We start from the raw sequence: 72,089 nt of genomic DNA on the forward strand, positions 1-72,089 counted from the left end.
GGAGTTCTTGGATTGGCTCTTTGTGGATAGTTCCACCTTTGTTTGGTTGCAATTCCATTTGCGCTATAGTGGCTCTCTCAGTATTGATAATTTGTTTCTAGAAATCGAGGAAGAACTCGAAGGGTGAAGCCTATGAAGTGGAAGAATCAGATTTGACTTGTTGCAATTTTGGATGAAGACTGAGCCATTTTGAATCTTATGGTGCATGTTTCCTGAAAGTTATTTTGGTCACTTGTCTTGTGTTCTGTAGGTTTGGCCATTTTTGATTTGCTAGTGGCGATGGTTATGTTGATTCTTTCAAGTTTTGGCAAAATCCTTTGTGAGACTTTGATTCTTTGGAACGTTGTGGGCATATCTTCTACTCAATTTCTTGGGTTGCCTTTTGTGATAATAGTGGATCAATTTAACATAGCTACATCAAAAGAGTGCAAGAATTTGGACTATAGGAGGAATTTACCATGCTAGCTGAAGTTGATCATCTCAGAGATTGCAGGAGGGCATAGTTTACTACTGGGTTTTGAGCTCTTTGTGATGAGCAATCTTTGTTGAGCTCTTTGTGAGAATTTGATGGAGTGTTTATTGTTCTTTATGAGCAGGCGTTCTTTGTGAACATTTGATAGACAAATATATTTATTTTTTAGGTTCTTTATGAATAGGTTCTTGTATGTTTTGTAAGGTGACAAGCCATGTTGGCTCTTTCCCATGGCTTCTGCAAGAAGAGTAAGGTATTATCAGTATGCAGGGTTCCAAGGCTTTTTGTCACCTATAGATATATTGGTGTCGTCCTTTGTAGTATAAGTGTACCTCAGGACCTCGAGTCGTATTCCGATGAGAGACATAGGCTTAAATGTGGTAAGCAAACATAGTGCATGCATGTGTGAAAGGGACATGCATTGTCATGATCGGGGTGATGAAGGCTTCTAGCTTCATTGGGGGTTGAAGGGTTTAGGAGGATTTTGAGGGTTAGAGGGAGGTTTAGGGTTCATAAGGAGGTTCCAGGGTTTAGAAGAGGTTCAGGGTTCAAAAGGAGGATCCAAGGTTGAGGGGAGTACATGGCGGAGAACTCGTCTCCCTCGTAGATCATTGAGATCAAGGGTTGAGGGACTAAGGGTTTAGAGCAAGCATAGGAGAGGGAGAGGAAGAAGGTGTAAGAGCAGAAGGGAGGAGGAGAGGGTGGAGAAAGGAGGAGGAGAGGGTAGAGAAGGGAGGAGGAGGAGCCTAGGAGGAGGGAGGAGGAGGGAGGAGAAGGGAGGAGGAGGAGAAAGGAGAAGGGAGGAGGAGGAGTTGCAAGGTTAGGACATGCTTTTGGACGTGGAGTGCAAGGAAGCATGGACACTTGGAGACAATTGCTTGGAATACCAAAGTAGAACTCAACACAATGCCCCAAAGAGTGTGGGCTTCATTCCATTATGGGGTATTTATACAAGTTGGAAAGCTTCTCTCTCTACATGTAGGAATTGTAAGACACTCTCTCTCTACATGTAGAACTTGCATCTAGAAGTTGCATGTAGGAGTTGCAAGTTGCATGTAGAACTTGCATGTAAAACATGCATGTAGCAATCGCATGTAGAACGTGCATGTAACATGTAAAGACTTGCATGTAGAACACGCATGTAGGAGTTGCAAGTAGAACTTGCATGTGGGAGATGCATGTTGAGAATTCCTAAGAGAGATTATTTCTAGCTTTATGCAAGTACAAGCGGAGCTTTGCCGCTACTCTACACACACATTCTGTGCTACCTAAGTCCATGTTGGCACAGAGACAACATACTCCCAGATCCATTTTATTACCCATCCTCGGGTCATGGCTTATTGTGATCATAGAGTTGGGATGCCATGCATGTAACCCTGTGGCTGTGGAACTTGTGGCGTGCTAGTCAATCCTATTGTAAAGCCTTGGCACCATACAATTTTTGCTCCGTTTCCAGGAAGCTTGTATCCACCATCGTTCGAACAGAGATATGTGGCATGCATCTAAGAAGACTCTTTGAAAGAGTCGGCTTGTAGTCTGAGCATCAATCTGTTCATTGGGATTGGAACTCAGTGGAGAAAAATGGCGGTTAATGTGGATGGGGACCTCGAGAATGTATTCCAATGTTTTGCATAAGATAGCACTTTGGCGAAGGATGCGGTGCGGTCAATGTTGCTGCGCATTATTTTCTCATGGTGAAGTGCTTGGATCAGTGTGCCTTGGATGTTCCATTCTACACTAGAGTATGGCTTGATCATTGGCCAATTAATGGTGTGATCCTCACCCAAAGTGCGTACGTTGGCCTCCCATCTGTGACATCGTGGAACTGCATAGAACTTGGGATGGGTTCTGAGACATGGAGGTGCACACATGCACTCTTTCAAGAAGATTACATCAAAGAGTTTGGGGCGGTGCCAATTAGGTTGGGGATCCAATTTGCTGTCCAACTTGATGCTAACGAAGGTTGGTAGGGAATTGATCCACCTCAAGTTTTCATATCAGGATATTTGCTCTAGAAATCCTTAATGGGGTTAGTGGGAAGTGGTATCACATCAAAATCATACCCATCATTGGAATTTGGCATGGGAGTGTGAATTGAATTATCTAAATCTTGATATTCAAAATCAAATATTGGGTCACTTTCTGCTGATGGCAGCATAAGTAGTGTCGGAGATGATGGCGGGGTAGAGAGAGAGTTTGGGGACATGGGGGAGAAATATGGAAGAGTGTTAGTTGTTGGAGGGGAATCAGAGGGGAGGGAGGGAAGAATTGGGCAAATGGTTTGAGCAGCTTGGTAATCCTCTAGGGTAGGATTAGCAAAGGAAAGGGAAGAAGTTAGGTGTGAGGGGCTCATAAGTTTGCAACTGTTGGGTTAGTTGAAAGTGGTGAGAGGCATTAGCAAAGAGATGATGAAGGGAGTAGATGTTAGGTTGGAGCTCAGGGAAGGTTAAGAGGGTCATAGCAGCAAGGGTAAGTAAGGTTATGAGATTGGCATAGAGAGTGGTTAGATATGGGAAGTTAGATGTGAGATAGGCCCTGTCATCCTGGTGCGATGGGATCATCAATTGCAACGGCAGGATGTTGGTTATGTCATGCCTTGTAGATAATAGTGATGCTATAAACTCGGCATGTGTAGATAGGTAGAAGATATTTTTTTCATCTTCGGACAAGTCTTGGCAAATTATGCGCAAAGTTTTGGCCCCTATGGAACGTTCCCATTTGATGTTTGGATGAGCTGATATGATCTTGAGTTGGAGTTTCTTCCATTGGATAAGTGCTCGTGCTTTTAGGTGATCTTCCGCTTGTAGAGCGGCCACAAACTCTTGGTACACCACCTTTGTGCATTGTAGTGGGACTTCATTGGTGATGTCTTCCATTGCCTCATTGTTTTGGACTAGCGATTGGAGTTCAAGCTTGGAGATAACTATCTTTTGGGATTGCATCTCATCCATTTCTTTATACTTATGGTAGATGGATGTATATGCCTCCTTAAGCCTTTTCATTTTCAAGGTTACCTGCGCTTGTTACTTTAGTGGTATTGGACCATTTGGTCTAACACTTGTGCTTGTGCTAGCCTCTTTAGCAGTAGCAAGTTGGTCTTTTAAAATTCGACAGTACCTTGTAAGCTTTTCAATGCTAAATGTGCATGTTGCCAAAGAATTTTGCATGTCTTCAAGCTTTTCTTGGCAATCCTGGAGTTTTTCTTCTTTTTGGATTAGAGTGAGTCAACCTTCTGCTAATTCCTCCTTTTGCTGAGCATGTGCTGAGGTCAGTCATAAGAGGTATGTAGGATTGACATAGCTTATACTACTCTGCTGTCAACTGTATTTGGCTCTGGTGGAGGTTGGAGGTCACATCCCTCATCACTGCCTTCTCTTGAGCTTGGAGAGCTTAGTTCATGCACACTTCTTTAACTCTTTCTCATCTATTTGTGCCCGAAGTGCCTTGACCTCTATGGTGATTCCATGGAATTGGTCTTCGATTGTTGCTACCGTCTGTCTTTCCAATTCTTGTGCATGTTCCTCCTTGGCCAAGCTAGTGAATAGTTCTGACATTTGAAGCATTTGGCTAGCTTGATGATGGGGAATGACAGACGATGATGAGGATTGGCGATACTGCTAATACAATTGGTGTCCATGTAGCCATCCTAATGATTCCGTAGTACTTGTTGGGGGTTGTTCCAATGGTAAGTCAATCACTTGGGTACATTAGTCGTATTGTTGATTTGGCACTAGCTCTCCTTGTGGCTCATTGATTAGCATGGCAATGGGCGGTGCTGGTGTCGATGTAGCCTCAGGCTCTGGCTACTGCTATTATTGGAGATATATTGGTTGCAATTTTGCATAGAGCTACAGCATCTCGTGGGGAAATTCCTCAATTCTAACCTCGAGAATTGAGGTATCCGCATTTGCGAATGTGATAGTAGGAGAACTTGGTGATGGCTCCCATGCTGGTGAGAAGGGAATGCCCAACTCCTCAATAGGTTTTGGTGACTGGGGCAAAGTCATTTCTAATTTTTGTAGCTCTTTATTGATGATTACAGCCAATAAGTGTGGAAATTTACATTTTTGGCTTGATGAACCATCGAGTTTTTTTGTGAAGACGATGACTAAGTATTGGATCCAGTCTTGCTTTAGCTGTCTACTCATAAAAAAAAATGTGCAGAGTGGGAGGGATCGATTCTTGCCACACTTAACCCCCAGGATTGTGGATAGGAATTGTGCTGCTTCCTTGAGTCGAGGGTTAATGATGGCACAAAGTAATATCCCATCCCTATGGAACTTGGTGACCTTGGCAAAGGAGAGGTTGTATTTCAAGAAATTCAGCGTCGGCAGGCCTTGTAGGGTATTTTGCACCTTGAGTTGGGAGTGAGAAAGCCCTTTGAATTATTGTACTATCAACGATAATGTTGAGTTGGTTCTGATGTACAATGATGGTGCCATACTTACCAACCTGCGCATTGTTGGAGTGGTAAGAATGGAGAAAGCCCCTGATGTACATGGTCATTGTAGGACTGTCCTCTAAGGATTTTAGGATCTCATACAAACTTCCCAGACCATTTTGCTCTAAAAAAGCTTGTGTTGCATTGGAAAGAGCATACGCCGATGTAGGTGGCCACACAAGCTCCAAGGACTGGGCCTGTCAATGGTTGTGTAGGCTATAGTTGTCCTACAATGAGTTGATAGGGTGCAGATTTTAAAACTAGTTTTTTGGCATCCAATGCTTTCAGTTTAGGGGGTGGTATTCTTGCCATTACGTACCCAATGATATCTGCACAAAAATAGTGTGGCAACTGGCAAATCATATTCTACTGTAGTGGCTTCCTCTCCTGACTTGACATGAGACATGTAATTGTCAGCAATGTAGTGTTGGGAACCTTTGCAAACCACTATTTTGAAGTTGAATTCTTGAAGCAAGAGGAGCCATCTAGTTATTCTTCCTGTAATACACGGTCGGTTCACAAAATAAAGCAATGCTTGATGGTCGGTGTAGAAGACAAAATCATTTGCCAATAGATAGTGTTGAAATTTATTAACACTATACACCATTGCAAGGGCTTTTCTTTCTGTGGTGGCATAGTTGATCTCTGCACCATTGAGTTGTCAACTGGCAAAGTAGAATGGATAGTCTTTCTTATGTTCACCAGGTTGGCAAAAGGAACACTCCCAATTGCATACTTGGAGCCATCAGTATGAACATGAAAATCAATATCCCAATTGGGAGATATAAGGATGGGTGTTGTGATTAGGCACCACTTTAAAAGCTCAAAGGCTTGGTCGCACTATTCTGTCCATAAGAATTCCATTAACTATTTGTAAAGTCGTATGGCTATCATGGCATACTACTAGATAAATCTTCTATAATAGCCGGCATGTCCCATAAAGACCTATATGCCTTTGGAATTTGTAGGATGAGGTAATTCCATGATGATTTTGATTTTGTCCATGTCAGTTGTTTGCAATCCCATGTTGAGAAATGATGTGTCCCAAAACAACTCCGTGGGTGACCATGAATTGGCATTTTGTTGGATTTAGGGAGATGTCATACTCCTTGCATTTGATTAGAACTGCTCCAAGACATTTGAAGTGGTATTTTTTGTTTGAGTGGATGCACAAATCATCCAAGAACACATGTAGAAACTTATTCAGAAATGACTTGAAAGATGTGAACATGGCTCTCTAGAATGTGTCCAGGGCATTACAAAGGCCGAATGGCATGGGCAAATATACCCCATTCTGTAGCAAATGTTGTTTTTGATTGGTCTATAGGAGCAATTTGTACTTGGTTATAGCCAATAAAGCCATCCAAGAAGCTGTATGTCTCTGATCCAGCCACATTTTTCAATATTGTTTTTGTTAAGGGTAGGGGATAGTGATCCCTGATTGTGGCGACATTCACATTCTTTAAGTTAATGCATATTCTTAGCATGGATTGGGTGAAACCCAATCCATGTGCTTGATCTCATAGATGAATCCAGCATCTAAGAGTTTTTCTAGTTCATCAACCATGGTGCCATATTTTGGATTTGTTCGATAAGGCACCTTCCTTATAGGTATTGTGTGTACTGCCACTTCTGGTAAAATTCCTTTCATTTTCATTTATGACATGCTAGGCAGTCTCGGTATTCCATTAGGAGTGCTTTGAGCTTTGTTTCATCTTCTTGTGTAAGATGTTTCCTAATGAATACCAATTTTTCTTCCTCCCCTTCAAGGGCGAGGTTTATTGTGTGAGTTTTTGCCGGTCCCTCATAGATTGGAGTCTCTCCAATGCTATCGGTTTCTTGAACTTCATATTTTAGTGGTCTTGGCATTACTACGGGGACCACTTGTGTAGTTCTTGAAGTACTCCAACACTTCTCGAAGATCAACCTCTGATGGTGTTGAACTAGCCTAACATGTGCTATGGGTACTGGGTGGCATAGTATCATTAACCAATTTTTGAGGCTCTTGTGGACTTTCTTTTTCTGCAGTCTCTTTATTGAGCTTCATCCACACATGTGGATTATACTTTCAAAACTTCTTACGTTGGGAAATATGGGGTAACTTTTCCACTGGCAAAGTGTTCCTAATAAGTAAGGGTTCATGTGCTGTGCATACTACTTCAAGACCATCAGGGACCTTTCAAGAGGAGGTGGCTCAGATTTGGGGGGAGCTGGCTTGGTAAGATACAACTTGACATGGACTCGTTCGAACTCATTGAAGTGTTTGACCTTCGCTTTGCGGTGGTGATGTCCTCCTTTAGCTTTTTGAGGGGATCTTTTGCTTTTATTCAACTTTGGAGTTTTAACTTTGGGAAGCTCAACTGCCATTAGGGCATGCATAATGGCTGTCATTGTCAAAGACATGATCTTCAAATTGAGCATTTTCAGCCTCTATTTCAAGGTCCCAAGGAAAATGTGAGTCCTTATTGGTATGGGTACCTTCTCTAGGTTTACTATTCCACTCAAGGTCTCAGCCATAAAGAATGGCACCTCTAGATCGATTGGTTCTTCATGTGTGAGTGGAGGATTTACCTGCATGACCTTAGCATCAATCTGCGAGAAGATGGGATCTAGAGAATGGCAGTTGTCAATGGTCACCAGTGCTTGGATCAAATTATTGAAATTGCTTTGTGTATCGCCCACTATGGCATGCTGTTGTTGTAGGGGGAATGATTTGCTTGAGATCATCGTTGAAGAGGTTTCATCCAACACTCTAGGCACAATTGGTTTTATTTCTCATCTCCCCACATTGACTCTTACTGCGGTGTCATGATTTTGGATTCACTCTATTAGTTCCCCAATCATGGAGGACTGATGCTTCACGCAACTAAGGACATCCCAGCAAGATTTGATAGGATTTCTTGGGGAGATCCAAGATTGTGAATTGAAGAGAAAAGCAGATTCCTGCGACTTTTGTTGACACTCCATTCACTATTCCCAAAGGCTTTGCACGTGAATCATCTACAAGGCATATGTTGAAATTAGCCTTTTGCATTGGTGGGAGACCCCATTCATCATAGAGCTCCTTGGATAGGACATTTACACCTGCTCCCAGCATCCACTAAGTCTTGGACTTCATCATCTGCTTTATGGATCAAAGGCACAGTGATGTTGCGTATGTCATCTCTCTCACCCATCTGCACAGGGATATCTTCTATGTCTTCCATAGGTGGAGGGGGATTCGCTAGTTCAATCCATCCTTTGAAACTCTCCCAGAGATTGGGACAATTCCATAAGAGGATTCCAATGGGAATTGACACAAGGCAACTTAGAATGCTAGAGAGTGCAACACCTTCAAGTTGGCATGGTAGTACATTATATTTTGGATTTTGTTGCTGGAACAGAGGCCCAAGTACAATGTCAATACTCGATGGGGCCAAGTCAGGGATTGGATCTTGTGCTTGCTTCTCAGCTTTAAATTGAGCCTATTCCTTTTGCACCCATTGTTAAAATGCCTAAAATCGGGCCTTCTCCACTTTTGCATTAGGGTATGGAGCATCCTTTGTTTGAGGATTGGGAGCTGATGTGGATGAGCTTGGTTGCTCATTGCTTGGCAGAGGTATAGGCACTTGTGCTTTCTTGTGAAGAGGTCTTCTTGATTGAATTGGAATATTAGGGTCCTTGGTGGCCTCTTTTTGCTGGCATGTAATTACATTCACATGTTGTGATATTATGCTTGCCGGCCCTAGACTTTGATGGTCCATCCCAATAATGTCGATTGGGACATCAAGCTTAGCCTCATTTTGTTGTGGGACCTTATTTTTCATGGGACAATCCATACAGGCATGGCCAATGCCACAATCTTTGATGAGTGGTTGGAAAGTAGCGGGGCTACTGCGATGAGGGCACTTTGCGATCCGGTGATTTTCTCCACACCCGTAGCACTTGATTGGTGCTCGATATGTGTTGGGCCAAACTTGATTTGCATAGACTGGTATTAAACCTTATGCTCCTTCCACATAGTACACTAGGTACTCAGCTTCATACTCGAATGGCGAATCCACTTCCTCGGCTTGAAGTTGTATTGGAATTGTTAGAGGAGCTAGATTTGGTGCTCTTGGATATGGTTGTGGATTTGGATTCTTGAGTAATTGTGGAACTTGGGTCTAGACGGGAATATGATTCAGCCTGGGAGCTGGGGGTGCTTGTGCAAGTGCCGGCTACCTGTACACTGGGATGGGTGTTGATTTTGGTATTGTTGAGGTCGAGGCGAGTTGTTGCGCATGTTGAAGATGCAACGATTTTTTTCATGCCCATCGACTATGCAAATATGGCACCACAACCTTGGCAGTGGATTGGCTTGTGCATGGATCCTAGCTCTTAGGATGGGACATTCATTTGTTGTATGATTGGCCATGCAGTGTGGACACCATACATTTTCTCGCCGTGGATAAGTCTGAGGTGGCGGGGCTGAGACATGTGAAGCTTTTGTTCCATGGCCTGCATCATTTCTTCTCTTAGCTTCATGGTTATGGCCTCTAGGTAATCTTCATTAGATCTTTCGGCAGTGGACTTGGATTTTCCCTTTTTAGAGCACTTATCTCTTGCACTAGCTCTTCCATCCTCACTACTGGTGTCAGAGTTGGTCATGCCATCCTTGATGTCAATGGCTGCCGCATGAGCACTGAATATTTCATGACTGCTAATTTTTTTCATGTCTTTGCGAATTTTCTTCCTTAGGACAGAGGGTTGTCGGAGGTGTTGGTCGGAGCGTAGCTGCATGCAAATTTGGCGAGATGTGGAAAAGTGCCTCTTCTGCAAGTGCATGTGTTGATGTGGGTGTGTTAGGGGGGTTAGAGATGCATTAGTGTAGTAGGGACCATCGTGTTAATAATGTGTAGAGGATTGTCCCACATGAATAGGAAAATGTGCCGGTGCAGACGGATGGTCAATAATGGGAGGTCACGACAAAAATTTATGAGACAATTAGTGTGAAAAGGGGCCTACATGGGGGTGCAAATTAGCGAGTGCTAGTGATGCCGAAATGGTATGTAATGGGTTGGGAAAATTTCTCATAGCATGGCGTTTTCATGTGTGAAATCTTGGTTCAATCGGGGTCCATTTTGGCCACCAAATGGATGAGTTTCGATGGGTATAAGTCGGGGAAAATGTGGACTTTTTTGGTGTGTGTGTGGGGGGTCCCTTGGCCTTAAGCCTGGTGTGAATGGGCTTTATACTAAACTAGCTTAAGTTACTCTAACCTTCTAGTTAGTCTAACTAACTAGTTGTGGAACTAAGCTAACTGGCAGTTCTAGCCTAACTGTTACACTAATTGTGCTAACTGTTCTAGTTCCACTAACTAGGCAGTTGATCTAACCTAACTATCAACTAGTTAACCTAATTACAGTTAACAAAAACCTAGTTAAGTTTAATTTTAACATGAATGTAACTAGTCTAGTTAGGCTAACCTAACCAAAATGTAATAAGCACACCCTAGGTTATCCTAACCTAACTGTAAGCCTAACTAACTATAGTTAGTTAAACTAACTGAGTGAGAGGTAATTCTAACCTAACTCTAGGCTAACCTAACCTAGTATAGTTATCTTAACTAGGGTTAGTAGTAGGGTTTTTTTTTTTGTGGAAAAAAACTTGGGGGGGTTGGGCGGTGGCCTCCGTGAGGGTGGAGGAGGGGCTGAGAGGGGGTGGGGGTGGGAGTCAAAGGGGTGGGGAGGGGCAGAGTATGCCTAGCGGGAGACGTCGATTGCAGGCAGGTTGTGCGAGGTCGTAGGGGCCATGGTTGGCATAGGGTTGCAGGGACTATGGTTGGCACGGGCACGGAGGGTGTGCCGATGGAGCGCCAACGTAGTAGGCAGAGTTGGTGGGCAGAGTTGGCATCATGATCGGTAGGGCATGGAGGCAGGCGGGCATGGTCAACGGAATACACAGAGTCGTCTCGGACGGGTTGGGGGTTGGAGGTGCACCTTGCAGGGCCTAAGTTTCTTAGGAGAGGAGGAGGGGGGTGGGGAGAAGGTGGGGGGTTTGAAGGAGGGGGGGAGAGGGGGGGGTGGAGGGGTTGGGTGGGGCTGCGAGGGGGAGGGGGGTGGAGGGGGAGGGGGTGGTGGTGGAACTTGACGGATGGAAAATTTAGATGGAAATTCAAAGGGAGAAGGAGATGGTCACCTACAATGCTCTCCAAGTCTTTCTTGATGTAACAAGATTGTTGAGGGCAAATGGACGGTGGGTGGATGGCTAGGTTATCGCTGCAAGAAGGGCTCAAAATAACTCATCATGTGAGGATGGGAGTAGGGTGGTGGTCGATGGAGGGCTATGCTCATGAAAGTTCGTGGTAGTTTGTTTTTACACATACTAGCGTATGTTTACTCGTTACTTGAGACATTAGTCTCCTCGACAACGGCGCCAAATGTTGGCTCTTTGGCACAGCTTTCGCGAGCAGGGTATTCTTAGTATGCAGGGTTCCGAGGCTTTTTGTCATCTACAGATATATCGGTGTCGTCGTTTGTAGTATAAGTGTACCATAAGACCTCGGGTCATATTCCGGTGAGAGACGTACGCTTAAATGTGGTAAGCAATCATAGTGCATGCATGTGTGAAAGGGGTGTGCATCATCATGATTGGGGTAATGAAGGCTTTTGGCTTCATTGGAGGTTGAAGGGTTTAGGAGGAGTTTGAGGGTTAGAGGGAGGTTCAGGGTTCAAAAGGAGGTTCTAAGGTTTAGAAGGAGGTTCCAAGGTTTAGAAGAGGTTCAAGGTTTAGAAGGAGGATCCAAGGTTGAGGGTAGAGTACATGGCGGAGAACTCGGATCATGGAGGTCAAGGGTTGAGGGACTAAGGGTTTAGCGGGAGCATAGGAGAGGGAGAGGGAGAGGAAGAAGGTGTAAGAGCAGAAGGGAGGAGGAGAGGGTGGAGAAGGAAGGAGGAGGAGGAAGAAGGAGGGAGGAGAAGGGAGGAAGAGAAGGGAGGAGAAGGGAGGAGAAGACGGTGGAGAAGGGAGGAGGAGGATGGGTTGAAAGGTTGGAGGAGAGGGGAGGAGGAGTTGCAAGGTTAGGACATGCTTTTGGACGTGGAGTGCAAGGAAGCATGAACACTTGGAGACAATTGCTTGGAATACCAAAGTAGAACTCAACACAATGCCCCAAAGAGTGTGGGCTTCATTCCATTATGGGGTATTTATACAAGTTGGAGAGCTTCTCTCGCTACATGTAGGAATTGTAAGACATTCTCTCTCTACATGTAGAACTTGCATCTAGAAGTTGCATTTAGGAGTTGCAAATTGCATGTAGGAGTTGTATGTTGCATGTAGGAGTTGATGTAGAGATCGCATGTGGAACATGCATGTAGGAATCACATGTAGGACTTGCATGTAGAACATGCATGTAGGAGTTGCAAGTAGAACTTGAATGTTGGAGATGCATGTTGAGGACTCCTAAGAGATATTATTCCTAGCTTTATATAAGTACAAGCGGAGCTTTGCCGCCGCTACTCTACACACACATTCTGTGCTACCTAAGTCCATGTTGGCATAGAGACAACAAGCTCGGTAGGGATGAGCCAATGTTTTGATATTCTCTCTCAATTTCGGCTGAGGGAGGAATTGTTGGGTGTTGGCATTACCAATGAGGTCATCCTCATGGGGAGCATTTTGAGGTCTAAAGTTCATAGAGTGGTTTATTTGGTCATGAGGTGATTGCCACTTGTGTGTGCACGTGAGAGTTCGTGTCTACTAGTCACGGTCTTGTTTTGATTGGACCATGCAAGCTGTCCAATGCATGGGTGACGTGTGGCAGAGGCCATGCAAGGTACACATGATGTGGTCTACATATATGTCGTAGCTCAAAGGATTCTCTCTCTATCCTCATATACATGAGAGTCGTAGGTCTCGGTCTCAATAGAGGAGTTGCTCCATAGTCATAGTGTTGCATAGATTGTGTGTGTCTATGACATGTTGCCTTCTTTTTGTGAGATCCAACAAGGTCAGAAAAATGATCGCACAACACTAGACTAATATACCTTTAAAAATGAAATATGGCATGGCTAGATACAAGTTGATCGACATGCAATTCAAAGCGAAGACTAAGTTCTAGCAACAACAAACTAGAAGAGGAAACTGGACATAGTAGAGGTATAATTCATAATACTAGAAAATATACCTAGCTTAAGCACATAAAATAATCTAAAGTATAATTTGCAGTTTTTGTTACAAATCTAAGGAAATATTTTGCACCTGTTGTCAGACATTCCTTCTTGAAATTCACTTTTGGAAATACGCAAGTGGAACTTGTAATTGAGGGGAGCATTAGAAGTACAAAATGAAAGTTCATAAAGAATACATTTACAATGACATTCAAAAATGAAATGTGAATATCTTAGATGGTTTAAAGTGGAAGACGTTATTACATTCATTTTCTTTGATGAGATAGTCCTTTTTATATAATTTTATAGCCAATGGACATTGAAAACTAGCATAACTGGCATGTTAATCTAAAAAGTCAGTAGACGGTTTATACTATGGTAGTATTGACATTCCTCTTTTTTTGTAAAAGTCAGTAGACAGATTAATCTCGCAATACTGGTGGCAGGTTTCTAAAAATGGTATAACAGATCTGTGTTTTTATTTTAAGTTGTCACGTTCAAATCTCTAAAGCTACTTTTTGCATTGTTCATTTGGAAAGTTTTATTTTTGTAGATGTATTTAGCAAAGAATGAAACATAGAATTTGTTTTGTAAGACAAAAGTTAATGTTAATTGGGTAGTACAAAAGCATATGCAAAAATTGTAGTTTGTTAAAGACAATTTCTAAATTTGTATATTGTTTTCATAGCAAATTATATTTTTGTTAAGGAGAAAGGAACACCTTTGTTGATCAATGACTCCTCCCTTGTTACCAGTCACAATACCAGCCCCTCTGTATTGCATGCATTTTTGTTGCGTATTACAGATAATTAAAACAGTCTAACATTTAATTGTTATTGTTTTGAGATTGTAACTGAACTTGCTACAGGTAATAGGATATTTGACAGTTCCTAGTGTTAATTCCACTCTCTATGATTCTGTGTGCGGTGTTTGTAAGGAGGGAAAAATATCCAGATAGCTTGATAAGGTGTTTTGTATGTCTTGTGACAAGCACACAACCTTTCTGAAAATTCCCAAAATTAAAGGTGTGATTACCACAATTGATGGAGTAGAAATAGGAGTTACCTTGAAAGATGCCATAGTGGATAAGGTTCTTCAACTATCTTCTCCATTCATACAACTACTTGAGGAGAACACTCAATATCTTATGTCCCAGCTTTTTACTAAGAAAGTGGAGGGATGTTTCTTAACCAACATGTTTGGCATGGTGACTGGTTTTATTACTGCAAAAAATGAGCTTGAGTGAAGCTTTATCATGTAATGAGCATTTGCTCTTTTTGATCCCTTCAGTTGTCTTAGATGTTCAAATTCCCAAGAAAGTATTTTCATTTTGCTGAAGTAATGATGTATTTTATCGTAATGGTCTTTATCATATTATTATAAAGAGGCTTTGGATTTCCACATTAGTAGACTATCACTTTGTCACATTTAAATTCTGTTTATGCCTTGCTCTCATTTGTTCCATACTTAGTTTTGGCTGCATATAGCACAACAATTTTAGTTCTAGTTTTATTTGTTTTCTTTGTCTAAAATCTGAAATCTTTGTCAAACATTGTCAAATTATTCTTTCTCTCTTAAATTGAATTGTAACAATTGTTTCTAAATTGAAGAGACATAACTACCATCTTTCTTTTAACATTGATTATTTTGGAGGTACAAAGGCATGATGGTATGTTACAACAACTAGATTAAACCTCTAAATCAATGATGTGAATAGTTAGAGGCTTTTTTTTCCCTGCAAGAAAACATTGATTGTTACTATTCTTCAAATTTGAAGATTTTGCCTCGCATAAAAGACATTGGCTATTACCATTCTTCAAATCTGAAATCTTTCTCAAACATTGTCAAATGATTCTTTCTCTCTTAAACTGAATTGAAACAACAGTTTCTAAATTCATAATGGAACTTCCCACATCGTGTACTGATTTTGACTTGATTTCCTTTTTTTAAAGACTTTACCCAGATAACAAGTGCATTTTCTTATACTTAAGTCATTCTCTAAATTTTCATGTAACAAACGATATAATTAGAGATGTCGTTCTTCAAAGAATGACTAATGAGATTGAAAAGGCGATAACCAATGGAACAATTTCCAATCATCCATGGATCCAAAGTAAATTCTTTCATAAATGGTACCCTAGTATGAAAACAGTGGAAGATTACTTGCAACTACTTAGAATAAGACAATGTTGGTCTCCCCCTTGGACCCCTTGCTATACAAAACTATTGTGGAAATTTTCAACTTCAAAATCGAGATATATCACAACAAAAACAAGACAAATTATGAAACGTACATGATCACTTGTAGTGCAAAGTTAAATGCACTTCAACTTGTCATTCATTATCAACAAATGTTTGTGTTTCCATGCACATTCCAAAAGGAATTTAACAAAAAGAAAAATTGGACAGCTGAATTGGAGTCATCATTAATGAAGACAATTATGGCTGATCCAAAACGTACTTTAAGAGACATAAGCAATTCTTTCAAGAACATGTACCCTTCAACTAACATGTCTTTGCATACAATTATTGCAAAAGTGAGAGATATCAAAAGAAATGCTCTTGAGGCAAATGTAGGATTACAAAATAATGAAGAATATAATATTCAACCTATCTCGAACTCTTTTGCATGTGAAGAAAAGAATGGAAAGACATCAGAGAAAGAATCCCGTAAAAGAAAAATGACAATTTTTGTTGATGACAAAATAAACAAGAATGAATATTGTACTTTGTTTGGTAAATTATCAGATAGCATTGTGAAGTATTTAGAAGCAATTAAAGATACTCCATCCTTTGAATGCTTCTCATGTGAGCAAATGCTTTTTAGAAAACAAACTATCTTTTCTAAGAAAGATACATTCAATTGGATACAAGAGCATTGACAAGGCTCAGAATCACTATATCAAACTAAAATTTTTTGTGTTTGCAAGGATTTCTGTTACACCATTACAAACAACAAACTCCCCAAATATTTTACACCTACCCAAAGCAAAATGACAACGATTTCATACAAACATTGAACTCATTTAGGAAGTGCACCCATACTCAACATCAAATTGACTACATAAACAAACAATGTTTCCGACAACCACCACAAGACCACACATTCCCCACACCTCTTCTATACAAACTTGCAAATGAACGCACACAACAATTCAATCCTTCAAATTGTGAAAGGGACAATATATGCTCTAACAACAATTGATCATTTCATTGAATCTACTTGCACAAGTAGAAAAATAATGGAAGATCCAAAGGCAACTGATGGTCTTAGAACAAAGATAGAAATAAAGAAAGGAATTCTTGTAGAACTTTGTTCAGGTAACCTTGACCAGCATGATGCTCTTGTAAATGGAGGAGATGGAGTCTTCCAGGGAATGACCACGTAAAAGGCAAAGACATAGTCTAGATAAAGTTTGAAAACAACAACGTGTTAAAGAAAGTAAGAAACACCAACAAAGACGCTTACACTACCGACATAGATCGCAGTTGGACACCAATACATCGAATTGCAAAGGACGTGCAATTAGGACCATAAAAAACAAGCATCTTAACAAGAGAGCAATTCCCAATACAAGTAGCTTCTATAGGTCACACTATCCACAGATCACAGGGTCTCACAATGGATCGTGTTGCCTTCTCCCCTCAAAAAGTTCGTGGCAACGGATTAGCTTACACTGCGATTTCAAGGGTTAACAAATTTGAAAACCTTTACTTGCTAGAACCAATTAAACATGAAAACTTCCACGTCAACAAAGATGTATTAGAAGAGATGCAAAGACTTAATACAACAAAAAGATGGCGCACACTTAAAAAAGAGAACAAACCAAAAATTGATTTCAACATAAACATCCAATCTTTAAATATAAGATCACTCCAAAAGTACAAACTTGACATCCTCAACACACAACTTATACAATTGGACGTCTTATGCTTACAAGAAACTAAAACACAACAATTTGAGACACTCACATTCAACACATTCAAATCAATACATGTCTTCTCATCATGTGGTTTGTGCATCCTACTAAACAAAACCACTCATTTAAAACAACACAACATACACCAAAACAATGGAATAGAAATCATAGAAGCTCTTGTTAACAAGAAAAACCAAGACTACATGATTGTAGCGATATACAAACCACAAACCGCAAACATAACCACATTTCTGAACCTCTTGGAATATATACTCAATCGAAACATGCACAATAACGCAAATAAAATAGTACTTGGTGACTTTAAAATCGACATGAACATGACAACAACAACTTCTACAAGACTACAAAACAATATGCAAAAATGCAATTTCAAAATGCATATTAAAGTACCAACTAATGGAAAAAACAAACAGTGGAACATAGTTTGCTTACTGGAGAGACCACTCCATTAGATACCTATCCGCATTTTATTGATCCACTCCATTACATACCAATCCGCATAGCATATCAATATGTACTCCAACTTTGATGTGGAGGGCCTATGTGTCATTGACACCGTGTGTAGAAGAGAAGATGCGAGTGGGGTTTAAGAAATGGAAAGGGTTTAAGAGATGAAGAACTTGTGAGGTGTTGCAAAATTCTTTCTCAATGTCTCTTTTGCACACTTTCCTCCACAAGCTCCGAGCTTCATTGCCATTCCTACCTTCTTCTGCTTGTATTGAGCATTTTCCTCCTTTGCATCCCTTCTCCTTCCCTACCCATCCCCTTTCACCAGCTTCTAGGACATCGCCTCTCCTCACCTCTCTTTATGTTCGTCTCTCACATCCTCCGCCGCCTCCCTGCCAATTTCTCCCCACCCGCAGCTTTCGCGTTGCTGACGCCCAGGACTTGGTCACTGCGACTCCGAAAGAATGTAGCCAAAAGTTGTTGCGGAGCGTCGCTATCGAGGAGCTTAGCGATCAGTGTTCACTGGACGGGTCTGCAGTGGTTATGGAGTCATCCAATTGCTTTAATGGAAGCGGGCGCGATCAAGCAAATGCAGCTACATTTGTAGAATCGCTTGGCCTTTTGAAGGACTCCATTCCAGCTCAACTGAAAGGTGAAGAATTCGGCACAGTGACTCGGCTCGAAAGGATCATAGAAAGTCAGCGGCAGTCTCTTGTTAAAGTACGAGCCCAATTGGAGGATCAGAGAGAGCTAATCACTTTGATTCTCAAAGACGTTGGTGGTTTGAAATCACAATCTGACAAGAGAATCCAGGGGGGAGTCAATTTAAAGTCTCCTTCCACCCATGGAGAGCACTGGGGCAGGATAGGATCTGAAGATAGCAGTGTGATAACGAAGGGTGCAGGAAACGAAGCTCCATGTTGGCCCGAGTGGGCATCATTTTTGGAGCATTTGAAAAGCCTTAATTTCATTAAGGAGGGGCAGCAAAGTGTAGCAGAAGGATGCAACAGCTCGGACGATTCTGCATGTATCAGAAGGGCATTGTCTAAGTTCTCTCGAAGTCACGAGACCGTTTTCGAGTACGCACTCTCTAAGCCCACAAACGGAGTTCGACTTTGCCCTCTTTTAGCCTAACGCTTGGCTTTCCAAGTTTCTTAGTTCGCAGTGGTCTTATTCTGCCACTGGATCTCGCCTTTTAGATCGAAAGCTTTACGATCATCATAAGTTTAGTAAAGGCATTGGGAACTGATAATGGGAGGAAATGGTGGTATGGTAAAGGAAATAAACAAACAAATGATAGTGCGGAGTTAAACACAGGTGTGGGTGGTTTGTAGTGATAGTGCCACTTGTAGCAAATCTCACAGCTGAAGTTTATTGGACTGGAATGACTCTTGGGGTAAATGAAGGAAGAGAGAGAGAGAGAGAGAGAGAGAGAGAGGTATAATAATGTCTTGGGAAGGACTCACGGGCCTATGAGACAAAGTACAACCGAATAGTATCTCACGATGGGCTGATGCAGGGCTCCTAAAAAACTATCTAGAACTCAAAACTAAAAATCTTGAGAGGGGGTAGGACATGTGACAACTATGCCGCGGTAGTCCTCCGATGGGATATGCAGATATCTCGTATTTGCATCTCTTAAGTCATCCCTCACTATGGAGGCGTGGCAGATGAACTCCAAGCATGGGGGGATAAAGATGCCCAAGCCCTTGCCATGATCACAGAGACATCTGTGGATGCTATTATTCCTCACATCTAGATGGCAGATTTGGTGATGTGCTCCTGTATTGAATCTCCCTCATCCATGCTCCGTTGTACAATTCCATCTCTCGATGTCTAGAATCCTTGTGTCATTATTCACCTCATACATATCCTTCAGTATGGTCCACGTGGCAAAGGAAGTGTTTGCCAACCACTGAATGTGCAAGAGCTCCAAATTTGCAATGGTGCCAATAATGATGGCCGAGGCCTCTGTATAATGACCATCTAGACTCCAACATGAATCCTAAAAACTCTTGAGTTTAAAACATTACTTTCTTCAATAGGGATAATCAAGCTCATTTTGGCCCAAGTTTCTAGCTCTGCCTTGAGAAACTAGTTCTTTTCTTATCCACACTCATTTCTTTATTGTTTATGGCTTGTTGAGATGCATGCTTGCTAGCTTGATATTTTCTTGAGGGTTGCTTTCGAGGAAAACCCATGAATCTTGGAAGATGAGCATTTGACCGAAATGAGTAGTTTGAAGTAGAGGTTAGGTTATTGAGTGCCTCCTTGTTGCGAAACTTGTGAGGTGTGCAAGTGACCCTTGCAAGTGTTAGTGAGTGATCAGGGTCACGAATATGAGGGTAGGTAGTGTCCTTTGAGTGGAGAAGTGTTAGTTAGAGAACATCTTGTGGTTTGGTGACTCATATTGAATGTGCAATGGTGCAACTCCTAGTGAGAAATATTGCCCTAGATGAGAAGAGAACAAGTACTTAAAGGCACAATAGAAGGAAAGGGATTTGTTGAGACTAGCTTGGTTTGATAGAGAGTGCTCATGCACAGGCTTGTAGAACAACCTTATCTAGTTTCAGAATGAGTTGACAAGTGTTTGGCACCATTTCCAGGGACCAAGGGAACATTCTTCTTGTTTTCCGAGAACAATGGACTATCTAATGGGTCTCTTGGCCTTTGCATCATTGATACACGATTTCATTGTGCCTTCCCCCCTACTCGGCGCGTTGACCACTCATATGTGGCGTTTAGCATCTTAGCTGTCATGCCAACCACGGAGAGAGCCCCCCTACACCCACCCGTGTCCAGGTCCACTTTGATCATGCTCTTGATCCAGTCTATGTGAGTCATCTAGCTCGTGAGCTCCGAGATCTACTTGGAGAGCATGAAAACCTCATCTATGCTTTGGATACCCTTGTCTCAGTGATATTGGATGCGGCGGCTAGATCCTTCCCCACGACCCGATCTGCAGCACATGCCCCAGTTGGGACGATGCCTTAGAACCCATGGTATGATGACGAGTGTAGAGAGATGAGATCTCACCTTACACAAGAGTGAGCCTTGGACTAGATCACGACACAGGAGGCGCAACAGATTGCACGATGACTAACACATCGTACGAGGTGGGTTTTCCTCACGCACAGGATGGAGGAAGTGATCTGATCTTTTCAAGGGGGGGACCATACCATTGGATGGGGACTTCTATCTGAGGGGAAGCCGCCTATACCCATCACGGATCTAGGGGGTTTGGCATACTTATGCGAGTTCGCTCTATGATGTCCCTATGCAGACAACATCTTATATGTCTTCCATGCCTATGCCTATTACATGTCGTCTGCTCACTACATAGAATGTATGGAGCGCCCTGTGTCGACTCCATAACCGAAGAGCTCAGGATCACGAGGGACTACAAACTGAGCACTTCGCACATGGGAAGGAGGTCCTAGCTCTGATTCTAGTAGAGATGTTCAACCGCGCTGTATGCCACGGGTTCCCATCTACTTGGAGCACTACCACCATTGTGCCCATACACAAAGCAGGAGACCCCATGGACATTGGGAATTACCGCACTCTAATGATTGGTCACACTCTGGCCAAGATCTAGGGGTGGGTACTATAGAGGGAGATCAATAGTCACATAGAGGCACATGGGCAGCGGGCTCTAAGACACAGGCAGGGTTTCGACGAATGCACTTCACCCTTGATCACATCTTCACTCTAAGGACCATCATTGAGAAGGCAAAATCAAGGCGCCAGTTACACTATTCCACACTCCTGCATGATCAAGAGGTTTTAGGAGATTCAGATTCTAGAGGTTTTGATCTGGGAGTGATGAGCCTACACGAGTCCATCATAGGGAGAGTTCGGTTCCCGAGAGGCCTATCAGACTGGGTTGAGAGCACCATCGGAGTGAAGTAGGGATGCCCTCTTTCACCGACCCTCTTTTGGCTCTACATTGACGAGATAACATCTTTCATTGACTACCTAGGAGGCGAGGGGTCACTGCTAGCCAACTTGATGATACATATATTGCTATATGCGGACGACATAGTCCTTTTACGATCTTCGACAGAGGGGTTGCAGAGACATCTGGAGGCATTCTAGGTGTTTTGCAAGGAGAGGGACTTGACAGTCAACCTTGGGAAGACCAAGGTTATGATCTTCAACACCTCACATGCCGTACTACACCAACATAGATTCACTTACCAGGGTGGGTGAGTAGAGATAGTTTACAGGATGGTACACGTGGCTAGAGCACGACTCACTCGAGGACAAGGAGCTTTGGCCCGACTAGAGAGGCAGTGCTTTCAGGCACACTTCCAAGACCCACCGACAAAGGGCTGGCTTTTTGACACCCTAGTGAGGTCAATGGCCATGTACACTGGGAGAGAGACCTCTTAGCGACATAATGGAAGAGATTTGAGCAGCTAGAGGTGATGATGGGTTCCAGGATGATTCGGAGCAAGCCCTCAGTCCCGCTTCAGATAGTACAAGCATAGTTCACCATGACACCACTCCAGGTCGATGCCCTTCTCCAGACAGTGACTTTCCTCCATAAAGTATGGGCCTTGCCTCACTGGAGACTACCAAGGTTGGCTCTAGAGTCCTCCATACGACTAGGAGAGAGTGGGGCTTATACATAGTATGCACGCGTCTCCACATGATTTGCCAGATGGATTGGCTTCCCCCCTTCCAGTACAGCATGGACGCTCCATCCGAGTCCATCCCTCGTGATGAGATTAACTATATCATACGGTTAGACCTCCTCCAGCTCTATACATCCCGGACTTGGGGAGGGGACCATGAGTTCCCCACCAAGATCCAGTTCTATCGTGAGCATTTCCTGAGAGTGTCGGAAGACAGACTCATCATCAGACCCTGTACCTTGAGGATCGAGAAGTCTCACATGCACTGAGGATTGCCATTGGACAAATGCGGGTTTCGTCACATCAGCTGTGGATCAAGGCAGGGAGAGCTGCAAGCATACCTAGAGAGCAGCGGATCTGCAGATTATGTACACTGGAGACGGTTGAGACAGAGGAGCATTTCCTGTGTATCTGCCCAGCCTACTATGAGATCCGGGGAGTATATCACTGCCTAATCTGGTCCAACATCCTTTTAATGTTTTCATCCTTTTGTTTCCTAGGAGAAATATCTAGGTAAGCATTTTATACTCAATAGTCATCATTCTATTCCAGTACAGGTTATTGTATTTTCAGTCACTCATCATTTCATGGGTGGATGTGTGAGAACATATGCTTACAATGGTTTTGCACCCACTTTTGGGCACTGATGACATTGCAGGGGATGTCATAGTAGCTAGTCCCTTTTATGCATGGTAGTGAACTATAACACACTATTTGAATGATGAATCAGACCTCCTGATGCCCCGGAGTCTTGAAATAAGGCTCCCATGTATTTGGCACCTTTCGACCATCTGAAATTTGATTTTATGGCTCTCTTCCTTTTCTTTTTTGCTGAGAACATTTCAATAATATGGCATCCTTACATTTCATTTTGCAGTTCTTTATCGCGAAAGAATCTGCAAATCCTTGCTGAGTATGGATGTCCAACTGATGATCGAAGGACGGTGGCAGCTGGAAAGAGGTTGCGAAATTATTTGCAGATAGAAGAAAAGAGTGTGAGTATTGTTTGGTTAGCAAAGGGAGCTTCTGTCTGATGGGGTCAGAGTCAAAATAAACTTTGACATTGGAATCTTAGCATTTATTCTATGATTCTATGTACTGCTGGATCCTGATGTAAGCAAGGATTTTACATTTTGAAGCTAATACCTGAGCTTCTCATTGATTACCGTTATCTCTAAATGTGTGCCTGTGACATGTGTTTTCAGGTCTGTCAATCCTGTGTATTGCAGAGTTCTTGTGAGAGTGCTTTTGTAAAGCCTGCTAATGTCCTCCCAAAATTATCAGACGTGGTTCGGCTTATTTATAGTACGATTGAGGATGCATTTGTACGGAAGGGTGTCCTTGCTGATGGTGTGAGATCATCTGTAACACATCTTTTGCAAGAAATCACCAACCTTACTGTTAAGCATTATGAAGCTAGTGAAGAGTCAGAAATCACGCTAGATAGTGTAAGGCAAGCGAAATCGAAAGCAACCTTGGACACTAATCGAAATAGTGATGAAGATCAACACCGAAACTTCAAAAGGACCAAGTTGGAGATTGCCAAGAAAGAGCAAGGAAGGAAGGATTTATGCAGTTTGGAGATAGGAACAAGAGCTATGGGCCAATCTGGAGAGTGGGTTTGTCCCAGGTGCTTGCCATCTATTGATGTTTTCATTAATTATTGTCATGACACAATGGCTGAAGGTTTTCTTTTAGCTTTTTTGGTATATGTAAAGGTTTTAGACAGTGCTTTGTAAAGGAGCATTAAATTTCTAGTATCTGGTGCAGGTGCTCATTCTTGAGCTTACAATTCGATAGCAGATGTGTTCAATGTGGCCTTAGTCGACCTGGAAATGATGACAGTAAATCAGACTTCAACCATGGAACAACTCTAAAGAGCAGTGGTATCATACTGTCTCCAAACGACAATGTGGAGATGGCAAGGAAATCCAGGGTAGCTGGTTTTAAGGTGCATGTTGATGAGAGCCGACCTATGAATACCATGTCAAACTTGAAACCTGACTTGGACGTATTGCAAGAATCTGTGGAAGAACAGGACAGCATGAATGCTCAGCATGCCAGTTCAGTGAGAGAGGATGAAAGCAGCGTCAGCATTAATGAGCCCAGTGGCATAGATGAACATTCTGAAATATTTGATAAAATTTGTCAAGCTGACGACTCAAATGCTACATCTAAAGCTGAAATACACTCGGCTAGAAGGAATTCTCTTTCTGACTTTGTCAGGGAGAATATGGATGCTTTTATGCCTCGAAGGGGAGAAGGCCAGGTAGGTGCGGATTGGAAAGGTGATTGTGCCCGAAGTAATGTCAGAAGATGGAAAGAAAGAGGATACGGAGGTGAGGGATATGATTCAAAATCAAGATACTCTTCTCATAGAGATGATGAAGAGGAAGATGTATGGGATGGAGAAAACCAACAACGTAGATCAGGTAGAGGGCACAATTGTCACTCAAGGGAGAGCAGGCAGAGCGATGTTAGAGGAGCTGCAGATGGGTATCGAAGAGGTTCTAGAGAAATGTCTTATGATGATAGGTACTCATGTTATGGTGATAAGGGCTCAAGTCGAAGTGAGAGGGGTCAGAGAGGAAGCAAGGCCTATGAACAAAGACGTTATTCAGGAGATGAATTGGAAGATAAGGATTGGAGGTCAATGGGTCGAGGTGGCAAGACATCTGCATGGGAAAGAGGAAAAAAGTCTCACTATTGATCTGCAGGTTGTACTGTCCATGTGATGACATGATTTATGTTGTAATCTAGTAATCGTAGGAATTACAGGAAAATTGTATGAGCACATGACTTCTTGCCAAACTTGCCATTGAATAGGAAACATTCCTAATTTTCGGACATGGCACTTTTCATGTCGTGGCAGTTTTATGGGTGCCTTCTACAAGAGTGTAAGCGCGGCTATGGGAATTTTCGCAAGGTTTTGGTTCCTTGTCTATAGCCATTTTGGCGATATGAGGAAGATTCCCAACAAAAATCAGATATTGCTGCCCTGTCACTATCACATGTGCGTGATACGTATGCACATGCACTAATAAGGTATACATGCATCCATATGTTCCTACTTGCCTTCCACCAATGATTTCTACTCAACTGAGCGCGCACGCGCGCGCACACGAAGTCAATAATGAAGGAGAATAGTAGAACTAAGTGATTGGATGCTATTGGTGAAGTACGGCGTGCATAGCAAAACTACTTTGGGTAGGTAGGCTATAAAACATGTAGGATCTACTTTTTAGGACTTTAATTCTTTAGTTTTATTGGTCTCATTAGGCCATGTTGGCCAAAGCTTGTTAAAGGGGTTTGTGAGTCACATTGTTCATTATGCTATCTCATCACATGGATCATCATGCTATCTCATTGTTCATTTTGTTGTGTGGATGTATTTTTGGATTTCATGATGTCTTTAGGGTTTGAATCCTATTTCAAGGCTAATCGAGCCTCTAAATGTAGGCCCGCACATGTAAAGGTACCACATATTTGTTACTTCAGTTATATCTTAGCATGGCTACATAGAGCTTTTTGAGTTGAACACTTTCCCTTTTTGACATGAGTTTTAAGGGTCGAATGTTATGATCAATTATATGTTCTCATGGAATAATGGAAGTCAACCCCGGGTTGGATGGAAGATCAAATCCAAGGATTGGTGCCACATGGCAAGCATCCAAAGGAAAGGATGTAATGAGTTTCACCACCAATTTGAAGAGGTCATCTCTATCTACATAAAGTGGGCTTTGCTTGATGGGTGCAACTCCTTGCAATAGCCAAGCAAAGATTTCAATCTTTGAGGGACTTGCTTGCTGTGAGTGAGGCCTCGATTCAATTATCGGCGACCATAGCTCACGTGTTGGAGGATCCAAAGGGCGCACTCCTTTTGAATGACACCATGGGGTCATCTCACTGGGTAGTAAGATGCAAATTGTTCATAGGGAAAAGCAAGGGAGATTGTCAAATTTATTCGTAAATGAGCGATAACAAGCCAAGTTAGTCTTTTGAGATTAACACATGGTCACGTTGATCCAAAGGTTTGGCGTTGAGCTAACTCGATGTTCAAAGTAGCTTGGAAGGTTCATTATCTACTCGATATTTTTAGTGTCCAAGCTAGAGGATTGAAGGAGTTCTCAATGCCAAGGTGACGATACTGAGAACTAGTTCAAAGTTGCATCAGTCGGGAGTCGACGAGAAACGAGTTTGACTCAGTCGACGACAACTCCAAGGTGAAAGGGCCCATACCTAAAGACAATGATGGAATAGAAAAGCAAAAAACATAGCCCATTACTCCAATGACTCGATCAAGTCCACGAACCTTAGTTGTAAGTGGTTTTCTTTTGTCTTAAATGTAATCACCACAGTCAATCATAAAATAAGTGACTAGTATAACTAAGATGATTGCTGGAAGTTTTTATTTTTGCATAAGGACATAGAAAATACTATCGCAACATAACATTACATACATTCTCTTCAAGGTTCAAATGTTCAAAGGAGAGGCTTGTAGTGTTGGAACACTCATCACGTGGATTGCCTATTTCTTATGCCCAAAGGTTAGGCAAGTTGCCCAAGGTTAGCCAGCTTGGGGTAATCTTGCTAGGCTAACATAAGGGGTTGAAGTGCCATGGCATTGGAAGGGGTCTTTATAAGAGGTTATACATAGCAAAGTACCAGAAGTGACTGATCGTCGAGGTGCCGATGAGCTCTCTTACATCGTTGGAAAAAATGTCGTCAACCCTTAAATATACTAGCATAGTTGTTCCCTCTCAATGACCAATTAAACAAAAGATTTGAAAAGGCAAGCCTCATTTGGTGACCATTTGAACGAAACAGGAAAGCTTTCAAAAATTGAAATGGCAAGCCTCATTTTATGCAAGGTACGGCAACATAGTGTAAGAGGTAGAAGAGTTCTAAATGTTACTAACACAATTTCTATGTGCTATTCCCGCATTTCCCATCATTATTTCCATAGTCGTGTCAATGAATACTTCTCATTCATTCAAGGCCTCGACCTATATTTTGAACATGGGATAGGCAACTTAACCTTGAGTCTTTGGGAAGTGTTAAAACACTTAACAAATCAGCCCAAAATCTATCCTGCAAATCCAAATCCAAATAAACATAGTATTGTTCTAGTAGACATCATTAATGCTTTGCTAGCATACTAGGCCAATGCAATAAGGATATCCAACAACAAGCATCAACAAGATATTATTGTTTCTAGGCCAATCCACCCCCAATCACAAGAGTGAAAGGGTGGCTATAGGAATATTCATAGGGTTTTGGTTTCTTGTTTATTAGCCATTTGGAAGTGTGAGGAAGATTCCCCAAAATATCAAATATTGTTGCCTTGTCATTATCACATGTGCATGATACGTATGCACATACACTAATAACATATACATGCATCCATGCATTCCTACTTGCCTTCTTCCAACGATTTCTAGTCGAGAGCGAGCATACACGCGCATGCGCACAGACACAATTCTATGTGGACACACACACACACACACACACACACTCGCACTCGCACTCGTTCGTACACCACAATCATTAGCGTGCGCGTGCGTGTGTACACACACGCGTTCAAGGAGGTCATCATAATTTCGTTCGTACACACACACAAACACACACTCTCGCGCACTCTCTCTCTCTCTCTCTCTCTCTCTCTCTCTCTTGTCAATTGGGTTTCACGCAAAGACACATGTACACACACAAATACAGTGCATTATTATACCTCTTAGCACTTTATTATTGGGTATAATGCTAACAACACTTTAGTACTCATATGTTAGGTTGCTTCTACGTGTTGATTATGGCAGGGTACTACTTCCTTGCTGGAAGGTTAATATACTGATTGCATTTGGCTCTTAGATGTTGGTCTTGCGACTGGCACCATCTCCTTGATGGGAAATGGATGGACTATGTGCACTAAGCTACAAGATGATGTTCTACTAGGGATACTGAGATTGTTATGGTGAAGGGTTTTATTGCGAGTTTGGATTTACATGCTTTTACTTGGGAACTCATAACTTCCACTAAAGTATTTTTAATGTTTGATAGTCTTCTCAGCAACTTTGTTGAAGGTGGCATGATATACACTAGTTTATGGATTTCTTGAATATAAATAATGTCTTAGTATTGCTTTTATTTTCTAGGTAATAATTTCTAGTGTCACTTGGGTATGCAATTAATTCTTTTTCGTCATTATACGTAACCAAAGGTTACATGTTAATGCAAGATTACATTTGCACATACTTTTTAGTCCCTTGGATGGATCTCTTATACATGAGAGTGAAGTATAAACCCTTTTTTTATTGTTCGTGTTATTGTTCTCTTGATGGTGCTTATACCCTCAAGAGTACACAATATTATTTCAAGCTTTCCTTCATTTACTTCTAATAATTTAATTTGTGAAAATTTCTCGTCTTTTTCTAGTATCGTGCTACTACATCATTAGGCAAAATTAGTGAATGGTATTACCCTCTCAAGGATGTGCATACACTAATACAGTGAGGTCCATTCTTACACACCCACTACTTTGTACACATTTCACCTTCAACTTTTGAATCTGGAAGGTAGTTGGGTCTTTGGTAAAAGCGATAACAAGCCGGGGTGAGCAGGCATTACGTGTCTACCCACTTGAAACTCTGATGTTCTAACACTTAGTTTCTCTCGGATGGTGACCTCGGATCTAGAATTTCCAAAAGGATTCATCATTTAAACTTTGTGTTCCAATTTTTACCACGGTCTAGTTTGTAATCCCACATCCAAGGTTTTGCATGAATTAATTCCTTGGTTGAATATTATTTCAATCGAATCTATGTTTGTAAAAATCCAATTTCTATTTCATCCTTTTTAGGTTCTATTTTTGACTTCTATAGAAATATATACATATTTCAAAATTTACTCACTTCATCCTAATGATGGGATTAACTATATGGTTCTATTGTGATGGGAGTATTAAATTTGAACACACACTCTTATTCCCAACTAGTCGGGCTAGTACCATATAGTTAATTCCACATTATGATATGATTTGTGATCTATGGTTTAAAAGGCTTTTATTCCCGTATTGAATTGCTATGGTTTTATTAGCATGCACTAAACATGGATGTTATGCACTTTGTATACCTTGATACTAACTATGTTTGGGTTTTAACAAAACCAATTTATGCCATCCCTTGTTAAACTTGCATATATTGCTACTTCACCCAATATCCCAATTCCTTTGGGCACTCAATGCATACTCTGTTGCTTTAAAGGACTCCACAAGAAGCTCTTGGACTTTTAAAAGTAAGCTTCCTTTAAGAAATCCCATTTTGCCTTTACCATTGCTTCCGCAAATGATTGGATTGCACTTCTTGTCCTTTTTAAAAAATACCCATTGGATTTTTTGGAAGCCTTCAAACAAGCTTCTTTCATCCTTGCCTTTGATTGATGCTCAAGACAGTTCAGATTTGAATTTTTACTTCTCTACTTACCTTCGATGTTAATAAACCCTTCCTTCTGAATGGTATTCCAGCTATTCCCCTAGAAATCAAGAGCATTTTGGAAATTGTTAATTTGCTGCTTGACTTTGACCTCCTTGACCATAGTGACAAAGAAGCTTTGTCCTTCTTGAATTCCAGTTCTTCGGCTTCGTCTGTTCCCACTCAAAAAGTCATTTCCATGGCCTTGTCCAGTGCTATCCCCCTCCTTCGTCAACTTGAACTGGATTCCATCAGATTGAAGCAAAAGCCTTGGGATTTTGAAGTCATCAATCATAGGGCTCCTTTCTTGATCTCTTCCTTAGCCCTATATTGTGTAGCTTTCTCAGCAGAGGTGATTGATCATTGCAAAACATTGGCCATCCAATCCAAACATCTATTGTCTAATGACTTTTTCTTAACATCCCACAAATCAAGCTGTCTGATGTGGATCCCTCTAAATCCTCTAGCACTGCCCTGATTGCCAGAACTAAGGGACCCATCAATCAAGACAAACTTTGAGAGCCTAAAAAGTTCCTGAAAAATTGATGGAATACCTATAGACCCTTTCTCAAGTGCTAATGCAAGAAATCTGACCCCAATTCTACTTGTTCTTCTCCATTATCTAGTTGGATCATTTCTTATGGTTTGTGTTCCAAAATTTATCTAGTTTTTTTCACTTCACCTCTAGACCTGCTCTGGTGTATGCCTTCATTGGCTGGGTTGCCTCTTTCCCCTCGGAGATTAGAACTGCACTCAGTGTATTTTTGGTTTCATTATTTTATGCATCGTAATCTACATGTTCTCACTCTAAATTCCCTTCTTCTACCTCGACTCATCAATACTCCAGCAGCCAACACTACTGAAGCTATACTCCTTCCAGCGAAAAACAAGGATCTCAAACGACTTATGACAACTCCTTCTACCATGAGGAGATCGTCGACTAAGAAACCTCGGTCCTTTTGTGGCTCGAAAGACTTTGGCGAGACTAAAGCACTAGAGTTCAGCAATGATGATGAGCATGTAAGATTTATCTCTAAAAAAGCCAATGATTTATCTTTGCTCAATAGATGTAAAAGGAAATCAAAAAGGTTTATTCATATACTTTTCGTTAACAAACTTTTTTATTTTGTTTCACCAAAATCGGTCTTTATGGAAGTATTTGAGAAATTTGCTATCAAGAAGTCTTGGTCCACCTATAACATTGGATTTCGATGGAAATTTTCGAGAAACTTAGCAGCCACCTTCTATAAACCAGTGGACACCTTTTGTGACTTCTCTAGTGATTCCATGGTGTGCATTTGTGCCACGTCTAAAAGGTTTTGAGCCTTTACTCAAAACTTGGATAACTTTGGTATCCATGTCCTATCTACTGATCCCTTGATCTGTAGACACCCTACCTTGCAAGACTTTATGAGAAAAGGCCTTAATCATATACCCCTTGTGCTTGTTAACCCTTACCCAGCTATTAATGAACTAAATATGGCTTGGACCAAGCTTTGTTCCTGGATGGGAACTAATGTCTTATTAGAACATACGGAGTGCATTAAGGTGATTGTCCATAGCAAATTCAAAAATCTTTTCTCGAATCATGGGTTCAACCAAAAGCCCTGGGTTTTAGACAAAAATATTGGATGAAGTGGATTACCTTTATGCACCATCTGTATATTTTAGGGTTGGATAAATCCTCACAGACCCCTACCTTTATCTGCAAAAATCTTATGAGACTTGCTGCCAAGCAAAGACTTGATTCACCAGAATTCTCAATATCTCGGGTCACAGAAAATGAGATATAATAGTTTATGGGATTTTGAAGATTCCCATGTATGATGAAATAAGTAAGCATGATATAGAGGTTGTTTTGACATGCTCACCATACAAGAGTAAGAGACACTTTTTACATGACTTTTGCATGTAGTATATATGACATGTGCTTTGTTTTAGTTTGGATGGTGTCTTTATGAAGTAATTCATGGACATACTATGGCGGTGTTGTGTGGTTGACTACTTTATAAGGTGGCATCTCTCGGTTTACTAAATTTTTGGAGCAATTATTAAGATCAACTTGTCAATAAAATTGTTATGGTGCTTTGACTTGCATATCAGATTCCATGTGTATTTATGTATCTCTAGTTCAATGCAGCTATTATAACTTTGATTTCATTATCAACCTAAAAATTTCTAATGCTAATAATTGTGGTGTACAAGAACGAAAGTATGATGACCTCCTTGATGATCGGTTGGGTAATATTTTCCCTTTGAAAATGGTATCAAAATACATGTTCTCTTACCATTAGTTCGGAGGTAATGTAGTACTACTAATTATTATGAATGCCACATGTTGCATGGTGAACAAGTGGTGGAAGACTACCTTTTTTGGTTGCATCTTCGATGGGGGGTGGGCAGCAACAAAATACCCTAGACTTTACATGGAATCGGTGTGTGTGTTTATCCCTATATCTTAGAATTCTTCTTTGTGTTCTCGTGCTGGTACACAATGGACATCCCTGCACTAACCCGTATACTGGTTGCAAGCTCTGCTTTTGGTGCTCTTTATCTGGTTGCCTAAGCCATGCGAGGTTCTTGACATCCTGATACCTAGTTTATTTCTACTGACAAGCATTGCACCTCCCTTCTTACTCATGGCAGCATCCCATGTATGCAACAATAACCATTTAGTGATGCATATATGCTTTTTTGGCTGTCTCATAATTGGTTGCACTATGTACTAGCTCCTATGAAACATACAATGCCGCACCTGGGTGGTGGTAGCATATACTGCTGGCTCTTAGCAATGCTGGTTCTACCTCTGAGCTTACTGTCATTGTAGCAAAGCATGCAATAATCGGCCACCTTGTTTTCATCACAGTCACAATAATCGGCTACCTTGTTGGACGTTCCTTAGATGACAGAGAAGGTCGACACACTACATGTATTTGTGTTGATTGACTACTCCCTGTAGTTAATGCATGGGACGCTATCTCTAAACCTATGTTGAATGCTTGATCCCTGCATTATCGACTGTGTGTTATGTTGTGTATAGTCGATTGTAGCCATTGGTTTACATGCTCTGCTCTAAGGGTGTTGCCTGGCATTCAGGATCCCTCCTTACTTTACGTTGTTGTTGATTGTCTTCTCACTTGCAGTTGTGAATTCTTTAATTAATACTTGGTCGATTATCTTAGGATAACAAGAAGAGGCGGTAGAACATTAAATATAGAAGGATCAACGAGATCTACCTATTCGAAGGAAGGACGGTAGATTGAACTCCATTTGAATTGACAGTAGAATAATTCAATTGGATCACATAGTTGCTTGTACTTGCTAGCATGATGCTTGCAAAGTAACCAAAAGAGTATAGAAACTTTTCCTTCTAAAATGGACCTCACTCGTGGGAGAGCACAATTTTGATGCAAAGTCAAACTAGGAAATGATCTTTACATGCACATAGTGAAACAATACCATCTAGGAAGTGGTGAGATATTCACATCATGTAGTCAAAGCAAAGATGGATCAGAAGTGTAACATGAGTTTGATTTGGCTTGGCTTTAAGATCTGGCTAGTAGTTGAGTAGCTATTATGGCCTATGTGTAGCAAATCAAGAGTGCATTTGATCAATGAAAGTTGAGATGGATAGTCAGAAATGCTCCTTGCATCATAAGAACTTGAAGCTTTAAAAAATGGTCATATGGATCATTAAACCTAATGTAGTTACAATAACCAACAAATCCTTGTGACATCCCCTGCATTTTAAAGCAAAACTTAACACCTCTCCAAGTATGGGTGGTGTGCCTCTCATAGTGTCCATTGGACAGAGTCTACCAACACTCCAAAATGACATGTCCTCAAAGCTGTATAGGTCTCCTTCCTCTTGGAGGTTATGCAACACTTGGTTTTCCTGGAGCATCTTCTACATCAGATCCGGAGCTTCTAACTGCTCAAAGCTGAGAGGTTCCTCTTTCTCCACCCTCTCTAGTACCTTGAGCAATTTCGCCCCTCGATGGCCCATCAAGTGGGCTGGATGAATAGTATCTGACACTCTACTAGCCTTTAGTCGATGCTCAAACTTCTCTTGGCAATCCCGTACCAAGTTCTAGGCATCCTTATAGGAAGGTGAGGGTGCTAGGCCTTGAGCCGGCATTTGATTGTTCACCTCTGGGATCAGGGGCACTTCAAGGTCACTCCGGGTGGAAGATTTTTCGGAAGCAAAGGAGGTGGCAAGAGTAGCTGTCTCCTCATTAGAACCATCCTAGATAAGCACTTGGTTGAAGCTGTCACCTACTCGAATGGCCTTCTTGGACTGGGCTAGGGGATGTGGGGGAATCTCAGGGCCGGGCAAGGGGGATCCCTTACCCTTCCTTGTGAGCTTCCTCATTGCTTTGCCTAATACCTTGGTTTGCATCCTCGTGATGGCTTGTAGGGGCACTGTGGCTACATGGCCCTACTCGATGCTAAGTAGATTAAGGCTGGTACTCTTTGGTGGGATGCTTGGGGTGGTTAGTCTCCTTGTGGGATAGTCCTGGAACAAATGCTCGGTTCCACACCCTACAAACAAGGGTGTGGGGTTGATTATGGTTGGAGTGACGGGGGTATGATCCTTGTATGGATAGTCCTTCAAGAAGTGTGGGCCCTGACATTTAAAACAGGACACCGGAGGGTTTGAAGTACCTCAGTAGGGGCATTCACTTGCTTTATGGGGACCCTGGTAGGTGTAACATTGGAGTGGGGTTCTCCGAACAATTGAGTTCAGGTCTATCACCCTTGCATTTCTGGGAGCCAGTCTAGAATACGGGAACTTGTTGATCCTTTGGTGAGGGGTAGTGGATCAGGGTGCCACTTCCCTCCTCATAGGGGTAGTACTCGTGAGGTCTGTGATCAGGATCTAGTCTCCTCCCAGTCGTTGGGCACTTCTTTAACCAACACTTGATTGACTGGGGCTATATGAGGTAGTGAGGGCTACGGACCCAATATGGGTGGTGGTTACGGAGCTCGCTAAGTTCTGTATTGGCTAGAACTAGCCACCGAACCACCTTGAGAGATCTGGAGGATTACCAAAAAGCGAGCGAGGAAAAGTGAGCGAACCAAAAAAAGTGAGCAAGAAAAAGTGAGCGAGCAAAAAAAAACAATCAAAACAAAACAATAATAGATTGACAAATCCTTATTTTAGCAACTGTCTAAGTTCTTAAAAAGTCCATGTGAGAGTTGGAAGGATTACAAAAAATTGAATGAGTAAAAGTGAGCGAAGATAGGGTGCGCCTTTACTAATGATGCCTTGGCAATGACATAGGCATGATCAAGTTCTCTCTCTCCACCACCAACATAAGTGAGATCACCAATGGAATCTTCCACACAAGTCAAAAGTTTCATAGGACTTCTTGAATGGAATTGTCCACATTACATGCATGTGCAAATGCTTGGCTTTTGAAACTCTATTCACTCTTGGAACAAAACCCATTTTTTCTATTTGCAAAAAAACCCTCCCTAATGAATCACTCTTACATCCCACCAATCCAACAAAGTCTAAAGTGTAAGTACATCCCTTTCTTTAAAATGAAATAAATTCCAAAACAAATCAATCTTTGCTTATAGAAATCAATGGTAGAAGCCAAAATAGACAACATATTGACATGGTCCCTATTAGGTAAACTTTCCTCTAGATTTGATGCAAGAAATCGGCTAATTGTTTATTGAATTCACATTTTGATGCATGAAGTTTTAGGAAATGGTAAAAAAGGTCATGATAATCATCTAAATCATGCCTTGCCATTCGTTTTGATATGTAACATGACCCCATTTGGATTCGTAAATTAAAAGATACACGACATTGAAATTATTACCTTTTGGGTGAAAAGAGGGAGCGCATTAACACGCTCCTTGTTTTGGCCCAAAAGATGAGAATTTAGGATAAATCATGCCTTGCCATTCATTTTGATATGTAACATGACCCCATTTGGATTCGTAAATCAAAAGATACATGACGTCAAAATTATCACCTTTTGGGTGAAAAGAGGGAGCGCGTTAATGCGCTTCCTGTTTTGGCCCAAAAGATGAGAATTTAGGCATCAAAAGATACACGATATCAAAATTATCACCTTTTGGGCAAAAAGAGGGAGCGCGTTAATGAATTTATGCCTAAATTCTCATCTTTTGGGCCAAAACAGGAAGCGCGTTAATGCGCTCCCTCTTTTCGCCCAAAAGGTGATAATTTCGATGTCGTGTATCTTTTAATTAACGAATCCAAATGGGGTCATGTTACATATCAAAACGAATGGCAAGGCATGATTTAGATGATTATCATGACCTTTTGCACCATTTCCTAAAACTTCATGCATCAAAATGTGAATTTAATGGATTTTTTTGGCACTAGAGTTAGAGCAAGGCCGCTCATAATAACATGTTATGATCATGTTCGATGTTGAAGTTTTTATTGAATGATGCACTTAAACTATATACTACTTGTTGGTAGCCAAAGCATTTCCATGCAAGCTCATCTCATGATGAGAATAAATAACACTATCACTAATGTAGACTTACAAGCATATGTTATAATCATCTTCAAAATTATGGTGATACTATAAAGCTTTATTAATGATCAGTACATGCATATAGTGAGGTTATGTTTTTCTTGAGTGATGCACTTCAACTATATAGTACTTGTTGTTGCTATTTAAGCTCATCTCATTAAATATAGAGCACTATTAGTAATGTGCACGTGGAATATTATGTTATAATCATGTTCAATGTTGAGGAAGCACTATAAATCTTTATTAATCATGAGCATATACATACAATGAGATTATGTGTTGGTAGCCTAGCCATTTTTGCTTTGCTCACTTTTTCTCGCTCGCTTATTTGGTCTTGCTCGCTCGACTGCCTCAGAGATCTGGGGGTTAGGCCGTTAGGGCTAATGGGGGTCTCATTTGATACATGGGTTGGGGAAGGGACCTCAGAAATTGACATTCGGAGGTATCATGATTTCCCTACGTATGGCACTGTGCAGAGTAGAGCGTTGGCCTTGCCCTAAGCGTGAGCACTCATTGGAGGGGTGGTTGCCATTGCATACCCCACACCAGACATTGTCTCTCCATGGCAACAAGTTGGGGTTGCTCGGCACCTCCTTGGAGGTTCCTGTCCTCCACTACTGGCCTAGATGATCCAACAGATTGGAGGCTAGCTCGCTCATATCCAAGCCTTTGGGTTCGTTAGCCTCCTTCTTGATCAACTCTACACTCAAGGACCTAACCGATGGAGCTACTTTTGAGGGAGCCACGGCTTTATCCGAATTCACCTTGTCCATCATATTGTCACATATAAGGATGGCCACCTTGCTGCATAGGTCAAAGGAGGTAGGGTTCCATGAGGTGGTCGTGCAACTTCAAGTCTGCCAATCCGATAAGGAAGCAAGGCAACAATCGTTCGTCACTCATCCGCTTGTATGGTTCACAATAGGCATTGAGGTGCTTGATCTTGGCAATGTAATCCCTCAGGGATTCCTTATCGTTCTGTTTACACCATACAATTGTTTGATCGGGATCCATTTATGACTGTTGGGGGTGAATCCCACAATAAAGTCCTTTCTCAATGTCTCCCAGTTGATCTTTTCTTCTGGGGTGAGAGCCCTATACCATTGGTTTGCTTTGCCATCCAGGCTGAGGCCAAATGCATTGGCCATCTCTAGGTCTCCGAGAGCATGAAAGGCTTCACAAATCTATTCAAACCGCTCCACGTGGGAGAGTGGGTCTCCTTCTCCTAGGAACTTGGTCATTAGCTTGGAGATGGCTATGGGGCGGCTCCTCGAGGGATTCACAATCCATGAAGGAAACAATGGGGTGGGTGGAGGTGGTATTGCCCCCCTTCCTAGGGCATTCACCAAGATACAAATTGTCTCATCAGTCAACACCGTTTGAGCGACTATTGGAGGTGGTGTTGCTGTGGGCTTGACGGGGCACAGGGCTAGCCTTACTGGCCCAGGTGGTGGTCCCCACATAGTTGCTGGTACCGACATTGGAACAGAGGTGCCAAGGCTTGCGTTCATTGGTGCAACCGGTATAGACAGGAAGGGATGGAGTCCCAGAGGAGGTGGGTCCTAGGCATGGGAACGTTAGTTCCATGCACCGTAGTTGGCGAAGGTTGGTGGCACCTAGACTGTTGGAGGTTCATAAGGTGCTCCGCCTTGGAAGTTCCTGGTATCCCCTCAGCTGGGGTCTTGCCTTCGGACCCCACAATAAAGGCCACTGGGGGCAAATCCCACAATAAAGGCCTTCCTCAATGTCTCCCAATTGATCTTTTCTTCTGGGGTGTGAGCCCTATACCATTGGCCTGCTTTGCCATCTAGGTTGAGGCCAAACACATTGGCCATCTCTAGGTCTCCGAGAGCGCTTAAGGCTTCACAAATGTGTTGAAATCGCTCCATGTGGGAGACTGGGTCTCCTTCTCCAAGGAACTTGGTCATTAGCTTGGAGATGTGAGGGATTCGCAATCCCTACGGGAAACATTGGAGCAGGTGGAGGTGGTGTGGGCCCCCTTCCTAGGGCATTCACCAAGATACGCATTGCCTCATCAGTCAATACTGTTTGAGCGGCTAGTGGAGGTGGTGTTGGTGTGGGCCCGATGGGGCGCAAGGCTGGCCTTAAGCTTGGCCCAAGTGGTGGTATCCTCGTGGTTGATGGTATTGGCATTGGGATGGATGTGCCAAGGCTGGCATTCATCGGTGCAATTGATATGGATGTGAAGGAACATACTCTCGGAGGGGGTGGCTCCTAGGGCATGGGAACGTTAGTTCCATGCACCATAGTTGGCGAAGGTTGGCAGCACCCAGACTATTGGAGGTTCATAAGGTGCTCTGCCTTGGAAGTTCCTAGTATCCCCTCGGCTGGGGTCTTTCCTTCAGAATTCCCTCATCCATGTTTTCCCACTAGGAAGGTCTGGCATAGGCGAAGGGTCTTGGATCTTGGCGAGGGTGGTTTCCGTCCCGATATGTGGTTCGAGAGCTAGATGTTGATGATCTTCCTTCCCTGCAAACATGCCGAGGAAGGGGCTCTCCATGTCTACCAACTCTATTCAGCCGAAGCGGCCGAACATGTTGGAGAATGTACCTCTAAGCCTAGATGCAACCGAAGGTGCAGGCGAGTTGGGAGAGGCTACACTTGTGAATGGAGCTTCCAATGCCCTTGAACCAGAGGGGTCTTGCATCACTTCATCTAGACTCTGTTTCATCGGAACTAGATAGAGTCTTTAGCTGAGGGCTATTAGGGAGTGGAGGCTAGGGATCAAGATCCCGGATTCCCAGCTAGGTCAGAGGGTGGGCTGAGCATATCTCAAAGCACTCTCTTTCGAGGTGGGATCCTTTGGCAAAATTCTTCCAGACCTCAAGTGCATGTGGGAGGCCTCTAGTTGAGCACCCCCATGTTGAACTAAGGTTCTGGAATTTTTTAATTCTTTGGCTACCCCAGAGGTATCACGACGATCGGCGGCATAGCTCTGTAGCGACAATCGGTGGGATAAGGTATCGCATCGGGAGGTGGGATATAGGTATAGCAACAGGCAACAACACAGGCGTACAGTGATGGCAGAAAAGTAGAATGACACCAAGTGGTGAGATCGACATAACACGATGATTGGTGGGGTAGATCTTACCACATGTGCGGTGGGATCACAAGTTGACGGAATACGAATGGAGCGCCAAGCGGCGGTATAGTTATCGTGACAGGCGTGGGGATAGAAAATCGCATCGGGTGGCATGATAGAAGTGAAATGATGATCGGCATAATAAGTGTAAGGCGACGATCAGTGGAATGGATAGAGCAAGGATTGGCAAAATGAAATAGCGACGAGCGACATGATCACCGTAAAGCAAAGACGATGGAGTACGAATGACCACAGGCATGGGGGTGAGTTTACTGCATCGACAATGGGGTAGCAGAATAGCAATGATCGACGAGATAACTCTATAGCACCAGGTCAACAGCTATCAAGTTGGCGGGATAGCAACTCTGACACTCATTTAATTGGGGTAGTGGATTAGCCCGTGGTCAAAAGTTAGGTCGGTGGGATAGCTCTATGGTGCTGACTCAATGGGGTTTGAGCGATAGGATACGGCTAATAGACGGCTAGCAGGATATTTGGTCGATGGGATAGCTCTATTGCGTCGATTCAGCGAGATAGGAAAACACAGTGTCGTTGATTGATTTTTGTGGAGTTTTTGCAAGATTTGAGTTTCTGTCCTAGATTTGTTATGCTAGGGGGGTGCTACACTACCTAGTTCACCTATACCATGAAAAAAACTTGAAGAAAAAACACTTTTTGGAAGCAAAAATGCAAAATTTCATGAAGGGTGAGTTCTAGAACACAAAACAACTTCAAGATTTGGCAAGCATCAACATTTTGGTTGTTTTTTGATGGGATTGGACCTCACATAGTCCTTAGCAATCACACCCACTACGTTCCTATCTACTTACAACACTAAAAAACATGAAACTTTTCTCCCCAGCAGCAGTGCCAAAAATGTGGTGGGTCTTGGCCATGACTCACGTGTCATGGGGATGTTGAAGATATGCTGATGGAGCCTCCACACTGAGCTACTCCCTGTGCAAGCAATGCATAGCACGAGTCATCCGTGAGTGTCACTCGAATGGCCTCCAGATTGTTGCAATGTGTTTCCATGCAAGAAAGAGGGAAGGGGGAGGGGGGAGAAGAGAAGGGAGAAGGGAAGGGGATGGAGAAGGAGAACGGAAGAGGAGAGTGAAGGGGGATGGAGTGGCAAACACAAGGGCACTACAATGGAAACAAGGGAACACCCAAAACACTCTCTTGGGAGAGAAGAGGGAGCTTGTATTCAAACTTGTGCAAACAAAAATGAAGACCAAGGTCAACACTTTGCCTTTTATACAAGTCACCTTTTGAAGGGAGGTCCAACCCTTTTCCTTTTTAGCACTCTCCTTCTCTTTTACAACCAAAGGCTCTTGGGCTCATAGGGTGCCAAGGCATATTGCTATTCTTTCCATCTCTCCCTACTAGTGGAAATAGCACTTGTGTTAACCATATTAAAGGGCTTGGGACAAACCTAGTATTAGGAGGTGGTCCTAAATGGCTCCCAAATAGCGCTTATGTTAGCCTCGTGCCTCCTAGGCTTAGGTGATTTGGGGCTCAAACTCCCTAAGCGCCCTCAGACCTTAAACCATTTGGGACTCACACCCTGTGAATGCGACTCAAAACCTGGAGTGGTGAGGCTTAACTTCCGTGAGAAACTCAACGGTAACCCTGCACGTTGCCTGCAATCTTTTGCCTCAGGATATTTGGGGATCAAACTCCTTGAGTTTGAGTTGTACTCCTTTCATGGCTATTTTTTTGGGCATAGCTATTTCTATGGATATGGACTTGAAATGTGCATGTTGCCTACAATCTTTGGTCTTGGTCTTAGCTGGAACATACAACCTATGCCTGGAATCCTTGGACTTTGGGTATTTGGGGATCAAACTCCCTGAGCTTTTCCATTGAAGTAGATCATGTGGCCTGATCACCTCTAATCACTGATTACCCCTGCATTCGGTGGCTGTACTCTGTGGATATTAACACCAGTCTCGAGTCTTCACAAGCTTTAGCCTGCACCCTAAAGTTCATAGAGTAACAACCCTAACAACACCTCAAGAGATGCACGTCCAAGAGGCGATGCTCCTTAACGTGAAAAATGGCCTACAGAAAGTGAAAGGGGTGCACAGCTTAGATCAACTAGGTGTAAAGAGGGTGAAATTAGCTAGGTTGGTGTCCCCTGAAACAAAGGAGAGACGGCTTAAATGCACAATGTTGAAGATGTTGTCAATCAGAAGGACCAATGGAGTTCAGCAGTTGCACATAAAGCAGAAGTAATGCACGATCATCCCAATCTGAGAAGTCTGTGGGCTTCAACAAAACTCAAGAAAAGGAGAGCCAGCCTAAGTGCGGAAGTCATTGCTTTAGTGATGATGTTTTGGCACCAAAATACGAGAGTTTCTCCAAATAGAAAGGACATCTGTAAGAAGCGGATGGGATGCAAGGTGTTTGAGGAGCACATCATACACATGCTAGATACAACATAGGTCACTAGTGCCTAAATCAGCCTGGTGGTTGTTTGTGATTGAGCTTTGGGATAGTTTACTTGTTTCATTTCTTAAACTAGGCTTGGACTAAATGTGATTGTCCTAAACCAGCCTCATGGTTGGAACATCATGCAATCGTAGGCTGGTTCAGCTCAATCTCTAGTTACGTGATTGTCTTGAACCAATGTGGTTGAAAAGACATTAGTTGTTGTCCATCCCAGTGGCATGGTTAAACAGAAATTAATAGCAATATATTTCACAATACATTGTTATTTTACTAAACCAGCCCGATGGTTGGAACATCATGCAACCATGGCTGCTTTAGCTCAATCACCAGTTATGTGATTGTTCTGAACCAGTGTGGTTGAACAGACATTAGTATTAACCAACCTAATGGTTGAAATTATTGTGTTTCTTAGTACTTAAATTAGTTAAATTTAATTTCCTACTATTCGGGTCATATACCACTGTTAAATTGTGGAATTTAGAAATGAAAAGAAATATATTGTTATTTTCTAATGGTGAAATTCATAAATGAAAAGCAATATACTTGTTATTACTATCTAATATGTGAAGTTGAGACCGTTAGGCTAAACCATCCAAGTGGTTGAAACTATGACAATGTACTAAACCATCCCAGTGGTTGACATTGTGACTATCCTAAATGTGTCCTAAACTAGCTCGATGGTTGATTGTCCTAAACCAACCTGGTGATTGAAATGGTGACTGTCCTAAACCAACGCGGTGGTTGAGAATTGTTTTTCTTCATTATATACTTTCATTAGATTGTGTTTTGTATTCTTTTAGTAGTAGCAAAAAGGGGGCTCATTGTTTTATTGTTCCCACATGTTGGGTCAGCAGACCGAGTTGTATCTCAAGTTTGTGGATCATAATCTGGACATTTCAATTGGGTGGAGGAGCTTTGAGCATTGTAAGCCCTGGTACGTTAGGAAATTCAAAGACAGGAATGTTTGTTGTTGCAAAACACACATAGACTTTGACCTTGCCCAGCAAGCTATGAATGACTTGAGATCTGGTCATGTTGGAGCATTGCTCCATGGGGGTCAATGCACATGCCACCCCAATGAATGCGCAGTCTATAGACCACTTGGATCCTCATCATGTGTTGCAAGGGAGGGTAGGTTTTGTAGCTTGAGGTCTCTGTGGGAGCTAGTGGTATACATTTATGCATGAAATGCTAGTCATATAAGAATGTTAATTTTAGTAATGATAGCATTAGTTAGTAATGCGTGGGTTAGTCATGCAAGGTTGGCTGTGATCACAGTTATTAAAGACGGGCTACAAAGATGGGCTATAGTGGACACTGCACTAGTGTACAATATATGTAGTGTACACTGCACTGTACATAGTGCAATTCAGTATGCTCAGTGTACATTGCACTGCAAAGATGTACAGTGTACTGGGCTCTCACATTCATTAAAATGCCAGGAGACAAGTAGGCCATGAAAGATTACTAGGTCTTCTTTTCCAAGTACTTATTTCCCATCCAGCCTAGTCCTTCTTTCCCTTGTACTCATTTTCCATGATGTAGGTGAATTGCTCTGATGCTCTAAAGTGTTGAATTTGTTGTAAGAGATATGATTGTCATATATCTCTCAAAAGAATCCAAGGTAACAACAGGAATGCGAGTTCCCAAAAACAATGCAAAGGCATTAGATTAGAGCTCCAACGCCCAAGCAATAGCCTCTCTACTCTGAGTGAACTTGCAAGAAACCCGTGATCGACAACTAGCTTGTCTAGTTCTTCCAAAAGCTTAGTTGGATCAATAAGAAAGGAGCCGAACGAGAGAATATGTTTAAGAACAGAATCAATATGAGCCGTTACCTTCTATCAATATGAATAGAATCACGTATAGTCAAGATTTAGTGAAGATTTAGTTCCTTGACTCAATAGCTAAATCTAGAAGCAGGGTGACTGAAGGTTGGGTGCAGAAGGCGAAACAATGAATGAAAGCAAACAAGGCGTGGATAGCTATAATTTGCATCTCTCTCCACCTCTCAGACCCACACACACAACGTAGAGGTAGTTCTCTTTTGAGCGAGCCTACAATGATGTCGCTGCCATTGCCACTGAGTTTGTGATAGTAAAATGTGTCCACAGCAGCCTCACCACTGAGTTTGTGAGAAAGCAGCCATTACCCTCTGCCTGTGAGTTTGTGAGAAAGCAGTCACCACCCTCTGCGATCGCTCTTCGCCTTCGCTCCTCGCCTTTGCTCCTTCTCCCTCCTCGCCTTCGCTCCTTCTCTTCTCCCTCCTTGCCTTCGCCATCGCTCGCTCCTTTGCCATCGCTCCTCTTCTCCCTCCTCGCCTTCGCCATCGTTTGCTCCTTCGCCTTCGCCATCGCTTACTTCTCCTCCCTCCTCGCCTTCGCCATCGCTTACTTCTCCTCCCTCCTCGCCTTTGCCATCACTTACTCCCTCCTCGCTCCTTTGCCATCGCTTACTCTCTCCTTTGCCATCGCCATCGCTTACTCCCTCCATCGCTTCTCTTCTCCCTCCTCTTCCACGACCCGCACGACCTCGCCTCCTCTTCCATGACCTCGCCTCCTCTTCCACGACCCGCCTCTCCCTCCTTATCGCCTCCTCTTCCACGACCTACACTCCCTCTTCGCTTCCTCGGCCCTCCTTGCCTCTACCTTTGTTTCTTTCCTCAAGCTTCCTCGTCGACTTCACCAATTTCAAGCCCCTCGCCACCGAGTACTGTGAGCGCCTCACTAGTTCAAAGTCCTTTGGCCTGGGTGAGGAGACTTATGGGCTGCCAATGTTGTTCATTGAAAAGCTCTCTGGGTGTCATGCTTGCAAGCTCCCATGCTTTCTCTACGGTCATACTTGGCAATCATTGTTGGCAGTCATAGTTGGAGTAGTCATCGTTGGCCTCCTCTCTTCTCCTTCCCTTGCATCATAGTTGGAGTAGCTGCCTTCTCCTTCCATGCTCCACCTTCCTCCCACGCTCCACCTTCCTCCCATGCTGCCTTCTCCTTCCACGCTCCACCTTCCTCCCAACGTTGCCTCCACCTTCCATGCTCCACTCACCTCCCTCACGAAAGGTCTCGTGCACTCCCATCTTCTCCATCTCCTCCGAATAGCTTAATTTGGTTCATCTGGTTCTAAACTACCCGTAACCATGGATAGCTTAATTTGTTTGCAGGTCTTTGGAAGTGAAACCTCTAGTAAAATAAAGTGTAAAGCATTGGATTCTGAAGGTGACAGCCACAGCTGAGTAGCTCTCAGCATCGGCAACTGAGCAACTCTCAGCATCGGCAGTGCTTTCCATCTTCTTTTCGTCTTCTTCTCGTCCTCCTCGTCTTCTTCTTCTCCTCCTTTTAATTACGCTTCCACTTCCCCCTCCTCCCTTCCTTGCCTCTCCTCACCTCCTCTCCTCCAATCTCTTTCATCGCCACCTCACCTCCTTCCCCCTCCTCTTTCATCGCCTCCCCCTACTTCCTCTCCTTTGCCTGCTTGCCTCACTTTCACCCCTCCGCCCCGCCGAACTTTGTTGCATTCTCCTACCAAGGTACACACTCCCTTGCCCACGCTTTTGTTTTTGGGAATTCCAAGCTTCACAACAATCATGCTTCGTATAAAGAATTAGCCAAGCTACACACATCCTTTTTTTTATCTACTTTCCATGAGAAAGGGCAGCGCGTCCTTTCTCATGGAAAGTAGATCAAAATCATGTCAAAGGAGGTATACTAAAAAGCATTGGGGGTATACTAAGAACTTAAAAATCTTTCATCAATTTTTGTCTATGCACCTCAAATTGATTTCGAAATTGTGAATTCTTCTTCTCCTCACATCCTGATACTCCAATCATCCTCTTTCAAAATCTCCTCTCCTACGCGCATCTCCTCCTATAGCTTATCCCGTTTATGTTTACATCATTCACGCTTCATCACCCGACTTCATTTTCTCCCTTCCTCTTGGCATCCTCTTAGGTTCCTGTTCTTACTCCATTTAGCTGTTTTCCTATGTTTCCTTTTCTCTCCCTTGCTCAATTAGGGAGAGCGAAGGCGAACAAGTGTTCCTTGAATTGTTAGTATCATTTTAGTGGCGGAGAAGCCAAAAGGGAGATGATGATTAAGAAAATCATTTATGCTGCAAGCAGTGTTGCAAATTGGGCCATTCATCAAGGTCGCCATCCATGAAATGAGTTTGGAATTCAGTGTGCATGAACTTGGAGCCCAGGGCATAATGGAAGGCCATACGATGTCCACGCCATGGTTACTGCGGTTGCTGTTGCTGTTGTTGCTGATGTGGTGCTGGATCTTCTTCCATTGGTTCTACCTTAGCACCTTGGTTCATGTACAGAGTAGGGAGATCAGTGGAGGATGAAAGCTCAGATCTAGGAGAAATAGGTGGCAATGGCGGAGGAAGCTGAGGTGGCAAAGGCAGGGGAGCAGGTTGCGGAGGAGTAGGAGCTGCTTCAAAAGGATCACATGGAGCAATATTGGCAAAATGAGTAGAATCAGTCCATTCACATCGATGGCCCTAGTGCCAAGTATTATCATATGTCAAGTGGGAATTTTAGTGACAGGCTGGAGAGACTGTGGATCTGGAGAAGAGAACAGAGTGGTAGGTAGAATATGAACACAGACTGAGGGAAGATGGGCCAAAGAATAAGACTAGGAGCTTTGGGAGGAGTAAAAGATTCATTGATGGGACTGGCAGAGGCAGGCGGCAAAGAAGGAGGAAAAGATTTATATACAAAAACTTGTGCAGCAGAAATAGGATCTGGATGTAGCTGTTGCAGCTCATCGAGCATAGTATGAATTTTTTTAGGAATTCGACACGCATGAACTGGGAGGTCGGGGCATCATGGAAGGCCGTGTGACATCTACGCCATGGTTTCTACGGTTGTTGTTGGCTGTTGTTGTTGCTGTTGTGCTAGATCTTCATCCATTGGTTCTACCTTAGCACATTGGTTCATGTACAAAGTAGGGAGATCAGTGGAGGATGAAAGCTCAGATCTAGGAGAAACAGGTGGCGATAGCGGAGGAAGCTGAGGAGGTGGCAAAGGCAGGGGAGCAGGTTGCGCAGGAGCAAGAACTGCTTCAAAAGGATCACATGGAGTAGTATGGGCAAAATGAGTAGGATCAGTCCATTCACGTCGGTGGCCCCAGTGCCAAGTATTATCATACAAGTGGGAAGACTCAGTGACAGGCTGGACAGATCGTGGATCTGGAGAAGAGACCAGAGTGGTAGGCAGAATATGATGTTGCTCTAAAATAGAGGAGATTTGAAAATGTCAATGTTGAAGGATTCAATAAAAAGAGATGGCTACTATCATATAAGAGCACCCAGCCAAGGGAGCTTGTAGTCGCATGGTTCAATCCATCCCAAAATATGTGCTTCACAATTTCATGGCCAACTGGTAGGATAAGCAGTTTAGGATGTGCCTTGCCAATTTTCCTCGTGGCACTATTGTATCTATCATAGATTTTGCAAAAAATTATTCTTTTCAAGAACAAGATGAGATACAAAGTGCTCACTAGTACAACAAGTAGATAACAATTCTTGTGCATGTTACGTACAGTCATTTGCTTGATTCTTCTGTGCCTGATGCCAATCTACTTGTTGACTCACAAGAGTCTAGGACAGTGCAATGCACTTACCATTTCTACATTTCAGATGATAGGGAACATGACACCCTATTTGTGCAGCATGCTTTTCTATTGCATTGGGAATGGCTGAAAAAGAAAAATCCCCATGCAAAAAATATAAAACAACATTGGGTGTGGTTAGATGGTGCTGCCTCTCATTTTAAATCAGCACGTGGATTCTACTTCATCTCAAGGTTCAAATCCCTTACCAGTCTAGACATGGTGGAATTTCTTTGGGTCTAGCCATGGCAAGGGTGAACATGAGAAATGCGGTGCTATTATTAAGAAAGAAATGTTTAAACACCAATTAGCATGCCCTCAAGAAAAACTCAATGATGCCCATGATGTTGTAACATGGCTTACAACCAACCTCTCCATAGGCACGCATTCAACATACAGTAAACAAAGCCTTAAGAATACTGTGGTACGTAGAGTCTTGCTTGAAGTGAAACTGGATGAAGTGCAAAGGAGAAGCCAGCGCGATTGTGAGAAAATTAAAGGAGTTCATGGTCTACACAGCATATGGGGCTTTTCAAACAACCAATTGATTAAAACGAGAGAACTTTCTTGTTTCTACAGTGTGTGCATCATAGGGGATCATGATGATTGTGAGAACATTGCAACTACGAAGACATGGGAGCAAGTTCAAGTTTTCCCTCTATGTTCAGATGGAGTGACAAACAATGGAGAGACAAACAACTCACCACAGCTTGGGGAGAGTTTCGATGACCTCACTAAGTATCTGGAAAAGGGGGATAACTTTGCAGTTGTCGCAGATTCTAGGGAGAACGAGGAAGATGACCCATACTTTTTGTTGCAGTGCATAAAACCTAAGTACAAGGTTGAGGAAACATTTAAGGATAATCGGGGAACAACCTATGAGAAGTGGGATGTAGTAGTCGAAGCTTTTTGGTACAAAAGAACATCCAAAAGAGGCTGCAATTACGAAATGCTACATAAGAGTCCACAAACATGTGTGTACTCTCATCTAGTTCAAAAAGGAATGAGACAAAGAGGCTATTAGGCAATTTGAATTTTGAGATGGGCATGTTAGTGTACGATTTCATTCTTCGTCTCTTGTCTTTGAATAATCGATGGGGTGCCGGTTCTCTCCAAAACCCACTTCAATGTCTCATGGCACTCCTTTGGGGGCTCAAAGGCTGTAAGCCACCATATGTCCTTCTTAGATTGGACTGAGAAACCGTGCTCAACTTCCTCATCCCCTTGAGCAAAATGCAAGGCATCATTCATAATACAAATGCTCACCCTCTCTAGCTTGTGCTCTTTTACCAACTGAGCTTCATCCATTTTTATAACAAATACTAGCTTGCCATCTGTATAATGAAAGAGAAATTTAGTAAGGATATAGAAATCAGAAGAAATAAAGTTGAATGTGAAGAGGGAATTTCTCTTACCTTCTTCTCTCATCCCATAGAATTTGACCATGGCTCTCTGCAAATTCTCTACGTCCATGTAAACATTATTGAAAGCATTCATCTCAAACATTTGGATGCCAGATTTCCTTTTACTCTTCCAAGTCATTGCGCCACTTACACAATGGTATCCTCCAAGCTTTTCTCTAGCACATTGGTTTGTTTCTTGATGTGCAAGCCTTATAGACCACGGTGTTGGCAGTGGCATTGTAGATATCTTATACTTTTCCTCCATAGCAGACTTGAAAATTTTAAAAACCGAGTTGTAAGATTTACAACTTACACCAACAGCATCACAAGCTCCAAGCACCTCCTTTGCTTGGACGAGGCCCTTGAAATCCTTCATCACCTCTCTAGCAACTTGTTTATGTAGCCCTTTTTATCTAGGGTCCTTCAACACTTCCATGACATCACTTGGCTTTATTAAACTTCTTAGAACATATGAAGGATCACTATCATCCATTTCCATTGTTCCCATCACATCCTCCATAAAATTCCTAAAGTAGAGTACAAATGAGTCTTAGTGGAAAGAATGCAACACTACAAATATTTTGGGGTAAGAAATTTCATTGAAATTTTGGGGAACTAACCTTGCAGCCCGTATTCTCCTCTTTCGGGCACCACTATTAGTTGACAATGCATCCATAGATTGCAATTCTCTTTTCCTCTCCTTCAGTCCCAAAGGTGTTCCCTTTAACTTTTGTACTCGTTCTATCGACTTCTCTCGTTCCTTCTCCACAGCACATTGAACTTGGCCATAGATAGACCTTTCCAAATCTTGTTTGCTTTCAACAAGCTTCTCGATTGATTCTTCCAATTCATGTCGCTCCAAGTCCAGTGCATGTGCTTTGTCACTGAGTTCTTTGTTTTGCAATTGGAGATCCTGCATACTATTATGCATTGCCACAATAGTAATATTTCCCAAATGTGCAAGTTCTTCTGCTTGGGCTCTCTGCACCTCGCTTGCTTGCATAGCCAATGTCTGAGAATGGTTCAATTGATTGCAATAACCGAGTAATCTAGCATGTCCCTTGCCAACAAACCGAACAACATCATGCACTATATGAAAAGGAGGACTCTTTTGGTGGCAGGGTCTAAAGGATACAAGTTTCCATCCACCCAAAGGTCAAGATGCTTCTTCCCTTGCAATCGAAGACTGTGGAGCACACTTTGAGGAGTTCCACTATATCCCAAAGAACGTGTGCTTGCATATTCTGCCTCCGGTTGTAGGTTCACATGGTACTTGTTGGATATGTCCTCGAATGGTGCCATGAGTACTTAAAGAGAGGTATCAGTGATGCAGGCTAAAATGTAGGGGAGAGCTGGCAAAGATGGAGTAGTGAGGGAGAGAGTAGCAAGGAAGAGGGAGGAGGAGAAGCAGATGAGGGGAAGAGGAAGAGGAGGAGAAGAGTAGGACGACAGGTGTAGAAGGGAGGAACAGGGGAGAGATGCTACAAGAGGGAGGAGGAGGGGAGAGATTCTACAAGAGGGAGGAGCAGAGAAGAGGGATCCTCGGCAGCTGGAGAAGGAGGGGAGAGGAAGGAGGGAGAAGGAGTAAGAAGGAGGAGGAGGAGCCAGAAGGAGGAGGAGGGGAGAGGGAGGAGGGAGGAGGAGGAGCAAGACAGAGGAGGGGAGAGGAGGAGGGAGGGGGAGGGAGGGAGAGGGAGAGGGAGAGGGAGGAGGAGGAGGGAGGGAGGTAGGGAGGGGGGGAGAGAGAGGGAGGGAGGGAGATTCAAAATTTGAAATTCAAATTTCAAAAAGTGGCCCCCTCCCCTCATTGATGGGGGGAGAGGTGGGCTCAAATGTGGGCTTAACCCACCTAGGTTGGGCTAGTTAGGCCTCTTTGGGACCCTCCAAGCCCCTTGCATTAGCCCACTAAGCATTCCCTAATCCATTCTTTATGAGGCCCTTTTGAGACCCAAATTCTCCCCTAATGGATGTGCTTGCAATCATGCTAATTAAAATGCGGTTGGCTGTAAGAATTGAATTGCACAATGTGGAAATGCGATCCTCGTAACTACATAGCATACACAACATTCTGTTCAACCACATGTGTTTATATATGCATCTGTTTGTAGAGCATCTATAGGAGCATCTATAAGAGCGTCTATAAGAGCATCTATAAACGTGTCTATATACGTGTCTATCTATTTTTTTAAATTTCTAGCAGGACGTCTATTTGCATGTCTATAGGCACATCTGGTTGTTATATAGACATGGGTTTGTAGACGCACTGATAGATACGCAAATAGACGCACCCGTAAGTTTTTTTTAAGTTAAGGAAATGCATTTGTGTGCACGTCTATAGGTGCTTTGTCTTGTTGTGGTAGCATGCCTTCTCGAGAAGATTACATCCCCAATGTTTGAATGAAAAGCTTGCAATGTTCCAGTAACACTCTCTAAGGGTTGGGTTTCAACTTTGGTGGAAGGAAAAATATCTACATAAGAAGTAAAGAAAGATGTCAATGAGTCCATCAATCCTTCTCTCTCTCTCTCTCTCTCTCTCTCTCTCTCTCTCTCTCTCTCACACACACACACACACACACACACACACACCTCCCTCTCCCTCTCTGTTTTCCTCACCATGTCCCTTACACCCCTCATCTTGTCTCTATCTTTCTCTGTCTCTCTCTTTATCTCTCTGCTCCCACGTGTACTCTCTCCACATCAACCTATGCAAAAGAGACAATGTAAAAGAGAGATCCAATTTGAAGGAAAGAAAGTTTGGTTTTCACAGTCCAAGTACATGTCTCGAGCCATGTACACATGTTGGAACCTTGACCTTGAGTCCTGTCTTTGTAATAAAAAACCCAACAATGTGATCCTTCCAATGATTCTCTTTCTTTACTCTCTCCTTCCTTGAAACCTTGAATGGACCTATTGAAGATGGTTTCATTGTGATCCAGGACAGTAGCCTAAACTCTTGAGGAATCCAAACATCACTGTCATCCTTCAAAATACAACTCATACAAGCTGAATTGATAGCTTTGGTCTAGGGGAAGGAGATTAATTCACCATTGTAGAAGGAATGGGTGCAGGCAAAGAGAGAGAGGTTGGAAGGAGGAAGAGGTTGAGAGGAGGAGGCTAAGAGGAGGTTCAGGGAGGAAGAGGTTGAGAGAAGGTAGAGGTTGAGAGGAAGGTCCTGAGTCAATGGGGATAGTTTAGGGGCACTCCTAGGAGACCTGTTTGGGAGGGTGGCGACACTTTTGTAATTTTTTGCTTTTTTTTAATAAGGGAAAAAACTCACAAATTTTTGGGCCTACCAAGAGAGGGAGGAGGGTAGGGGGGACTAGCACAAAAGTCAAGGGGGGGGGAGTGGTGGTGGGGGCAAGAGGACAGCAAGTGGGTGCCTAGTGGGGACCAAGGGAAGTCTCTCCACCAATGAGAGGTCAATATGGAATCCTCCATTCTTTTAATGCCCAAGCCTAGTTTGCTAATCACAAATCTTAGTAAGCACCTAATCCAAGGGGCCCTTTTTGAGTCCAAAGTTCCCCTAATGAAAATCAAAGGTCCTATTGGCAAAGAAAGTGCAAGAATGCCCTAGTAATGGTCAGCAACCATATAGATCACAACCAAGCCTCAGAGGAACGCAATAATCATTGCTACTTAATAAAAGATGTAAGCATGCCCCTATGTGGTTGAAGCAATTTCAAGATTGTTATGCCATGAGTGCAAAGTTGAGAAGGTGAGAAACTAGAAATTTTTGGGCATTGTTGTATAAGTTTGAAGTACAACATATCTAGAATGGTAGAAGTTGCAACAATTTTAGATGTTCAATTGAATCAAAGGCAATTTTATTATTGTCAAGTGAAAATTCTTCAGACACACGCACATAAATATATACTTTACAACTTCAAATGAAAAATCAATTTAACTTCACTGTGATTATTGATTACAATTGATGAATTAGTTTAGATCACATGAAGAATAAAGGCACTACTAGGGCTTCATTGGGATTTATAAAAAAGCATGCAAATGTTCAGATTTGTAAATAGAGCCAGTTTGAGAGAGAGAGAGAGAGAGAGAGATTCTACAAAAAACATTTTTCCCAACCATGGATGATTTCTTAATGTTAGTTTTGCTAAGAAGTATATTGGCATTGAAAGTTTATATGCCCTAATTTTAAAAAAATTGAAAAATTTGCCAAGATTTGAAACTTTTATTGAAAAGCTTTAAAAGTTTCGTGAGGATTTACATATTTTACTTAGAAATTTAAAAGAAAAAAAATATAATCATACAATGTTCTGTCAATATAGTGAAACGAAAAAAATTACCTTGATAACTTCCGCTAAGATTTTATATTAATATAAAAGTATAGCTTCGATAAAAACATCCATATTCCCAACTAAACACTCATGGTTGAAATTAAAGGTGACCTATGATCCTAATTCCCAACTTTAACACCTAGTAGAGCTGGTCTCTAACCCATCATAGACAGCCCATGCTACTTGTATAGTAAAAGGAAGCAAAGTCAATGTGGTGACAACATGTGGCAATCATATTGAAATCTGCTATAATCAAGATTCGTCCTATAACCACAGTGAGCAATTTTGACAATGTCGGCCATACTAAAGGTGTAATTTGTGCTCATCCTATTGAGAACATAATTGTTGCATATGGAACAAAATAGAAAAGATATTTTGATTTATCATGAAGACTACAATTTACATTTTTGAAAGTAGAAGCAAGTTGATAAATAAGAAAATAAATAAAATAAGAGAATTTATAATCAAGCAAAGTGAATGTGGTGACGACATGTTGCAAGCATATCAATGCCATGACAACACATGGGACACTATGATGACATATATGGCATGGACAAAGCCGCTTAAATCAAGATTTATCCCATTCTTAGCATGGTTAGGTGTCATGCTTTTAGGACAAATATCACACTACATATAGCACAACTTATGTACAATAAGGCATTAACTTTTCTCAAAGCCAATGCTTTTTTATGAAGTTACAATAGTGTGAGGATTAAAAAAACACATTTTATCGTTGGAATTGTTTTTGAAGGGTTGAAATAAATGTGCTATATTACTAAAAGCATTCAATGTCCTAAACAGTGATTTTTTGGTCACCAACTTGAGTGGGGCAATTTTGAAAGTGTGGGCAATACCAAACACATCTTTCATGGTCATCGCATTGAATTTAATTGTTGTTAAACAAGGAAGGAACTAGGAAAGGTACTTTGATATATTATGAAGAATAAAATTTAGATTTTTTGAGAGTAGAAAGCTGCTAAATATGAGAAGAAAGCAATAACAGTTTTTATAAGAGGGTTTACTTTCTTATTTAGATTTGTGTTGGGTAAAAGAGAGAGAGAGAGAGAGAGAGAGAGTGCCACGAGTGCTAACTCAGTAGTTGTGTGAACAATACTATCCAAAACTATGTAAAACTTATTAACAATACTAATAGCGTGAACCAGGCCAGTTGGCCACAACAATGCCAACTTTCACTCAGATTAAAAAGAAGACCCAATGAGTCAAAGAGCATTGCATGGTGATACTAAGGGCCGATGGTGTGGACAATATGATTTGACAGAAAGCAAATAGGTTGAATTCACACTTATCCGTGGACATGAAGAAAATAGATATGTCCACCAATCAAATTTTAGAGCTCGGTTGCAAGTATTTTACACACATCCACCTGCCGTGGGAGAGGGCCAATCCAACGTCGATCGGAAAAAGTGCAATTTTCTTAGGCAGCCTCCCAAGGCCACCCATGAAGATGTCCGCCAATTAAAAGACAAAAAAGATTGCTCTAAATGGGATTTGAACACGAGGGCCTCTTGTGAAGATGTTTGCCTTCAAAAAGGCAAAAAAGATTGTTCTAAATAGGATTCAAACCAAGGACATCCTCTCTAGAGTCCATGGACCTACCACCAACCCATCCATAGTTGTTCCATCAGTTTGTGAATTAAGGGGTGTACATACATTCAAAATGGGGTGGACATGCTTTTTGTCAAGTCATATTGTCTGCGCCCGTTTGTGAATTGGCTTTTAAGTAGCCCTCATGTGTGGCCCCCGAACTAACCATGGCTTTCCATTAAGAAGCTTTTGCCCAAATTAAAAATTGAAGTGTGAACATTAAGGTTTTATTTAGAAACTCTCCATTCCTCCTTGAGGTGGAGAATTTCCAAACTACCAAAAAAAACACCATGAAATGGATGTCAAAATTAGGCATTGGGACCCATGCTTCAAAAGGCTTAAAAGGAAGCGTGCATGTGCAAACAAGGCATATAAATGCAATGGCTGGCATCTTTGCCATGCTGGGACAAGGGAAACAACAAAAGCAAAGGGTGACGTGGGGTGGGGCTGAGGGTGGCAAAGAAGAGGACACGTAGAATGTGGAAGGCTAGCATTTTTTGGCTATCTTTAGGTGAAAATATGCCATAATAGTATTATTAATAAAGGGCTGCTTCTTCGTCGAAAGTGAGCTTCAAACTCGCTCTCTGTTTACGTAAAAAGATTTAATTCCGTTGCACGCACGGCTGCAAGCTTTGTTAAGCTTGCTAGCGTTGATTCTGTTGCTGCAAGCTCGCTAGCTCGCTCGCTGTCTCTACAAGATTTCTTTCAGTCTATTTCACTCAGTAGCATTCGTCTCTCAAAGCCAGTTGTGAACACTGAAAATGCGGCATGAAGAAGACGATACGTACAAATAACTGTTTCTTACATAATCCCTTCAGTATGTTTCACTCCGTGAAGGAAGGTCAAGGATGAAGATGGAGGGGACAAATACTTGATGGTACCGTTTGAAGGAGAGGGTTGCGAAAATGCGGCATGAAGAAGACGATGATAAGTACAGATCCAGGATGTGCGTGATGGAGTGGTCGATGTTGCAACTACGCGAGGAGCTTGAAAGACATCGTCCGACTCCCCGAGTCCCCAGTGCTCCCCACTACCTTCCTGCCTCCTTCATGGACCTGCAGTGTGCACTGCTGTGGGACACTCCGATCCTGGGATGATGGACTCTACGGATGAATATTTTTAACTACGCAGCCGTATCCAGCCGTATCCACTGTGCGGGACAGGCTACAGATTCGAACAATTGATGGCGCGTCGTGTTCTAGTCGATCGCGTCAAAAACAAATTTGATCACCGAAAGCAAAAAGGACACGCAAATCTACTGCGGCCACAGTCATCGAAATGTATGGTTCGTGCGGTTCGAGATTGCATGATTGGGGAACCATCTTTTTCCATTCCTTTCCAAAACACCTGTAATTTGTAAATCTCGGTGCATAACCAGATCCTTAGCTGGGGACCCAGACAACTCTCACTACTGACAAATGCCCCCCTCCCCCCGCTGGCTGAGGTGACGATCTATTATGTGGCTGCACGAAGCAAGCACTCAAACACCTGCAATCCGTTTTGTGTATTTTATATCACATTTTCTTGGGATGCTACCGCTTGGTATCAATTATGCTATCATGCCAGATTTCGATAATGGTAACATGCTAGATTTGAAAAGACCTCTCGTAAAAAGTCGTCTTGCAATCCTCACAAACTTATTATCCCGCGTATCGAAATTTGTAAGCCAAATCACTTTTTGATAGCCAGCAATTTCGGCAGCCTCGTCTTGAGACTTGGAAGATCAACATTCCGATTTGTTTTCAAGATAAACGCGCCAAAGATACGCCAGCGTTTGCTTCTACCATTTCAGCTTACCATTTTTACAGAATCATATTGTTCATAACTAAAGGAGTCCAAAACATTTGAGAATAGTCAAAGAAATCGACAACTTCTTAAGTTTGAGAAAGAGGTGTACGTGATCAACTAAGGCTATTCTTCCTCTGGATAAAAAATTGACTCTTGGAGATACTCGAACAATACAGGCATTTGAGTCTAACCATCTCAGACCAAACACATTGCGGAGTGATTATCTATATTGCGAGAACAAAAGATGAATCGAGATGAAGTTATTATTCCCATTACGAATGTTTAAGTATTCCAGGCGCGAATCATGATGCATTCAATACTCAATCCGAGTTTAAAAATCAGCATTTCTAGCGATCCGTGATGGTGCGGCAATGGCATGTCGCTGTTCCACCTTGCCTGCCTAAAAACACTGTCTAATCCTAGGATGCTCCCTCCTTAATTCTCTGGTAGCTTCCAGTTCGCAACGAATGTTCCCACTGTCGACTACCTTTTGGCAAATGAAGGCGCCCAACTTACTCGCAACCCCGCTCATATGAGATTGTGTTCAAGTGCGGATCCTGAAAATTCGCAACACGCGGAAAGAAGCGTGTGCTTCCTCGTATAAAAAACGAGCTCAGGAGACTAATGATTAGTTCCACGAGTGGGCCGCAATATTTCAGGAGACTAATGATTGAGTTCCACGAGTGGGCCGCAATATTTTATTTAAACGATTTATCATCAATACGTGTTCCCCTCCCCTTTCAAATCAAAGCAGAAATGCAGATGTCGTGATTTGTAAATTCAAAATTGTATCACAGGAGATAACGGAAGACTAAATGACGACCAAGATTGGATATGAAAACCAATAACGTAGACTTAATAAGAGGGTCTGCATTACGACAACTCGAAAGTCACGAGTCACGACCCGGAATGATCTACACTATACAACAGAGGGCTGGCCGCTGGTAGACGACCACGACAAGCAGCCGCAGGGAATAGTTGTATCAAGTACTACCAGCTTGTAAGTAGAGGAGTCGAGGTCCTAGAAGTTTGTAGGAATTTTAGACCCTGAGCTACTTTGAGACGAGCGAAGAACAGTAATGATAGGGCTGTAGATTGCAAAGCAAATGTGTCTCATAATAAGTGTAGATTCAAATTTTTTTTCTTTTTAAATGTGTCTCATAATAAGTGTAGATTCAGTGTAGAAGATAGAAGTAGGCGGAGTGGCGGACAGCAGCTTCGGTAAGAGACATATGGTAAGCCAGCTACGGGCTTCTGAGGTAAGACTGTAAAGCGACAGTAAAGCAGGAAGAACGAAGGACGGGGTCTCTTTATAGATCATTTCCGGACAGGAAACTCAGCATCCGCAACTGTACGAGAGTTGACGAAAAGGAGACGACCATGACTGCAATGTGTAATAGTTTTCCTGCTGGTGATGAATCAATCCTGCATCAAAGGAAGACGATGATCGTAAGAACGAAGAACAAATGAAAGCAAACAAACACTCCGATCTCTATATTTCACGCAAACAACTTACTACCATTGCATCACACACCTTCACATTTTCCAGCCCGTGCTTCATTGCAAACTCCTCGATCTCCTTCAAGAATTTCACCACCTGCAGCATCGTCGGGCGTCGCAATGGATCGTCGGATGTGCACAGTGTCGCCACCTGCAGAACTTGCAGCATCTTCACCCTCCATGTGCCATTACAAATGGCTGGATCCAAAATCTCTGCCACTCTTCCTTTCTTGATCATCTGCCTCACCCATCCGACCAGATTACCACCTTCGACCTCCTTGAAATCGGCTCCTGTAGGCTCCTTCCCCGTCAATAGCTCCAGCAGAATCACACCATAACTGAACACGTCTCCCTTCGTCGTAGCCCTCCAGCTCTGCCCATATTCCGGCGGTATGTACCCAAAAGTCCCAGCGATGTCCGTGCTGACATGGGTCTCGCAGGCACTGATCAGGCGCGCAAGCCCAAAGTCTGCCACCTTGGGCTCGAAATCTGCATCTAGAAGGATGTTGCTTGCTTTCATATCTCTGTGGATGATGTGCGGAATGAAGCCATGGTGTAGGAAAGCCAGTCCGCGTGCTGCACCCACTGCAATCTTGAACCTCTTTGGCCAGTCCAGGACTTCCAAAGCATCAGCTCTATTGCGAAGCCACAAATCCAGACTTCCATGCACCATATAATCATAAACAAGCAGCTTTTCTTCTCCGAAAGAACAATACCCCAGAAGAGGGACAAGGTTCCTGTGCTTCACTTTCCCCAACGTTTCCATCTCCGCAAGAAATTCCCTGTTTCCCTGCATGCGTGCTTGCCCAAGTTTCTTTATCGCAACTGTTCTTCCATCAGGCAGCACAGCTTTGTACACAGTGCCGAAGCCTCCATCTCCGATGATGTTGGTTTTGCAGAAATTATTTGTCACCCGCAGAATGTCAGCCAAAGTAAGCCGTAAAAGAGGCCTTTCGAACATGGCCACATTTATACTCAGAGGTTCCTTCATCTTGCTTGTCAGAAGGCACATGTTAGTCTCCAAGGGTGTATTCAACTTTTTCTTCTCGTCCGTCAATTTGGACGTAACTTCCTGCCTAAGCATCCTCCATCTGACTAACGAGATTATGAGACAAAGAACAGCGATAGTGCTCCCCACGGTGACACCCAGGATTGCTGCAGTGCTCAGCACAGGCTGTGATTGCTGACTAAGATCTTGGCATCCAACCTTAAGAATACTTCCGCACAGTCCCTCATTGCCTGCAAAAGCCCCAGCAGAAAAATTTGTACAACGTCCACTCTCTGGAATCTCTCCAACCAGGTCATTGTTAGACGCATTGAAGAAATCCAGCTGGCCAAGGTTACAGAGCTTGAAAGGAATAATTCCAGTCAGCTGATTGTCGGAAACATCTAAATACAAAAGTTGTGAAAGGTCTCCAAGCTCTGCCGGGATACTTCCGGTGAACTCATTGTCGTGAAGATCAAGATAGGTCAAGCCGCTTAAGTTTCCTAGCTGCTCAGGAATCGATCCGCTTAACGTGTTGTGACTAAGATTGAGGATACCCATTTCCTGCCACACGATGCTTTCTGATAGCAGCACATCAAGTCCTCCAGTGAGCAGATTTCCTTGCAAAGATAAACCAATAATGCTACTCATCCGCACCCATGGCAATGGTATTTCACCTTCTAGATCATTTTCACTCAAATCTAGGTGTTGAACTGCTGCCAGGTTCCCTAACTCACCAGGAAGAGGGCCTGACAGCCTATTGCCCGTAAGGTTCAGCTTGACTAAGCTGTGTAGCTCACCCAAGGCCACAGGAATTTCACCTGTGAATTGATTGAACGCTAGATTGAGACCTTGAAGTTTGTGCAAGGCTCCCAATGGCCCTGGGATGCCTCCACTTAGAACATTGTTTGAGAGATCTAAATTAGTCAAATTGGTCAAATATGACATGTGCACTGGTATGCTTCCGGATAGCTGATTTCCATTTAGATACAATTCCACAATCACAATGCAATCTCCTATCGTTGACGGTATGCTGCCCGAGAATGAGTTCCAAGACAAGTCGAAGTATCCATGGTGTTGGATATAACTTGTGCTGGGAATCGATGTCTGCTGGAACCCTAAGCCTATTTCTGATGGGATAGGACCGGATAAGCTGTTGCGAGAGAGCACCAAACATTCCAACTGCACTAGTTTTCCGATTTGTTTCGGAATGGTTCCTGTTAGTCGGTTTCTACCGAGATCAAGAGTTGTCAGCTGGACACAATTGAATAATTCTGCAGGAATGGAGCCCTGTAGGCGATTGCCATTTAGAAAAAGCACTTGCAAGTTCACAAGCTTACCAATCTCTTTTGGGATGACACCATCAAGTAAGTTACCGTTCAAGCCCAAATGTTGCAAAGATATTAGGTTCCCCATAAGAGATGACAGTTCACCTTGAAGAAAGTTGTTGCTAGCATCAAATCCCAGGAGAGTCGTTGAGCTCCATATCTCATCTGGTATAGGTCCAGTTAAATTGTTTGATGCAAGCTCGATTGTAACCAGAGGGAGATGAGCCAGATATGCAGGTACACTACCAGCAAGCTGATTTCCGTCTAGATGTATCTCTGTCAAATTTCCGCAGTTCTTAAAAGTATCTGCGATACTTCCTATGAAATTGTTGTCCTGCAAATACAAAGTATTGAGCAATTTGGCATTGCACAGTTCTGAAGGGATGGGTCCAGTCAGAAAATTATCTTCGATAGATAGTGATGTCAGTGAAGAACAGTTTCCAAGTTCAGGGATCAATCGGCCTGTCAATTGATTGGAACCCAGCAGGATATTATTTACTATCTTCCAGCTCCCTAACCATATTGGCAGTGGGCCAGTAAGTTTGTTTCTCTCAGCAGAAAATGCAATCAAAGACTGGAGATCTTTCAGGGTATCAGGTATTGGCCCAGAGAGCGAGTTGAACGACAACATCACAGTGGCCAAGTTTGTGCACCTCCCAAGACCAGAAGGAATGGACCCGTTCAAGAGATTGTTGGCCGCTGACAGTATCCTGAGATTACTAAGATTTCCCAATGATTCTGGCAGTGCTGATGCGATATTGTTGACGCCAAGGTCGATTTTCTCCACACTCTGCAATTGGCCAATTTCATCTGGCAAAGGCCCTGTTAGCTGGTTGTCTGAGGCCCCTAGACTTACTAAATTTTCTAGATGCTTTATTTCCACCGGCAAAGGACCGCTCAACCTATTCGAGTACAGAATCAAATCGGTCAAGCTTCGCATCTCACCAATTTCTGAAGGTATGGAACCTACAATGGAATTGTTGCTCAGGTCCAAGTATTGGAGACTGGTTAAATTACCAAGCTCACGCGGGAATTTACAAGAAAGAACATTGTTGCTGAGGTCGAGATAGACGAGATCACTAGCTTTGCCTAGTTGGGAGGGAATGTTGGAGAAGCTGTTACTGCTTAAATCAAGATGCTGTAATCTGGATAAATTACCTATTTCTGGAGGAATGGGGCCCGTGAAGGAGTTGGTATTTATATCTAAACTAACAAGGTTTGTGAGGAGACCTATTTGCGGAGGAACATTACCTGTCAAGGAATTGACTCCCAACACCAATTCTTTCAACCTGATGAGGTTTGCTATGTTGGAATGAACATTGCCTGTGACAAAATTGTAACTCAAATCCACGACTTCCAAATTCACCAAATTCCAGACCTCAACGGGGATATTTCCTGAGATGTTGTTCTGGCTCACATTCAAGACCCGTAAACCTAGTAAACTTCCGACCAGTGGGGAAATTGCACCTTCAAGTTGCATTCCATACAGTTGCAGAGACGTCACATCTGAGCCGGTGCATACTACCCCAGTCCAACTGCATGGAGATAAGGAGGTTTTGCCCCAGTCGGCCAAAGCGTCCGCCTGCTGTAACCCAGCCTTGAAACCTAAAAGTGCTTCTTTATCTGGAATTCGACTTTCCATCGGAACCGCGATTCCACAGAACAAAATAATCAACAGAAGCAGGTTAAGGCGCCGCACAGGATTCGCCATGGATGCAGCCTACTTTAGAGAGGTGATTTTTCCTGCGAGCAATGCCAAAATCATATTTGTCAAAATTTCAGAATTCGGAAGAACTTGACTCAGTACCATGTTCTAGTTATTTTCACAATTTGGCATGTAGTGGAAAAGGAAAGGTACGGTAGGAATCATCAAGTGGTCTAAGGAGCTCTACTAAATCATGAATTGCAGCATGTTTCAGACTAGACGTGAATTACTTCAAGTGTTCCTGAATTCCGGAACATTAGTGTTTTATGAGAGAGATACAGGCCGTAAGAAGCTATCCGCGGAGTAAGCGTAACCAAGTGTATTCGAGTTTGAGTTGAAGCTTAGTGCTTTCACACCAAAATCGTATTTACCAAAAGACAACCAGGAATCTTTGCCAAAAGCGCCTTACAAAAAAAATTTCTTCGCGCTTTCCACAAAATTGGAGCTCAGTTCTCCTCTTATGAACAGAATCCCGCATCACACAAGTTTTCGTGGATACGTTCCACACGATAGGAGCTCACGAAAACTAGATTCAAAACACACAAGAAATGTTGGACTACAAAGAGCGCCATATTACCACACTTCGGAAATTCCTGGAAATGAATTGGACTCGCACAGCAGCAACCAATTTCCGTGAGAATAATTCACGGCTTCACGCCAACGCGTGCCATTGCGCCACACATTTTAGTCGAGGCAGCCTCCGAAGCATAGGATTGAAACTATTGGTAAGTAAATTGCCTTGCGTGAGATAACGTGCTCAGAAGCCACATTGCCTAGCAGAAAGAAGAGACTGCAACCGTTTCAGCTTCCTGCTTCACAGCTGTGAGCGGAGAATCAAGATTGCAAGCTACATGAGTAAAGGGCAGGTGGTGGCTTTATAGGAGAGGAATTGAGAGGCTATTACGGTGAAGTTGATTGACGATGTGATGGACTTGTCCAGGATGTCAAGGAGAGGGTAGATCGGATGCCAAAGCAACTAAGAATCAAAGAGAAGAGGACGCAAGTGTCTCCTTCGTCAAATGGATCGGGAGCGTGTGGCAAAGCGACGGAATCGACGGACAAGGGGAGAAGAGCTTTTACTGGACAGTAGCTACGTAGAGGCAGAGGGAGGGAGGAAAATCTTAGCCATTGAGGGAGGATGAACGTACTTCTAGTTATATTGTGTAGGACCGATCAAGAGGGCACGCAGGCGGTATGTAGACAGGCCGGTAGTACAAAGAAAACAAAGAAAAAGCTAATGGACGGATAGGATAACGAGAGGGGAGGGGTCAAAGGAGATAGCAAGATGGGATAAAAGCGGAGAGCAGCTGCGAGAAGCTGGAGCTTTGACCTCTTGCTGGTGTCTACTGCAGCAGGATGACGAACGGGGAGACTACTGGCAGCTCTCTCCGATCTCCGAAATATTTTGAGAAAAAGTGATTAGAGTTGCTACTGCTGATCGGATAGTTGAAGAAGGCTGTCTGGGCTGTGTTGAGACTGATGAGAAGATATGTGGGCAACTCACTATATTTGCAAGCTCTTGAAGTCCACTACTCTTGAATAGATATGCTACAGTGAAATGCTGTAGTAGACTTGTTGCTGTAGTGGCGACAGGGAGCTATAGGCTGTTGCAGCAGCTCGGATCTTGTAGGTGGAAGAAAAGCTATAGTTTTAGGGGGATGAATGGGCAGCTAGCTAGCTGACTGCAGTGAGTTCGGAGAGGAGCTCTCGACTGTCTATGGGAAGCTGGGAAATGAACTCTACTGGAGCTCGCAGAGAGAAGCTCTACTAGCCGAGTCACCTGCAGGCTACAAGGAGTGGGATATAGGAGCTGGAAATATCGTCAGCTAGCTAGATTGAGATATATACTATGTAGTTGAGAGAGAGTCGGGGAGCTGAAGAGGGTTGTCTGACAGAAATAGCCAGCCGCACGCTCTCAGTTTATGGATTCTGGAAGTAGAGTTTTGTTCCGTGTGTGTGTGTTTGTGTGTGCGCGTAGTGTCCTCTGAGTCCTCTCCTCACACTCTCACAGAGTCACAGAGCTTTATTGCTGGTTACATTATGCATTGGAGTGCGCGAATAAACGACGAGATGCCTACTGTCTAACGGCAGACGCTCAAGCACTGATGACCTTCGAGATTCACGAATGCGGCAATTTAAAGAAGCGCATCAAATTTGAGAGGCATTGTCCTAAATTTGAGTGGAGTGGCTTCGACAATAGAGTAACTTCTGTGCTATGATAAATATAATTGCGACAGAATCTTAACTGTGATAGCAGATGATGAGAGCTATTTAGGAGGGCATTGGAGGGCCGTGTTTCACATACTTTTATATTTTCTTTTTCTTTAAATTAAATGAATACGTGTTGCGTATTGGGGTGGCAATATATATGTAAGAGACAGGGGTGCGCGTGGGTGTGTCAGTAAGACACAAACACAAACACAAGATTCATCCCGCAAGGGCACCCAGATTCGCTCATTGTCAGCTTTTGCTCCTATAAAGGTTAGCGTCTATTGATCTTCTCTCCCACCAACCATGCCATCCGGTACCAAAAATGCTTGCCCATTGACCACATCAAAGAAATCTCCTTTTGCCACCAGAGCTCCGTCAAGATGGCCACATTGTCCTTGCTCTGTGCGCATTGATCGTACCTCTAGAAGACGCCAAAGCATTCACCCGTGTGGTTCGCAATAAATATTTGCCAGTCTATCTCAACAAGTCAGAGCGTAAACACAAAGCAAGTTGTGAGTGCTAGCACACTTGCCAGCCCTACCCAACAATGCCCATACACGCCCATTGGTGTCTTGTGGGAAACCTTGCAAGTATGAAAATTGGTTGACAAACTATACTTGTGTTCACAAAAACAAAGTCATGTGTTTACGCTTGTGATCACCGTGTAATGAATTGGTAAGATAAACACGATATTATTTTATGTTTTTTTGTCTTTTCATTTTTCTGTGCCATCCACTCCGTGAACAATTCAACTAATGCACCGTATTTAGCTTTTAAAGCTACAGGACATAGTAGCATTGGATTGTTCTCTATGCTAATTAGGTATCTGATCTTTACCCAGAAGGTAGAGGGAAGAGATGAGAATTCCCTTTTACAATAGCATCTATGGTGCGGTTAATTTTTTATTTTTTGACAGAGAATGTACACTTTAAATTTATGAATTTATAGTAGTAAAAGTGTGTGTACTCATGCAATTAGGAATATATAAAATGCGATTCTCTTTGCTATTAGGTTTAAGGCTATGACTCCCTCTAGGGAAATTTCTACGGGGCTAGTTTTGATATCACAAAACCAAGGCTAGCGGGGTCACTCCCTCATGATTGAATCGAGAAGGGTCACTGCTTCATGATTGAAACTAGAAGGGTCTCCATCTTACACCAAAACACACATTATCAAAGGGTGTGAAGCCAATCAACTTGTAGAAGATGAGTATAATTTCAAGGTGAATTTTTAATACATATAATAGGCATACGGCTTTAGGATACTCCTTATCTTCTTCTTTTTGGAGGAAAAGGTAGTATTATATATAAGCACAAAAAGAATAAACTAATAGAAATAAGAAATACATTCTCCTAAGAAGAAAGGCAAAGACAATTTGTTCACAAGACCACAACCAAGTAAACCTCAAGGAATAGGGTTTTGAGTGTCTAGATGGCTCTCTCTTTGGAGAATTTTGGAAGGCTGCTTGTAATGTGAAGCAACATGTGCCCACTGCCAACCTTATAATGCCAAGAAAAAGAATCTAATTGTGGGATAAAATAATTGCCCTTGAAGTGCAATGCGTAAAATATACAAGCTCTAGGTTTCTAAAACTAACATTCATAGGGAAAATATATGTTTCTATCTATTGTATTAAAAAACATGTTTCTGTCGATTTATACATTTGAAAATATCGTGTTTCGGGCGATTTCGAAAAGACATCCCTTTTGGGGATACGCAAGGACCCAGGTCCCACCGATTGACATATAAAATGGCTCTCATACATTTGGCGACATGTGCCCGTATATCATACTACAAATGGAAGGACTAGGGTGTTACAATCCGGCCAAAAAGTCCCGTACGAGCACCGATCGCCGCCAAACGATGTAGACTTAAATCTCGCCAGATTTAGCCAAAGATTCGAACGTTGCCAGGGAGGGACCCACAGCCAGCTGGAAGATAACGTCCGGACTCGTCCACGTGTCTTCAGTCCAGCCTAACGGTCCATCAGACAGACGTGAACGCTGCATCACGCTGGCGTGGGACCCACCGCCATTCTGCCCCCTATTTTGGCTGCCCGAGTCCCGACCCCCTAAAAAAGGTTGGCCGACACATGTCACAAACACACCTTTCAATTTAGCCTTATACTACACGTCGGTTAACTTTTGTCATTACTTTTGCGGGTCGCTTAAATTTTTGTAAAATGACCTTTGAACGGCTCTCCCCGCTTGCCCATGCAAGCGGTTGACCTGGCATTTTTCTATCCTTTCAAATCGATCATGGGTGCCATCAATTTCTCCACCACCCAAAAAAACAATGGTTTCTCGTTATTATATCCCCACCTAACCCCCAAAGTTTTTTCGCCTTTCCCTTGAAACTAGGCATCCACTCATAGATCCTTTCTATGAGTCTCTTAGACCCTTAGGTCTTTCAAAGGCTTTCAATAAAACTTTCTTTCCTTTCTTTATCATGTTTGTATCTCCTTTTAGTTTTCTATTCCACCCCTATTTTACCTATTCACCCTAGACTTAGTCTCAAATTTTTGTCCCCCAAAAGCAATTCTCCTCCTGTCTAACACTCTCTATGCATGTGTTTCCAAGAAGACATCCTCAAATAACCTCTACCTTTTAGCCTACTCAATGAAATGGACCAATAACAAAACATTTTACAAAATATAGCAAGCATGTGGTCTCTCTTTAAATCTTTTCAATCAATTTCATTACGATTTAAATCCCTCTTCTCACATGGGTTCTTGTAGTATATGTACTATAAGCTGTCTCTCCTTCTACACTTGCTCAGGCATTTCATTTTCTTCACGCATGACAATCCAAAACTCAAGTTTGAAAGTTACAGACACATTGCCTTTTAATGTTTTTTTACAAAAGGTGACAAGACATTACATGATAATTCCCACCAAACACTATCTCGAGAAAGAAACATGCATCGAGAAATGAACTGAATAATGAACTCATTATTCAACATGAGGTTTCATAAAGTTTTGCATCCAAATTCAAGCGTGTTTTGAGTATATCTTCCATGACATGCTTAAATATAAACTTGGGAGAGAAAAGTTTAGATCTGGAAAAACATTGAAAATTTTGGCAAATAATCTATGTTCTTATATAGTGCTTGGTGACTCTCTCTTTTCCTATAATAATAATTCAACCATACATTCAATCTCCACTCACATTTAACACATCTTAACTTGGGAAACATGTATCAAAGTCAATAATCAACACCTTAGATTAGCACAATTAAGCAAATAAGTAACACTCTATTGTCTAAGCCTCCTAATTCATACTTTACTTGTCTTTGAATGATGTTGATACTATGAAATTATGCACTTGAAAAGTAAACACACCTAAATTTGTGTCATGTAACCTGAAGGCTAGAAATTAGCAAGGCAAGGTATGTTTCTAAAATTGAAATTATGAAAACACCTTAAGGGTGCTTTACAATCATATTCTTGACTATTTATTACAAGCCCTATTTTAAACATAAATGAGCTATGAATGGAGTAGCATTTATGAACATGATTTGTTCATGACTTAGAGGCAAGATTTGAGCGCCTTCTTTATTGCAAGCTCCTAATCTCGGGGGGGTTACTCATCATATGTAACCCTATCACGTGAGTTCGACAGAAGGATATTTTTTATTCCTAAAATTTACAGAAATAAATATACATAAGGGACTATTTAAAATAGTTTTGGAAAAAATTTATAGATTTGTATAGAAAAGGGGTACATTTTATTAATGAAAAAATTTACAATTAAGGGATTTTAAATATAGGCCTTGAACGCACGTGATATAGAGGGTTTATACATAGTGACCCCCCCGAGCTCCTAATTAGGGCACTTGTAATTGTGAATAAAGTCATTATTATTAGATTTATGTATACCAAAAAATGGAATTTGTGCATGATGAGACACTTCGTAAGTACCAGTTTGTCTACTTCAGATAATAAAATGGTGAATACATGTGTTACAGTTCTAGGTAACAGTCATGCTCATCAAAGTTCTGAAACCACTGACAACCCTCAAATAAAAACCATAAAAGTAGGGCCTGAACATCACTCTCTACATCGCATGTCCCAATTTCATAAGAAATATGGTGGATTTCCTACTTGGGGTCTTGACCTCAAAGAAAAATGGAGGTAGTTAGCAGCTTTTGTAGCAACAAATACTATTAGCCATACTTGATGGAAAGCCTCCCCTTACCATTTAGCTTTATAGTGTATACTCTCAACAAAATGGTAATGTTAACATAAAAGCGGGCCTTGACATTTCCATTCCCATGCACATAATGTAATTAAATCCATGGTTAAAGCCCTAGCTTATTGCCATTCTTAATATTGTCATGTTCTAGTCTTCCTTGGTGCTCCAACCCTCAAGAGAACCCACATCATTGAGTATGCCACGAATATTCATTTCTCTCATACTACTTGGTAGCCTCTTGATCGAGAAAGTTGTGAAGGTGGAGTGGAGCAGGTATGGTCTCCTCTCACCTATCTAGGAAGATCAAATGCTCATAAGATTGGTACCCATTAAATTCATACCAGCATAACATCCATAATAAAGAGGGTTGCCTCCTCGTTGCCTCCAAAGCTCTCAAGACATATAGCCTCTTGTGTGTGTGTGTGTATGTGTGTATGTGTGTGAAAGCCCCACTAAATGCAAGTACTATTGAGCCTTTAGTTACCTACCTCAGTATGACTAAGCCTCGGGCTTCCACGATTATGGATGACATAAAAAGCACTCCGCCCGAGGGGCCACCATGTAAAAACCCCATATAGCATGTGCGATCAAGGGGTTTTAAAAAACCACCTAGCTATGGATTTTTATAACCTATATACAGCCATTAAAGTATCCCTTATGTATGCAAATTTTCACTTTTTGAATTAAAAAACCCCTATTGTATGTATATTTTATGTAACTCTATAAAAATATAAACCCCTTAGGTTGATTGCATGGGCTATCTTACATATTTCTTAGTGACCCCCTCGCGAGCACTCCTCCCAAATAGAAGGGATCGACCGAGCGGAGGAACAAAGCATTGATGCCAAAGAAGGTGAAGATTGAGAAGAGAAAAGAGAAGATATCAACTAGACTAAAGTTGGCCACTAGCAAAAATCATCTAGCTCCATTTCTAACAAGCCTCAGAAAATTAAAGATATACCATGGATTTTGGCGATCAATTGAATGGTGGCCAAGAGGCCATCGATTCATACAAGGCATCCACTACTAATACATAGATTTAATACATATCCAATACTTGGATAATAATCCATACGTATATCCTATATAGTTGTAGGTATAGAGAGTCACCATTTGTTGATTATACCTCTTAGTTTCTCATATGCATTTGATACTAGATCTCAGATTTAAATCCAATGATTGCATTGTCATGTAAGAGAGTTATCTTTTGAAGAATAAGCAATGACTACTAAGTTCTAGCAACTGTGAAATAGCACAATTTGCAAACTACAAAAAATGAGGTGACCATTTTTGCATGTGACTGAACATTTACATTCTCATGAGTCAAATCATGAAATCACTAGTTGAAATTATTGATGTTGCTTGTTGAGGAATAAGGTACTAGTTTTATATCTAAAGCAGAAGGTTGTCTAAATCCGAACGTCTAGAAGGAAATGGTCACTCGACGGTTACGACATGAAACGAGTGACATTTTAGATCATATTGGTTTGAAGCATCTTTTGAGGAGATCAATGGAACAGATGAAATGCAAGAGACTAAATGTCGGATGAACTAGATGGCTTAGATTTTATATCGCACCAGATGCGACATTAAGCTCACCTTCGATAAGAGCCAATCCGACAAGAACAATTCTATACCAACAATAGATGTTGAATTTAGATTTGATGAACCACCATTGGTGGATGAAGAAGTTTGAATGGCATCGACCGAGCGAAAGAACAAAGCATTGATGCCAAAGAAGGTGAAGATTGAGAAGAGAAAAGAGAAGATTTCCACTAGATTAAAGTTGGCCAGTAGCAACAATCATCTGGCTCTATTTCTAACAAGCCTCACAAAATTAAAGAACTACCATGGATTTTGGCAGTCGATTGAATGGTGGCCAAGAGTCCATAAATTCATACAAGGCAGCCACTGCTGATATGTAGATTAAACAATTCTCCAATACTTGGATAATAATCCATACATATATCCTATACAGTTTAAGATATAGAGAGTCACCATTTGTTGAGTGTACCTCTTAGTTTCTCATATGAATTTGATATTGGATCTCATATTCAAATCTTATGATTGCATTGTCATGTAAGAGAGTTATCTTTTGAAGAATAAGCAATGACTACTAAGTTCTAGCAACTGTGAAATAGCACAATTTGCAAACTACGAAAAATGAGGTGACCATTTTTGCATGTGACTGAATGTTTACATTTTCATGAGTCAAATGATGAAATCACTAGTTGAAAGTATTGATGTTGCTTGTTGAGGAATAAGATATCAGTTTTATATCTAGAGTAGAAGGTTGTCTAAATTTGAGGGTCTAGAAAGAAATGGGCACTCAACGGTTACGACATGAAATGGGTTGAGATATGGTGCCATGAGCACATAGATTAAAGGCTAAGGTATGGTATAGGAATGTATTAAGTAGCCACCCTAGGATGTGGACTACATGATGTGGAGATGTGGATCAAGAATATCCACAAGGAGAAATGTGGATGAGAGGATCCCACATGGTTTGATTATTCAAAGGGCTCTCTCTATATAAGAAGCCTATCATGTATTGTTGAATACACACATTACAATACATTGAGTGTTTCATACTTCCTGCCTCTCTCCCCATGGCTTTCCGTACTTGGTTTGATCCTCCTTGATCTTTATGTTCATTAAGTGATAGATTAGGCTAGTACGATCCACACTTTGACATGGTATCAAAGCTCCCTTGCCTTCCGTTGAGGCATTGCAATCCTTGAGAGAGAAAGAGAGATTGTGAGCTTGAGTGTTCTCTTTCGTTGAGAGAACTTTATTCATTTCATGTGTGAGATTTTTGTTTCATTTCATTGAAAGTGAGAGAGTTCTTATGAAATTTCCGTCCATTTCCACCCATGTGAGATAGAGAGTTCTGTTCATTTCTTGCGAGAGTTCTTTGGGAATTATGTGAGAAAGAGAGAGTTCATAAGGGAGCGAAGTTTTCATTGAGAGCTTCTTGTGAGAGAGAGGTATTCTTATTTATACAAATCTCTCTATTCTTGTTCTCTGGGAGAGAAAGACACATTAGTGATTTTAAATTCTTAGCTATGCGACACCCAAGGTTGAGCATCAAAGTACAGCGACCGAGACTCCAACAAAGAGGCAAGCTTCTTCCAACAAGCCCAGCCTCACAGCTCCATCTATGCTTATGGATGCTCACAAACATTAGCTATGTAAGGGACTCTATGTGTAGCTTCAACAAAGCCTTTAACGACCAAAGCAGTGCACAGTGCCATGGTCTTCAACAACAGCCGCACTGCTCATGAGCCTTCTTTAGCAAACAAGCATCGATTCACTAGCTAAAGTAGCTCATGCAAGCTACAACTCTACCGACTACTACCTGCAATGCCCAAGCACCTCCTCAGATGGATGCCTCACCAATGAAGGTTGCCACCAATAGCTGCAGACTGGCTTCACGACACAACACCACTGCCTACAACTGTGCTCCAACTAAGGATCTTGATCTGCCGTCAACGGACTACAACACTGCATCTCAACAAAATGATAGCCTCACCTCCGATGGCTACTCACTCCGCCAGACTACAGCGCCCTGTACGGCAACTCTGCCTCCTATGTGCTCAGCTAAATAGAAGCCTCCATACAACCTCTACAACTAAAGAGGACTACAACCAAGCAGCATCGACTCCAAGCCATTGCCTTGCAGTAGTGCCCACACAATGAGACGCAAAGCTATATGTAGGCGGCCACGGCTCCACCAATGGTTTCTCTAACAACCCATGATTCATGACCTTCAACGAGCTCCATCAACACGTTACCCTATCCTCACCGTGACCATAGCCCAAGCTTGGTCAGGCATTTGATACATGTCCAC

At 42.3% G+C, this 72,089-nt stretch overlaps 2 protein-coding genes across 2 annotated transcripts; one reads left to right on the forward strand and one right to left on the reverse strand.

The window, feature by feature from the left end:
- Window positions 1–17,643: 17,643 nt before the first annotated feature.
- Window positions 17,644–24,943, forward strand: LOC147895454 (uncharacterized). Its single transcript, XM_087383966.1, has 4 exons — window positions 17,644–18,509; window positions 22,948–23,065; window positions 23,276–23,700; window positions 23,841–24,943. The coding sequence occupies exons 1-4, from the start codon at window positions 17,974–17,976 to the stop codon at window positions 24,778–24,780; spliced, it is 2,019 nt and encodes a 672-aa protein (XP_087240092.1). The 5' UTR covers window positions 17,644–17,973; the 3' UTR covers window positions 24,781–24,943.
- A 32,312-nt stretch (window positions 24,944–57,255) lies between these two features.
- Window positions 57,256–62,665, reverse strand: LOC147895455 (uncharacterized). The gene is made up of 4 exons (XM_087383575.1): window positions 62,413–62,665; window positions 61,382–61,873; window positions 57,852–60,940; window positions 57,256–57,742 (listed from the first exon to the last, which is right to left on the reverse strand). The coding sequence occupies exons 2-4, from the start codon at window positions 61,839–61,841 to the stop codon at window positions 57,737–57,739; spliced, it is 3,555 nt and encodes a 1,184-aa protein (XP_087239701.1). The 5' UTR covers window positions 61,842–61,873; window positions 62,413–62,665; the 3' UTR covers window positions 57,256–57,736.
- Between the last annotated feature and the right edge of the window lie 9,424 nt (window positions 62,666–72,089).

This window comes from Dipteris shenzhenensis, chromosome 13 (genome assembly GCF_047967505.1).
Source record: "Dipteris shenzhenensis isolate YYH24624 ecotype China chromosome 13, Dip_SZ_1.0, whole genome shotgun sequence".
NCBI lineage: Eukaryota > Viridiplantae > Streptophyta > Polypodiopsida > Gleicheniales > Dipteridaceae > Dipteris > Dipteris shenzhenensis.

What these genes read in the sequence shown, in the direction of transcription:
- LOC147895454 (XM_087383966.1), top strand. Translation starts at nt 17,974, where the DNA reads ATGGAGTCATCCAATTGCTTTAATGGAAGCGGGCGCGATCAAGCAAAT. An exon ending in TGCAGATAGAAGAAAAGAGT is followed by an intron (nt 23,066 to 23,275) that starts GTGAGTATTGTT and finishes ATGTGTTTTCAG; the next exon opens with GTCTGTCAATCCTGTGTATT. An exon ending in GGAGAGTGGGTTTGTCCCAG is followed by an intron (nt 23,701 to 23,840) that starts GTGCTTGCCATC and finishes TATCTGGTGCAG; the next exon opens with GTGCTCATTCTTGAGCTTAC.
- LOC147895455 (XM_087383575.1), bottom strand. Translation starts at nt 61,841, where the DNA reads ATGGCGAATCCTGTGCGGCGCCTTAACCTGCTTCTGTTGATTATTTTG. An exon ending in GGGAGTCAATTCCTTGACAG is followed by an intron (nt 60,941 to 61,381) that starts GTAATGTTCCTC and finishes GGCCTTTGCCAG; the next exon opens with ATGAAATTGGCCAATTGCAG.